The sequence below is a fragment of the Papaver somniferum genome, chromosome 9 (assembly GCF_003573695.1).
Source record: "Papaver somniferum cultivar HN1 chromosome 9, ASM357369v1, whole genome shotgun sequence".
Taxonomy (NCBI): Eukaryota; Viridiplantae; Streptophyta; class Magnoliopsida; order Ranunculales; family Papaveraceae; genus Papaver; species Papaver somniferum.
In genome coordinates, this window is record NC_039366.1 from 123,429,070 (window position 1) to 123,501,158 (window position 72,089).

Below are 72,089 nucleotides of genomic sequence, written 5' to 3' on the forward strand. Positions count from 1 at the left end.
TGTTCTTTTTTTTTTCTCAGATGGCCAGTCCTAGCTATAAGATATTATGTTTTAGTAAAACTAAGATTTATCAACCAAAAATGTTGTAGAACTTTCTTCAAGAAACGATGCTTAATTAGCAGACTCGTTCTACATTAATCCTCTTGAATGGTGGTCAATGATATATGTTGTAATTGTTTGGGGCGCTGATAGCAATATTACATGGTGGCTGCAAAGCCGATGGCAAGTTGAAGACGCTGCGATGCAGTAATATAAACTATGCAGCAAAAATGATGTCTGACCATGCGCATTTTTAAATGAGGACTAATCTATCTGGACTGATCTTTAACTTTAGAACGGATTTGCCTCATCTTGAACAATGTTCCGTCAATACAATTACCAACTAGGTGAAACATCAAGATGTTTGGACAGGCTGATTGCATCTCAATGTCTCATAGACATGGATGGAGTAAGATATAAGGCTGAAATTACGTTTGAGCAGCTGGTGCACTTTCACGACCATTAATTTAGTGTTTAACTTTGTGGCCATCCGAATGAGTCCAAGACCCTCTCCTACCAAATTGCCATGTATTCCAAACTTTAAATTCACTCGTATAAATATCGAAAATACGTTTTGGGTAGGATTTGAAAGGTACAATAGTGAGCTGTCATCAGTAACATTATTATAGGGTTTCAAATTTTAAATTTAGTTACAATTCCATCAAAACTGAGGGCAACAAAAGCTGAATTTACAGAAATATGTAGACACAACAATATTGGTCGTCATGTGGTCAAAGTGAAATTCATTATATTAGCCATCTTGGAAAACACTATTGTTTGGTGGCTACAGATTTCGATGACAAGTTGAAGAAGCTCGGATCATAAGTGTTGTGCAAGAGTATGAAGCCGCATTTGTATTTAAATTGACGTTTGACCGTGCATAATATAAGTGAGATCATATGGTTATCGCAATTGGTTGACCTATATCTTGACTGAGCTTTGACTTCGTATGAGAAATGAGAGTCTGACGTAGCTAGCTAGCTAGGTGAACATTAATAAGATGTTTGTTTATATTGGTCGTACTTCATTGCATCCCGTTATGCACTTGGCCTAAATTATGTTTTCGCAACAGATGCATTTTTTGAATACTCAATTCGGTTGGATTTGGACGTAACATGCTAATTGGCATACACGATCCCCTAGCCACGTAATTGGCATGCATTCTGAGTGGATTTATAGCTTCGGATAGGATTGATGGTACAACAGTGAGCTGTCATTTGTGATGAGTCAAAGTAAGTTGATTTTTAGGGTTTTTCAAAATTTGAAATTTGATTACCCAAAATGTGCTATTCTGCTTTTCGCTTGTGTGACCAACAAAGCTGAATATACAGCAGAATACGTAAACATTAGAAAACAAACATATATGTGATATCCACATTGAAGAGAATCTCTCTGTACAAGTTTTGTTTGACACCATTAAAATTTCTGTTTGAAGCTGTACTTTATTTCTTGAACAAAAACATATCAAAAAAATTCATTAATAATGAAATGGAAGGATTTTAGTGAATATATTAAAGATATATTCATTAATCAGTTGTTTGATGTAGATTGATGATTACATTTTGTGATCCTCCTGATTATCAGAAAATCAATCAATCTTCTAACAACTTTCAAAAGGAAACTAAAATCATAAAAGACATAAATAAACCAACCCTAGAAGAAAAGGAAAACCTAGAAAGAAAATTCAAAAGACAATAGCAGCAGCAAACTTAAAAACCAAGGACTAGACCACCTTCCATTTCCCCTCTTACCATTAAGTTGTTCTTTAATTCTTCAGGGGAGTCGAGAAACATCGATCGTTACAGTATACGGCCCCTTGTCTTCTTCTTCATCAGCTTTGGGTTTAGGATCATTCTTCGTTTCAGCATATTTCTTGATTTCTTCAGGTGTGAGTTTGGTAATGAAAGTCCTTGAAGTACCTTGAGACAATTGGACAGTAGGATCAAGGGTAATTCCTAACTTAAGAAAGTGAGGATTCATTTCAATACAGAAATTCTTCATCCCATCCTTATGTTGAAAACGAGCAGCCTTTTCCTTGTTTTCTTTCTCTACTTCAATATTCATAAACTTTCCATCCATTAGGACCGAAACAAGATCCCCAATGCCAATCATATGCATCGTCAAAACAAGAATATCTTCATATTCAACGACTCTCCATTCAGATGCTATTTTCCATAAGTTATCAGATGGATTCAGATAATACAACTCAGGAGTTCCATCTTCAATTGCTGAATCAACAACACATAAAGAATCCATGTTAAAAACTACTAATAAACACCATAAATAAACAAATCAGAAGTAAATATTCAATAGATTTCAGGGTCTGAAAGTATACCTGACTTCTTGAAGAGGTGGATTTTTTGAGAAGCCATTACAGTGTAGAAAATAAGAAGCTCTAACTTCGTTTTTCTCTGTAGTACTAGTATGTGTGTGAGGAAATAAGACTAGCAATGCGGTTATATATACATATATAGGGGAGGAAGAGAATTGTTCGATTTAGGGCAGAATATTCTGGGCATGTTTCTCTGTGTATGTAATAGTAGGATTGGTTGAGTACTCTGGGTTCTCATCGCTTGACACGTTTAGCTTTAGGAAGCCAATCAGTTCTTGAACTCAGCTAAGCCTATCAGTTGAACCCTGCTAATGCATTAAGACATTATCTTTTAGTAAAATTAAGGTTCATCAACCAAAAATGTTTTAGAACTTTCTTCAAGAAAGGACGCTTAGTTAGTAAATGCCATATGATGAAAGTGAGACTCATTCTACATTAATCATCTTTGATAAGAGAATTTGATATGGATTTGGCTCATCTTGAACAATATTGGTCGGTACGATTAGGATTAGCCAACTAGGTGAAACATCAAGATGTTTAGATGGTCGCAGGCGAATTGCATTTCATAGATGTGGAGTAATATATAGGACTGAAATTACATTTGAGCAGTGGTGCACTTTCACGAGTCATTTAACACGTGCCCATAGATGTGGAGTAATATACAGTGCTGAGTTGTGATCAGTAAGTAACATGATTTTTGGGTTTCAAAATTTGAATTTAATTACTCCAGTTACCTTAGCTTTTGCTTTATGTGTAACAAAAGCTGAATTTACAGAACACGTACGTAGACACTACAAAACAAAAACTTCTCTGATCTCTTCTTCATTGTGGAGAATCTCTGTACAAATTTGTATACAAGAAAACAAAAATAAACCAGAAAACAAAAGAAAAAAGGTTTCAAAGTCTATGAACATACCGAATTTCTTAAAGAGGTGGATTTTTGAAGAAGCCATTAGTGCAGAAATTTTTGTGTAGAAATTAAGAAGAGGCTCTGAACTTTATTTACTCTGCAGGTTCTCTGTGAGTGATGAGGGATAGTATTGGATTTTGGGGGAGGGAATACCTGGAGGTGCTACTCAGTGTATGTGACAGTAGAATATATTAGGTACTTCGGTTCTTATCGCGTGACATGTTTAGCTTTTAGAAAGATTGTGCTGATAAGATCAACGCCCCCCACTACATTATGTACTAGAAAAGCCAATCCTTAGAGCATCCACGGTCATGGAGTCGACCAAATGCCAAATAGCAGACCAAAAGCTAAAAAAAATTGGCATTTTACACTGAGCAACCACAGTCGTGGAAGACTATTTTTAGTCAGGCGGAAGTATAACAAACGCCCCAGTTCAGGCGCACTTTTAATGACCGTCCCAGTTCAGGCGCGCTTTTAATGACCGTCTCATTCAGGCGCATTTTTAATGTCCGCCTCATTCAGGCGCACTTTTAATGACCGTCTGATATCAGGCGCATTTTTAATGTGCGCCTGATTCAGGCGCACTTTTAATGTCCGTCTAATTCAGGCGCACTTTAATGATCGCCTGATTTCAGGCGCACTTTCAATGACCGCCTGATTCAGGCGCACTTTTAATGACCGCCTGATTAGTGAATTTACATAAATATTAGCCACTAATCTTCTTCTAATAACGTATTAGCCCACTAATCTTCTTCTAATAACGTATTAGCCCACTAAACGAGTGAATATACCAACGTCCCATTGGGGCGTACATTAAAGCAACGTCCCATTGGGACGTAAAATATACCAACGTCCCATTGGGGCGTACAATATAACTACGTCTGTGTTGGGGCGTATGTATTACATGCGTTTGGTTAGGCGGAGTTTATAGATGCGCCTGATTCATACGTTAATTATACTTCCGTCTGATTTCATACGGTCACTAAAATCTCGTCTGCTTTCATACGCTATTAATACTTCCGTCCCACTATATTTCGTTTAGTCTGGGTTAACGACCACATTTGGTCTCAAACCCTAATTTTGGCGATCAAATTTGGGTTTGGTCCCTTCCGTTGCGGCATATTTTGAGACCAAATTTGAGTTTAGTCCCCAAATTTGGCCGTGACTGTGGTTGCTCTTAAGAAGCTATACCTTCCCTATCCCTCAGATGTAGTGAAGGGACGGCACTTGAAAGGAAATCTTGTTAGGGTGCCCCTCATCCCTTCCCTACACTAGACGCGTACTCAGTACCCGTATGAATAGTGCCAAACGGATACTCAGTAGACGTATTTTTTTTTCTGTTTTTTTCATTGGAAAATATTTATCTAGGTAAAAAAATACTTTAGATTAAAAAAGAATATATCAAATAGGTAAAAGAAAAACGAGTTTTAGTAAGAAAAGAAGTGAAAAAGAGAAGTTTTAAGGTAAAAGTTTAAAAACCGGAAAAAAAATATGAGTACTCAGTACTCGTAAAGTGAAAAAGTAAACGGGTACTCAGTACCCGTGTGATTTCCCTTTCCTACAAGGCTGATCAGAAACATGTGACCATCCCTTCTCTACACTAGATTTAAAATACCATAGTAGATGATTTTTTCGGGTTTTGAGGGATGGAGAGGGATAAGAAAGGGATATCCCTCTCCATAGTGCTAGCTCTTATGGAAAGACAGACGTCGGCTAAAGCTTAATTTCTAGTTGCAGTATTTAGTTTTTTCCTTTTGTTTATCAAAAAAATAAAATAATAATAATTGATATTTTATTTATTATTATTCGTATTTTGATACAAATAGTGAGAGTTAAAAAATCAAATATGTCACACGTAAGGAAATTTATGTCACATCTTGGCGGAGCCAATGTCACCATGGACTAAATGATCATGAGCCGAAGTTTTTAAATCCTTTCGATCATTTAAACAGTAACTACTAAAAACACTGAACTCAGAAGTCATTGTAGAGTCATGCTTAATAAATATGCTTCTTGGAGGCATTTTATTTATTTTGCTGATAGCTTTGTGTAGGATCTCAGCAAAAGAACATGTTTTTAGAACTTTCTGAAGAAGTGATGCTTAGGAATGTCATGTGACATAAGTGAGACTCACTACCTCGACCACCTTGAACGGTGGTGATATATATAATTTGTGTAGCGCTTAAGTGTGCAACAGTACTCAATCAAGTGAAGCTCCATTTGTAATTAAATTAACGTTTGATCATGCATAATCTAAATAGTTATCCTTCAATAATACTCACTACAATAATTAGCTAGCTAACTAGCTAGGTAGGTGAAACATCAAGATGTTTGTGTATATTGCATTCCATGCACTACGCCTAGCTAGAAATACGTTTGACCAACTGGGAGACGTTTTTTTGAAGACTCAATTCAGTTGGATTTTGAAGTAATATCTGATTCGCTCAAATAAACTTTACCCTTTGGATGGATAGGAATTGAAGGTACATGATGAGTTGTCAATTCTGATCTGTAAGTAAAATGATTTTCTAGTGTGTTTCAAAATTTTGAATCTGATTACTCAAAATGTGTTACCCTGTTTTTGGTGTGACTTTAGCTTATCCTGAAGGTTTATCATTTTGAGCTTTCATCCAAAATTGGGGGTAATAAAGCTGATTTTTACAGAATACACACATGGGAGACTAGCTACAAAACAAAACCTTCTGTGTGTATCTATTTTCCTTGATAGGACAGCTAGCTTAGCACCATTAAAATTTCTGTTTGAAGCTCAACATTTTTCTTAAAACAAAAACATATCAAAAAATTCATTACGAAAATTGAATCAAGACATATTTTCTTTATCAAAAAACTTATAAGAAATTAAACCAATGTATAAGAAACGGAAGGATTTTACTAATAATATAAAGATAGATAGATACTGTTAGTTGTTTGGATGATTGATTACATATTATGAGCTCCTCCTGATCATCAGATTATCAACCTCTAAACAACTTCCAAAACCCATACAAACTGAAATTAAATAAACCTTAATAAAACAAAATGAAAAAAACTAGCTAGAAAGAAATGCTAAGCAATATGAATAACATCTTCTTGTGGTGCAACCGCAACTAGATCCCCAATGCTAAGCAAACTGATACTCAAAACAAGATGATCTTCATGTTCAACGACACTCCAATCAGATGCTATCTTCATCAAGTTATCAGATGGATCCAGATAGTAATCTCCAGGGGTTCCATCTTCAATTGCCGAATCAAACAAACACACATAAGCATAATGTTAAAATTTACTTACACAACAAAAATAAACAAAAAGAAAATTAAATTTTCAGAGTGTAAATTAGTGTACCTGTTTTCTTGAAGAGGTGGATTTTTGAAGATGATGAAGAAGAAGCCATTAGAAGAAACCCTAAACTTTCTTCTTTCTCTTTTTCCTCTGCAGAGTGTCTGTGTGTGAGAGAGGAAATGAGACAATAAATAGCCTATCAAGTACTCTGTGTATGGTGCCTAGGTACTTTGTGTTATTGTGTATGCAACACTATGATTTATCAAGTACTCCTCTTCTCATCGCTTGACACGTTTAGTTTTAGGAAGACTGTGCCGGTAAAAATCAACACCAACCACAGTAATTACTATTTACCCCAATTAATTGAACCCAGAGTTATTCAAGTGTGACCTATAGTGTTATGGTGGTGGATCATTTTATTAGAAATCCATGGCTAAAGCTAATTGTATGAGACTCCCTCTTGGCTGCTGGAGTAGCTATGTCTACAGATTTAGCTCAACGAGGAAAAAATTGGAACTGGATTTAGAAGGTGATCAGGCATTTTCATTTTGGGAATTCATGTGTATAATTATTATTTTTTCAATATGTGAGACAAAAATAACAAAATGCAAGAAAATACTGATGGATTTGGAAAATAAAAAGACTTATGAACATGTTTCGCCAGTGCTACCACTATAAAAAGGTCTTTTTGTTCTTGAACTAACAAGCTGGTTAGGACAAGATTAGGAAATTGATGTAATCCTAAGGGAATTAGAAGTCATCTAGTTCTAAGAAAAGAAAAGACATGTAATAAGGTAATAGAACTAGTAAAAGAAATTCATAGTTCTATATATATGATCACCAAAGTTGTGGTTGATCATATGAGCAAGATTAGAGCTTGTGTTTAGTTTTGAGAGATTTTCTAAACATCAATAAAGAGAGTAGTCTTTATACAAGCTAAGTTTCATCTTGCAGTTGTCATTACTACACAATGGTCTACATTGGTACTTTTCTTTTTGATCAGAAGAGAAAATTTATTCAAGAAAAAGAATGTACAAGGTTCTACAAGAAGTAGATAACGGAAAAGGAAAAAGAAAGCAGCAAGATTACACAAACAAGGTTTCCCAATTAGCCGTTACAGAGAAAACATAATTGATATGAAGTCTTCTACCAGCTGCATTTGCCCAAGAGAATATTAAAGATTTAACTCCCACCTCCAAGTCTACATTGGTACTCTAATGACATATTTGGAAGGTCCACTCCATAACAATTTTGGTTTCTTCTTTTTTGTGGAAACATACAAAGTATGTACACATGATCATAGACTCATGTACCATGGGGGTTTTGGTGCGGTAATTTTTAGTAAAACATCTGCCATTTGTAAATTCAAGAAAATGCAAACACTTGCCTAAAAACTGAAAAACTCTTGTTCAGTTCTTCTGAAGAAAGTGAAATGAAAATGAAAAACTCTCTAAAACTCTCGTCTCTCCTATAAAATCTAACGTTGTGAAGACTTGTTAAGGATACGTTAAATGGAACGAACCCAAATCAACTCTCTATTAGTTCAATGTTCACTAGAGTTTCATTACAAAAATTATGGAATCTGTATTTTCTTCTCTTCGTTTTGTTTAATTACATGAATTCTTCTAAGATTAGATTTCCTATTATGATAACACAAATTTGGAAATCAGTTGTCATTTTAGGTTTTGCAATACGTGTACAAGAGAACTTGGGCTATCACATTTGAATCATTTGATTAATTATTAACCAACAAATAAACTAATAATAATACGTATTACAGAATTCATATAACAAATAAACTAATAATAATACGTATTAAAGATAAATAGATAGATACTGTTGGTTGTTTGGATGATTGATTACATTTATGAAATCCATATTATGAGCTCCTCCTGATCATCAGATTATCAACATCGAAACAACTTACAAAACCCCTACAAACTGAAATTAAACAAACCCTAATAAAACAAAATGAAAAATTAGGAAGAAAGTTCAAAAGACAGCAGCAACAAACTTCGCCTTCCATTTCCCTTACCATTAACTTCTTTAATTCTTCAGTTGAGTCGATAAACATCGATCTCTAAAGTATAGGGCCTCTTGTCTTCTTCTTCTTCAGCTTTGGGTTTAGGATCATTCTTCCTTTCAGCATAATTCCTGATTTCTTCAGGTGTGAGTTTAGTAATGAATATGCTTTGAATACTCTCTGACAGTGTGATGGTAGGATCAAGGTCAACTTTTAACTTGAAATTAGGATTCATCTCAATAATGAACTTCTTCATCCCATACTTATGTTGAAAACGAGCAGCGCCCGTTACATTGTTTTCTTTTGTTACTTCGATTTTTATAAGCTTTCCATCAAAGCTGGTCATAACAAAATCCCCCAAGGCATGACAATCCATTGTACAAACAAGAAGATCTTCATGTTCAACGACACTCCACATTGATGCTACCATCCATAAGTTATCCGATGGATTCAGATAATACAGCTCTGGAGTCCCAGCTTCTATTGCTGAATCAACAACACATAACAAAAGAAAATCAATGTTAAAAACTAAACACCACAGATAAACAATTGAGAAAGAAAAATTTCAATAGATTTCAGAGTGTAAATTAGTATACCTGATTTCTTGAAGAGATGGATTATTGAAGAAGCAGCCATTATAGTGTAAAAATTAAGAAACCCTAAACTTTGATTTTAGTCTGTACTCTGTAGTGTGTATTTATAGGGCGGCAGGAGATACTAGTTGAGATGATTGTAGTGGCAATAAATTACAGTTTCAGCGTTGTTTGAGTTGGGGGAGAATATCCTGCGTACATTTTCAGTGTATGTAACAGTAGGATTAGTTGAGTGCTCCGGTTCCCATCACTTGACACGTTTAAATCTACATTATTTACTAGAGTGTTACCTATGTGTGAATTACTGTGTGGATCATTTTGTTGGGAAAATGCCAGTCATTGGCCGAAGCTACTTTTTTTAGACTTAGTGAACTTCACCCTCTTGACCGTTACAGTGAGTTTATGGGTGAAATATTAAGATATAAATTTACTTCAACTCAAGCAAGAAAAATTTGGAAAACTTAAAGGCATATTACACGAGTACCATGCACCATTATGTAAAGATAATGGTGCTGCACGTTGAATTAGGGAGGACTAACTATGCAGAGCTGCAATTAGCTAGCTAGCTGAAACATCACCATTGCACCCCATGCACTAAGACTGCAATTACGACTTAAGCAACTGATGGACTTTCAAGACTCATTCCAGTTCTATTTGGAATTGAAAAGCTCCAGTACTTATTGTATGTAAATTGACGTTTAATCATGCAGAACTTGAGTGAGTAGTGAGGACATCACATGGTTATTGCAATTGTTTAGTAATTAATCTATTTTGACTGAGCTTTGACTTCTTTAAAAAAAAATGAGAAAAAACCGATATAGTCAGCTAGCAAGCTAGGTAATTACATCAAGACTAAACTACGTTTAAACAACTGGTGGATTTTTTTGAAAACTCAATTTGGATTTGGACGTAACATGCCATCCAATATTGTGATCAGTGCAAGACCCGGCCCTAGCAACGTAGTTGGCATGCATTCTGAGTGGATTTTAAGCTTCGGATGGGGTTGAAGGTGCAATAGTGAGACAAAGCTGAATTTACAGAAGACGTAAACATTAGAAAACAAAAACCTCCGTGATCTCTTCATTGAAGAGAATCTCTGTGAAAGTTTTGTTTGACGCCATTAAAATTTCTGTTGGTACATATTTTCTTGAACAAAAACATATCACTAAAATAATCAAGACATTTTAATATGGAAATGGAAGGATTTTGCTCAACATATCAAAGATAAATTGATATTCTTAGTTGTTTAATGTAGATTGATGATTACATTTTGTGATCCATATAATAACCTCCTGATGATCAGAATATCAATCTTTAAACAACTTCCAAAAGCCCCTAAGAAATTACAAAAGACATTAAAACTGGACCAAAAAGAAAATCTAGAAAGAAATTTCAAAAGAGAGCAGCAAACTAAAATAAAAACCAAGGACTAGACCAGTACTAAACGAAAATTCAGACAACATTTGTTCTTCATTTCTTCATCAGGTTTGAGTTAAGACTTACTAATATTAAACGTTGAAATATACAACTCCTTAGTTTCTTCTGCTTTGGGTTTAGAAAAATGCATCCTTCCGGTGTTGTTCTTGATTTCTTTAGGTGTGAGTTTAGAAACATGCATCCTTTCAGCATTATTCTTGATTTCTTCATCATTTAGCTTAGAGATATACATCCTTGAAATCACCCAATCTTCACAATTTTCAGCCTTAATTCCTAACTGAAGGAAGTTCGGATTCAATTCAATACTGAAATTCTTCATCCCATCCTTATCAGCATAACCGGCAGGCTTCATGTATGAATCTTTCCCTACATTGATATTAATAAACTTTTCTTTTACCGTAACGGTAATTGGATCCCATAAACGACGCATATGAATTGTCAAATCAATAACATTTTCATGTTCAACCACGCTCCACTTTGATGTTATCTTCCATAAATTTTCAGATGGGTTCAGATAATAGTTATTAGGTCTTCCAGCTGCTATTGCTGCATAATAATAAACAAAATCCACACAAAAATTTCAAAACCAACAAATAATAACACAGAAAAAAAAATGGATTTCAAAGAATTAAAATCTAAGAATTGATATACCTAATTTCTTAAAGAGGTGGATTTTTGAAGAAGCCATTACTGAAGAAGATGCTCTGGACTTCTTTTCTTTGTAGGTTCTCTGCTAGTGATTAGAGCAAGTCTTATGGTGGAATCCAAACTATTCCAAGTGTGGAAAAACCATAGAATGTCAAGTCTAGTGGCTTCCAAGTTGGGGTCTTCCACAGAAAATCCAAGCAAGGTTCCACGATTTCGTGGAAGGGTTCGTGGAATCCATCTGAACGCCAATAAGAATAACGCTAAACGCTAATAAGAATAGCGCTAAAAAAACGCCATTAAGAATTGCGTTTTTTTTCCGTAGATTTAAAATGAGTTGTTGAAATCTAACGGCTGAGAAAAAAGCTCCATTCCTAATAGCGTTTTTTTAGCTCCATCTTTAATTGTGTTTTTTTAACTCCATTAAGAATAGCGTTTCTATTATTTCACCGTTACACTTGCGCTTCCTGATGTAGTTTTTCAAGTGGTAAATAAAGTTCGTTCAAAGACTTGTAAAGATTGATTTTAGACTTTAAAAATAGAAAATACTAGAAAATATTGTCACAATTTATCGAGAGAACTGGGGCATGGGTTTCCACCATTGATCACATTCAATTGGTTCATATAATGACTCATAAAAATTCTAGATCTTTTGTCGACTCCTTTCTTTGCCAAAAGTATATTTTATAAAGAATTAGATGTAAATCATAAGCATAGCGCATCAAGAGTTCTTAGACTAAGCATACGCTATCAGAAAAAATCACAACTAATCAAGAAAAATCATAAATCAATTAAAACAAGTGCAAAAGTCATAAAAAATCAAATATAGTTACCAAACAATTGTGAAATAAGGCTTCCTCCGTCGTCCCAGCGTTGGGGTTTAGCTCTTCATGGTGAAAACACGCTCAAAATAATAACTCATGGCTGAATAGGTGTTTTATTGAAAAAAATAGTATTACAGCCGAATCTGTAACAGATATAATTGTTACAGAGTTAACTTTTACAGAAATTGTTGCAAACTGAAGATAATTGTTATTAATGGACTGTTACAGGATTCTGAATTTAAGACCCTAAGAAACGACTGTCCTTCACAGCCTTATGTTCTTCAGCTTCGTCTTCTTCCTGCTGCTGCTGCTGCTACTCCTGCAGTTTTAATTTTAGCTCTACAGCGTACCCCAAAGTCTCGACACCCTTCCTTGAACTCCTAACAACTTATATATAGCCAACAGAGCGATTTAATCTCCCCAAAACTCATCGAAATCTCTTCTTTCCTTCCTTGGCAGTTACGGCAATAATCTCTTCCCAAAATTGTTTCACGCGTTTCTGAGCTTTCCCGGTTGTCTCAAACTCTTCCTTACATAGATATGTATCTTTGGAAATAGTTTTAGGTCTTTAGTCTCTCTAGAACTTCTAAAAATAAGCTCAATAAGGTCCGTGTAAAAATACTTTCCCTGTTTAGCTCCAACTCGGTTTATAGCCAATTTGGGTGCAATTCATAGATTTCACCAGGCCTGTTTAGGCCTAGGGAGTAAACTCAATCAATTTCAGCCATTGAATCGCTCTGGAACTCGATCGAATCATCACCCAAAAATCATGCAGATGTGATGAACGTTTTCCCGCCAATTTTGTTTTCAAACGGAGAAGATGACCTCCCCCTATCCAATTCTGGTCTCCCTTTAGCAGATGCCTGGAAATGGGTCACCCCTTAGTAATTAGGTTACCCCTTATCCAAAGTGAGAGTCCGTATAGTAATTTTCTCCCACGAGCGCAAAAACCACTTTTTTAGCCAATTTCGCCGGAAAAGCTTATGTCTCCAAAAATACCTACAGGGACATAAAAAGCCATAATAAATATAAAATCGAGCAATAATAATATATACAATTGAGATTATATAAGACACAAAAATGTGCCTATCACTTCCATCCACAGTTCCAAGTGCTGAGGTGGCGTGGAAGATGGAAGATAGATAGATTCCACCATAAGACTTGCTCTAATGACTAATGAGAAAATATAGGTCGGTGTATACAGGAGGTGATGAGTTGATTGGAATATTTTGTTTTTTTTTTGAAAAAGGCAAAGGATATATTAAAAATGAAAGAAAGAGTGCCAATATAGCACCCTCCAAAGATACACGAAGATAGGCGACTTGAGAGTTTACATTGGACTACTCTCTAAACAAATTCACTCAATCGAAAATAAAATCATCAAATTTGATCTGCTTAAACGACTCAACATTAACAGTCCAACTAAAATGCAACAACTTGATATCCATAATAAGAGAAGTTAAGGTTTTTCTTCCTTGTTTCCGCGCTATTAAGATGTCGTTCCTTTCTAACCACACCGACCACCATATCGCAAAAGGTAAACAATACCTCAAGAAAATAAGAGGTTTAGTAGAAAACTTCAATTTCCACTTCCAAAGGAATTCCATAACTGTCGTAGGATGAACCCAACAAATACCCAGCTGATGTAAAAAGTGTTCCCAAATCTGCCCAACAAAAGAGCAATGAAGAAATAAATGCTCTACTCACTCCTCACTAACATTACAAAACGTGCACACATTCACCACTGTCATACCCCTTCTTGACAACAAGGAAAGAGTAGGGACAGCCCTATTTGCAGCAGCCCATACCAAGAAGTTAATTTTAGGAGGAATTGTCTTATTCCAAATATAATCAGAAGGAAAATTTGGAGGTATAACTTGTCCCTGATCATGCATGAGCCAAGCATAACAAGAACTAACAGAAAATGTACCTTTTGAATTAGAAGTCCACTCCCGTTTGTCGTCGTCCGCAGCAATCTCTCCTTGACTCTCTAAAATTCTTGAAAACTCCACGGCCTCTGTGTATGTAATAGTAGAATTGGTTAGGTACTTCGATTCTCATCAGTTGACACGTTTAGCTTTAGGAAGAATGTTGCTGATAAGATCAACGCCTACTACGGCATTTACTATCTAAGCCAATCAGCTAAATCTATTTAGACTAATAAATAGGCTAAAAATTGTCATCGGCTAAAGCTTAATTTCCAGTAGAATTTATCTTTTTTTCTCACAAACGGCTAAATCAATGAGTGTTTTATTTTCTTGATCAAATTTTGATACAAGCCGTAAGAGTTAAAAAAAATACTGGTATCAAAAATGTCACTTATAAGGAAATTGATGTCACATTTTGGAGGAGCCAATGTTGTCGTGGACTCAATCATGAGCCAAAGTTTGGAGAATTTCATTTGTATTTGTTACTAGCAATTCAAAATTTATGCCCCTTTTTTTTGTTGCTAATTGGATGGACCATCTATTTTTGTTTTCGGAGCTTTTTTTTTTTTTGATGCAAACATCAACTTGTATTAATAAGCAGAATTACAAGTAACTTAGACTGGTTTTACTATTATCACTCCTGATTTTTTCCATGAATATTTCAGGAATGTTACAATGATAGTCAAAAGAAGATCTGCCAGTTCTAGTTTTATTAGCTATTATATGTGCTACATTGTTTGCTTGTCTTTTAACATATTTAACATCAAACCAAGAAAAGCAAGATAGAAGTTGCCTTGTTTCATATACAATGCCTTCATTCATCCAATGAACAGAAGATTTGGCTTGCTTCACAGAGTTGATCATATTTACACAATCACCTTCAAACATAACCTTTGTCAGTTTCTTTTCTCTAGCCCAATTGATAGCTTCTTTAAAGGCTAGACATTCTTCCTGCTCTGGATTTATTCCTCCATCGATGACCCTCCCTCTGATGCCTTCACGGTTTCCTGCAGAACTGTGAATGATTAAACCAATGCCTATGTAAGAGTTATTTCCATCAAATGATGCATCCATATTGGTTTTAAGAATATCAACTTGTGGTGGAGACCAGTGAATAACATGTTGTCCCTTACTATGGTATTTCCCAACTGAACATTGACTGATCATATGCTTGATAGAATAAACTGTGGAGTGAATGTTTGGACTTTTATTTTCAAACATCTATTTTTTCTAAATGAACCAGGCAGTTATCATAACTGTTGAAATCCAAACAGAAGAATTGCCATCTAATTAAGAAAACCAAGAAACTAACCAATTTTTAACCTGAGTATGTTGTTCTTGCAAGGAAGAAACATTTATGTTCATCCTCAACCAAACTGATCTTGAGTAATCACAATCTATTAGTAGATGCTTTTAAAGTTTCCTCCTACTGCAAACATCTAGAATATACAATATTTATATCTTGTTTACCTTGTGTAGTTTTTATTTTGTCGGAACAATATCTTTAATGCATTTCCAAATGAATAATTTAACCTTATGCGAGACATTCATTTTCCACAGACTTTTCCAGACTGTGCTAGGAATATCGTTGTTTCTATGAACATTATAAGCTCTAGACTGCTTCACTAATTCATTGTAGGTTGATTTGATGGTAAATTACCCTGTTCTATTCAATTCCCAGATCAGCTTGTTTGTGCCAAATTGAACTAAAGGAATTTTGAGAATAAGGTCTGCAGTTTCTTTTAGAAACACCCTCTGAATTAAATGTGTATTCCACCTTCTGGGATTCTGTAACATTAGATCTGAAACATAAACTATTCTGATCGACTCTGAGTAATTTTCTTTAGGGAGAGGCGATGTGTTTAGTCCTCTAACCCATTTATCATACCAAACCAAGATTTTTGTACCACACCTTACATCCCATCTATGGAACTGCCTCACATAATGTAGCCCCTCTTCTAGTCCTTTCCAGACCCAGGAGCTGTTATTATGTGTTTCCTGGAGATGAAGAAAGTTGCAGTATGGAGAATACTTGGCTTTCATAATTTGAGTCCAAGGCTTGTCCTCCTCTGTACACAAGTCTCCATGCTAACTTGATCATTGTTTTCGGAGCTCATTTCTTTCGTTTTGGGTTTAATACATTTGTCCAACACTTAAACCAGACTTTTTTTGTGTCTCTGTAGTCGGCTTTCACAGTTCAATTGATTGACTTAGATAGTAAATACTGTGGTGGGTGTTGATCATATACAATCGTGTCCTAAAGCTAAACGTGTCGAATGATGAGAATAGGAGTACACGATCTATCATAGTGTTACATACACAGAACATCCTCCCCAGAATCAATCTATTCCTGTCTATAAAAACCACCGGTCTTTTGTTGTCTCATTTCCACACAAACACACACTCTGCAGAGCAGAAACAAGAAAAGTTATGTTTCTTAATTCCTACATTGTTATTAATGGCTTCTTCTTCATCATCTTCAAAAATCCACCTCTTCAAGAAATCAGGTATACTAATTTACACTCAGAAAATCTATTTTTCTTTTTGTTTATTTTTGTGGTGTAATATAAATTTTGTGTGTTTGTTTGATTCAGCAATTAAAGCTGGAACCCCTGAAAATTACTATCTGGATCCATCTGATAACTTGATGAAGATAACATCTGTCTGGAGAGTCTTTGAACATGAAGATGTTCTTGAATTGAGTGTCGATTGTCTTAGCATTGGGGATCTAGTTCTCTTAGGGCCACAGCCAGAAAAAAATGAAATTCAAATTGTTGTTGATTTAGAAAACATGGAAAGGGCTGCTCGTTTCTATCAAAGGATGGAATGAAAAACTTTAGCATTAAGATGAATCCAAAATTCCTCAACGTATATGTTAAGGTCGATGATGGTACTAACAGCGTGCGTTCTGAGAGTACCACTAGGATGTTCATTAAAAAACTTAAGTTGAAGAAGGAATCATCAGCAGAAAGAATGTCTGATCTGGATTAGTAGTGATAAGTGGAAATGGAAGATGGTCTACTCTGTTGGTTTTCAAGTTTGTTGCTGCTGCTGTCTTTTGATGTTTCTTTCTAGTATTTCATTTGGTTTTAGGGTTTATATTTAATTTTCAGTTTTTGGTTAGGGGGGTTTTGGAAGTTGTTTAGAGGTTGATAATCTGATGATCAGGAGGAGCTCATAATATGTAATCAATCATCTAAACAACTTACAACATCTAATCTATCTTTATATTATTAGTAAAAAATCCTTCCATTTCCATATTAAAAACAATGTGTTGATTTATCTTTTCTGTATTTTTTGAGATGTTTTTGTTCTTGTACAGCTTCAAAAAGAGATTCTAATGGTGTCGTCCTGTCTATGCAAATATCAAAATACATACAGAGATTCTCCACAATGTAGAGAGAGACCAGACAAGGTTTTGTATACTAGCATTTGTATGTATAACTTAGTTGGAGCCTGATGATCAGTTTTGGATGAAAGCTCAAAATGGTAAAGCTTAGAGACTAGATAAGGTTGCATCGAAAGCAGAATAACACGTTTTGGGTAATGCAAATTCAAAATTAATTTTGAATGACTGACTGATCACAAATGACAAGTCACTGTTGTACGCTTTCAGTTCCTATCTTATAATCCAAAGGGTAAAGTACGTTTTGGGTAGGGACATAAGGTGTATGCTACTCATTTTGGATCGCCTGCCTAGCTATTAGCTAAATGTAGAGAATATTTTCAAAAACGTGCAGAGAATATAGATTGTTTTGATTAATAAGATGAGCTAAAAGCCTAAAACTAGTACATCCGGTTATCATAGGAAGTCAAGGATTAGTCAAGATAGGTTCAATCATAGCTCCTGTATTATGTCCTCACCTAGATTATGCATGGTCAAACGTCAATTTAAATATGAATCACATGATTAAGTACTCCCGGAAACGTATTGCAAAACCTGAAATGGGTTCAATCACAATAAATCATGTGCTGAGAATACGATGGTCTGAGGAGTGGAAACAAACTTTTCTATAACATTGGCTCCGCTAAGATATGACATAAATTTACTTCCATTGTTTTCAAGTTTGAATAAGAAAAATTGTTCCAAAATTTTCTCAAATTAGCAAGTTGTAAAGAAAAAAATGAAAGATAAATACTACAAAACTAGATTTTGTGCCCGTGCTACGTCCGGGCAGCTTCGCAAACTTGGTTCACCAATTCAATCTACAACTACAAACTACAAATACAATGCATCACTGCCTCTTTCATTGATTTGGTAAAGCTCGGCTTCGCCTCGTCGAAGTACCCATTTGATTTGGTAAAGCTCGGCTTCGCCTCGCCCTAGTCCCCATTTTATTTGGTAAAGTTCGGCTTCGCCTCGTCCTATCATGAGAAATGTCATAATATAGCTACCTTTGACCCTGATAATTTAATAGTAAGAAGCGTCACATAAAGCCTCGAGAATGATCCATGTATAATTAAGGACCATTCAACTAAACACAATATCAGTTAGAGTCGATCTCCTAAGATGCTCTACTTAAGTATATTGAGATTATCATATAGATAATTAAAATGTTCAAGTACCCAACTATTATATCATTCCAGATTGCAACAGTAAAATTCGTTAACGAAAATAATATAAATTTATAGTACCTGACTGACGTGCAATATCCCAAGATAGTCGAGATTACTACATTGCTTTCTCTCATGCAGCCAACTCAAGTCAAGCTATCATTCCTAGGATGAAGTAAAAATATGCAGAAATATCCTGCAGATAGCAAGGTCAAAAATAATAAGAATCAACATCGCAAACTATTGTAATTTTCAAGAAACCAATCCACCAAAACCCCAAGAAATATAACGTAGGACTTGAAGGGATGCTAAATTTTCTTGATGCAGAGATGTCACTTGTTTTGGTAGTAAGTTACCTAACTATGGATTGTCATTACCTGTGTAGAATTCATGTGCAGTAAGAATCCAAGAAAAAGGTCCACAAAAAAAATGAGAACAAAAGAAATTTTTCTCTAATAATCTAAAATTTCTCAAATGTTATGAGACGAATAAATACAAAAGAACTTCCACATTGGTTAACATGAAAATGAAACCAAAACAATCAGCAACACCATCTATGCTTCTGGATTTTACCTTGGCTTTACGTTTAAGAAATAATGTTTCTTCCACCATCCATTGTCATTTTGGATTCCAGTTGTTGTTGCCTGCATATAATAACATTAAGATCTTGGATACATGTGTGCAACAAAAATGAAAATGTATCCAAAAAAAAAATGAAATAGTCAGTTAGGTATGTAGTACAACAATCCAATATTTAAGAATAACGTTTAAGAATTTTGCTGCTCTTAATCCACATCTCTTAATCGCAAAGGTTTTTAGAGACACTGGTCGGACATTGTGAAGAGGCAATTTCACTATTCCACAAATAACACGATTATAAAATCAATGATCCAAAATTTAAGAGTAACGTTAAGAATTTCGCTGCTCTTAATAAAGAGCTTCTTACCTATCACAGATGATAAAGAGAGTAGTTGATGGATTTATTTTGAATTCAAAGTACCGGATACATAAACCAACCCGAAATCCAACTATTAAATCGTCGAAATATACTTAGAACAGAAAACAGAACATCTTGGCTACTCTTGTCTAATCATTGAAATCACAATTTAGGGTTGACATACCCTAAATGGGGAATACTTGTAAAACAGAATAAGATGACATAAATCTTCACTAATTACTAATCACCAGAACCAATTAGATTGAAGAGAGAATCAGTTAAAATATCAATACCTCATAAAATTAGTAAACAAACAGCAAAGTTGATTAGATTAGACAGTTTTTATCAACTGAATAAGCAAAATCTCACTAATCTAGATACCTTGGTCAAGCTTGTTTTTTCTGATTTTTATTTGCTTCTTAAATCTCAAAATAAAAAGACATTGTGAATCAAATTAAATATCAACTTGAACCAAAAGGAAGTTAATGACCAAAATCAGAGTGGAGTTTAGAGGGGTTTTATAATCACCTCCAAAAACAGCAAATCAACTTCATCATCTCCAATCGAAACCCTAGATTTTTTTAATTTTATCTCAGAAGCATAAAACCCTAATTATCTCAAAAGCATGGAACCCTAGAATAAAACCGAACAAACAATAATTAGTACCAAATCAACAACGAACAATCATAAGAATCATGATGAAAGAAGCCTAATTTCTGGTGCATTATGTATTTTTTTTATTTAAGGTTTAGGAAAATTGCCACCTGGGGTATGATAGAGGATAAACTTTCAGCGATAACGATAGAAACAAATAAAATTTCAAAAGCAGAACATACTTTCTCTTTTTATTAATCCTATTACACATGCCTGCAACACTCTCTGGATGTCTATATTTATCACTGCACGGTAAAGAATTTGTTCTGAGATGAAATAAGTTTAGAGAAAGGACTTGCTCGTAGTAATATAACCAAATGAAAGCCATTACCAATACTATATAAGTAGAGTATATTTATTAACAACTTAGAAACCAATTACCGAAAGTAGAAGAATAGACTACCAATCAATAGAAGATCAGAAATCATACTTACCACGACATCTACTGTCTTTGTCTCGCAAACCATAAGTTAGGTTATTAATCCATGAACTATATGTACATATATATAGTAATTTGCAATGAAAAGCAATAAAAAAACAATGTATTTTACCATTCTTTCAGTTCAACGGAGAGGGTAATTTTTTTCTATCATAAGAAACTCTTACCGGAAACAAATAAAATTTCAAAAGCAGAACATACTTTCTTTTTTCGTTCATCCTATTACATATGCCTGCAGCACTCGGATGTCTGCATTTATCACTGCACGATAAAGAATTTGTTCTGAGAAGAAATAAGTTTAGAGAAAGGACTTGCTCGTAATAATACAACCAAATGAAATCCATTACCAATACCATATAAATAGAGTATATTTAGTAACAGCTTATAAACCAATCACCGAAAGTAGAAGAATGGACTACCAATCAATAGAAGATCAGAAATCATACTTACCACGACATCTACTGTCTTTGTCTCGCAAACCATAAGTTAGGTTATTAATCCATGAACATATGTACATATATATAATAATGTTAGGGATGGTCATGGGGCGGGGATCTTGTATCCCAGTCACTGCCCCGTTTAAAAAAAAACAACCACACCCTCCCCATTACCCGCTTGATCTGGGACGGGGCGGGTATGGGAAATACCCCTACGGGGCGGGTTTTTTACGGGTTACCCATAACATTAAGCTCAAATATGATGAGTTAATTTAATAATCAATACCTAAGTTCAACCAATAATAATAATAATAATTTAAAATTTCAAACTCATAAATTCATCGTAAACACAAGCAAAGAAAAACAAATTGGTCTATAAACGAGCATCACTCATTTTAGTTCTTAATTATTTCTTATCAAGTATCTTCCTCCATGTTGATCACCTCATCGTCTGCTTCAGTTTCTTCCCAAAATGTTTTACCATCGAATTTTGATCCACCTAGCCAAAATAAGAAAGTGTATCATATAACCATAATGATGTATTAAATGTAAAAAAAACATTTCAATAAAAAGAGAATTTTATTACCATTCAGCATATCCCATAGCCAGTCTTGAGCGCACATCAAAGCTTCCAACGTTTTTGGATGAAGTCTATTACGTTGGACACTCACAAATCTACCTCCGGTACTAAAAGCTGATTCGGAAGCTACCGTTGAAACTGGAATCGCTAAAATATCTCTATCCATACACTGCAAGACTGGATATTTAATCCCATTTGTCTTCCACCATGCTAGTATGTCAAAATTACCAATCCTAGGTAAAAGATCTTCTTCCAAGTAATTGGTTAATTCTGACTTAACAGTACTAGTAGGAGCAGTATTAGAGACAAACATATCAAACTTTTCCAAAGGATCTACGTCATCGTTAAAACCATGCATCTCTGAAGTGAAAGACAAATCATTTTGGCTAACAGATGTTTCAGCAAATTTTACTTTCAGTTCATACTCCGTCGCCAAATCAACGCATAAATCGCGTACTCGATCAATTTCGGTTTTTGAAAAAGCTTGACCATAAATTTGTGGAAAATAAAACTCAATCAATTTCATCTTAAACCTTGGATCTAACATGGCCATTACTCCATTGATCACAAACCAATACTCTTCAAACTTCTCTATCATTTCATATACCATTTCCTTAATCACACCAACTTTAGATTTTTTCCACTCACTTAATGACAATCTAATATCACAAAAACTTGGAAAGAAAAGGTTGGTGGAAGGATATTTTACTCCGGAAAACTTCTCTGTGAAGGTATATAATATCTTAAGTTTGTCGCACATTTCCTTTGCCAACAACCAATCTTCATCGTCTGGCAAACAATCATACTGTGGCTCACGTTGCTTTAGTCGAGCAAAAACCTTCTGATACTTAATAGCAGTATTAAGCATCAGGTATGTTGAGTTCCATCTTGTGTCACAATCAAGAACTAACTTATTTATACTCGAAATATTTAGTTGACGGGCGACCTCTTCAAATTTCTCAACTCGTTTTGGTGTTGCTTTCCAGTAAGCAACACTATTACGAATCAATTCGATTAGTCCTTTGATCCCCTCTAATCCTTTCTTGATTATAAGAGCTAATATGTGTGCACAACAACGCATATGAAAAATATCTCCACCCGACAGTAAGTTACTTGATAATTTTTCTAGGAGAAGTTGGATCATAAGATCATTAGTGGAACAATTATCTACAGTAAGAGTGGATACTTTACCATCGATATTCCAGTCTAGCAGACACTCCATCAATGCGGCTGACAGGACTTCAGCCGTGTGCGGACATGGCACATACATAAACCTAATACAAAATAAAATTCAGATGGTTGATTAGACCGTACTACGTAGCAACTAGTAATTAATCAGTAACAAAATTAATGGTAGTGATTTTTCATTTATGACGTGCATATCCAATGCCTGAAATCATTAAATGAATAAGCGTACCTGATAATTCGGCTTTGCAAGATCCACGATTCATCGATGAAATGAGCCGTAATAACCATGTATCCTTTCTTTTGCTTACTAGTCCACATATCAGTAGTCAACGCAATTTTACCTTGATGTTTTTGTAGCACCTCCATTGTTTTAGTTTTTTCTTCATCATAGATTTTAAGGATATCCCTTTTAATTGTGCTCCGAGATACCACCTTAAACAACGGTTGAAGCGCATTTGAATATCGTCTAAATCCGGCATGTTCAACGATGGAAAGCGGATACTCGTGTATGATTATCATATAAGAAATTTCCTTCCTAGCGAACGATTGATCAAAACTGTACGTGTTAAGATGACTTCTTCCGTCACTTTTTTTTACTCGGAGTGATTATTGATTGTCTTATGTCTTGCTGTTTACGTCGAGGACATATTTTCATGTGTGCGTGTAGATGCTTAGTCCCATTTGTTCTTTTTCCTCCTAATGGTTTATGACAATATTTGCAAACTGCTTTGTCTTCCCCTTTTATCTTTTTCTTTTCAAAGTGGTTCCACACTATGGATCTTTTCTTCCCTGAAACTATAGCAATTTCACCTTCGGCATTATCACAATCACCTGTAATGTTTGCCTCGGCAGTTTCACCATGGTCATCATCCATTGGAGAACTTGGAATTGTCTCGACATGGTGTTCAGACTATTCGGATTCACCTCGTGTGGATATAGTTGTCATTTTGGGATCACTGTGTAATATACACATAAAGTAATATAATATATATAATAAAGAAAGCTTAAATAATATAATATAATCAATACAATAATTAAATAATATAATATAATGTAATTTCTTAGTTTAAATATAATATAAATAATTAATGATATCTCATACTTTTACGTTTTCTTTTATAATATAATATAATATAATTTCTTAGTTTAAATATAATATAAATAATTAATGATATCTTATACTTTTACCTTTTCTTTTATAATATAATATAATATAATTTCTTAGTTTAAATATAATATAAATAATTAATGATATCTTATACTTTTACCCTTTCTTTTATAATATAATATAATATAATATCTTAGTTTAAATATAATATAAATAATTAATAAAAATATAGAATCCTAAAATGGGAACGTACGGGGCGAGTATGGGGCGGGGACCTAGAATCCCATCCCCGCTTCACTAATTTCGGGTATTACCCATACCCAACCCCAAACCCGTTTGTACGGGTAAAACCCTACCCAATAGGGGCGGGTACCCACGAGGATGGGTTTGGGTGGGGCAAATGGCCATCCCTAAATAATGTGCAATGGAAAGCAATAAAAAAATAATGTATTTTACCATTCTTTCAGTTCAACGGAAAGGGTAATTTTTTTCTATCATAAGAAACTCTTACTGGAAAAATAGTGTGAATATCGTTTCAGCATCTATTGTTTTGTTCTGTTGGGACCAAAAGACTTTTGGTTTTTGCACCAACTAAATCATTCAACACCCTGCCGATGAAGATATTAGAGCATAGTATTAAGATCAAAGATTCATTTACACAACATGAATAAGCATAAGATTATAGAGAAGATATTCCAGAACAAAACATAAACAATTAAATTATTGAAATACAAATCTTTAGGAAACTCTAAGAAAAGTAAAAACTTTGAGAATAATGGAATTAGGGTAAAAGAAAACTTTGCAATGATACAACCTAAACACAAATCGATGTTGTTTATCGAAAGCTACAAATTAGATGATTACTGCAATTCAGATATCATGATTTTCTTACTTGATGGAGATCTGCCTATACTCATAGCCCTAAATCATACAGGAAAAAATACAGGAAAACCATTGATTATAAAAAAAAAACATAATAATCTTCTCGGCTTCTCCTTTTAATCACGAGAAGGAAATAGAGAAATGGAAAATAGGGTTAGGGTTTTGTAGTAAAGGTCATACCTTTTTCAGTGAAAATCGTGGAAAAGTGAAAACCATCCCTGCAAATTTAAACAATCCTGGATTTCTTCTTATGGGAAGAATTCTTTTTTCTTTTAGATGATTAATTACCAGTATCCACTGTTACCTGCAAGCAGATAAAAATGTATATTTAGAATCCTAAAGATCAATCTATACTCAGTAAATCAAAAAATAAAAAAAAACTTAAGAGCAAAAGAAAGGATTAGGGTTCATTGATTCAGAGAAACAAAGAGACGAAAAGAAAAGAGTTAGATTTTACCAATAGAAAAGGATTGGTTCAAGATGTTACATATATGTGTCTTATTTCTTCGATCCTGTTAATCAATAACACAATGAGAAATTAAGATAAAATAAATCGAAGTAGAACATGGAAGGAAAGACGCGAGGAAAAGAATAATTGTTTTTAGGTTTCGCTCAAAGGGTTTTTTTCTTTTTTTTTGGTCTGCCGAATTTTTTTTCTTTTGAATTTTGTTTTTATTTTTCTCGGATAAATTCGTTAATTTTGTGAGTAAAAATCGTTTTTTCTCTTCTTTGAAGAAAAGTGAAACGGAGCAATTCTGTGAATGGGTGACGGTCACCGTTCAAAGTGAGACCTAAGGAGCTTAGAAATTTAAAGGAGTTAGATCCGAAACAATGCCTTAACATGTTCTCGATCGTGTGTGTGTGTATACATTGCATGTTTACACAAAAAAAAAAAAAAAAAAAAAACAAAAACTGTTGCGGAGTGGACCGAAATCAAAATATGTCATTACATTAGGTAAACCATAGTTCTTTGTTTAAAAAAAAAAGGTAAACCATAATTGTTGTGGAGGAGTACCAATGTAGACCTTGGCGTACTTGAGAAGAGGAGTACCAATATGTCTTCCTAAAACTAAACGTGTCAAGCGATGAGAAGAGGGTTACTTGATAAATCATAGTGTTGCATACACAGAGTACCCAGGCACCAACTCAACAAATATCTCATGTCTTTATTCCTCTATAAATTTATTGTCTCATTTCCTCTCTCTCACACACACTCTGCAGAGCGAAAAAGAAAGAAGAAAGTTTAGGGTTTCTAATGGCTTCTTCTTCTTCTTCAAAAATCCACCTCTTCAAGAAATCAGGTATACTTATTTACACTCTCAAAATCTATATATCTTTCTTTTGTTTAATTTTTGGTGTAATAAATCTGAACATTATGCTTATGTGTTTGTTTGTTTGATTCAGCAATTGGAGCTGGAACCCCTGAATATTACTATCTGGATCCATCTGATAACTTGATGAAGATAAAATCTGCCTGGAGGGTCGTTGAACATGAAGATTTTTTTGTTTTGAGTGTCGATTTGTTTGCTATTGGAGATCTAGTTTTGTTTGGGCCAGAGGCAGAAGAATATGAAATTCAAATTGCTGTTGTTTTAGAAAACAAGATAAAGGCTGCTCGTTTTAAACACAAGGATGGGATGAAGGTCTTTAAAATTAAGACGAATCCAAATATCATCAAGAAGATAAATGTTGAGGATGATACTACTTACAGAGTGCTTCCTGAGGACCCCTCAAAGCTGGTAATTAGGGTCATGATTTTCAAACTCAAGCTGAAGAATCAGAGCAGTAAGAATCGCTGATCTGGATTAGTAGTACTGATAAGGGGAAATGGAAGGTGGTTAGTCTTTTGGTTTTCAATTTTGTTGCTGCTGCTGTCTTTTGATGTTTCTTTCTAGTTTTTCATTTTGTTTTAGGGTTTATTAATTTGATTTCAGTTTTTAGTTTGGGGGTTTTGGAAGTTGTTTAGAGGTTGATAGTCTGATGATCAGATTGAGCTCATAAATGTAATCAATCATCCAAAAAAGTAACAGTATCTATCTCTCTTTAATTTATATTATTAGTAAAATCCTTTCATTTCCACATTTTTATGTTTTTTTTTGAGATGTTTTTGTTCAAGAAATTTTTGAACAGATTCAAACAGAAACTTTAATGGTAACCCTAGAGATGGTTTTGTTTCGTAGCTCTCTGTAAAAAATCAGCTTTGTCGGTCTGATCAGTTTTGGATGAAAGCTCAAAATGGTAATGCTTCACAGAGAAGCTAAAGTCACACCAAAAAGCAAAGATGAAAACCTAAAAATCATCACTCTTACAGCTCACACTTGTACCTTTGAATCCAAAGCGTAAATTTTATTAGAGGGCATCCCAGGTAGAATCTACTTTGTATGTAATAGTAGAATTGGTTAGCTACTTCGGTTCTCATCACTTGACACGTGATGGACAGCCTTTGGAGTATTTAATTTGTATTTGTTACTAGCAATTCAAAATTTATGGCCCTAATTTTATTTTCTGTTCCTAATTGAATGGACGTAATTTTGTTTTCGAAGCTCATTTCATTTTGAGTTTAGTATATTTGTCCAACACTTGAACTGGACTGTTATGATTTACTTCACCACCAGCTTTTACTTGAAATCCTTACAACCATTACCTAAAGATTTTTTTGTGTTTCTATAGCCGGCCTTCACAGTTCAGAGTACTGCAGGAAGGTCTGCCTGGATACTCGTCTCATTTCAATGGAGCTGCACGTTGAATTAATGAAGAGTACCTATCTCGAGCTGCGCCTGGCACTCCTCATCACAGTGAAATGCCGAGTACAGACACAAAAGAGTTTGAAGAGATTTTTTAGGTATAGATGAGATAGGTATTTACATGTTTTTCTTCACATGGCACCTCAGCTTGGCGTAAGGCAGAATTTTCTTCATGGAAATATGTCTTTCGATCAAAAGAATAACACAAGTTATATATACTTACGTACATTACCTGGATAACACCTCACCCATGACATTGAGGTTCCGGTACTAGCTAATTATGTTTCTCATTACATGGGCACAAAGTTCATCTGAATTTCTTCTTTTCTTTCTTCTACCTCTAGTAGATTTGTTTGTAAATTCCCCCTTCTATCAATATATTCTCCATTTCGATCAAAGAAAACGAGGTTCCGGTATCAACATGCAGCTCCACTAGTACATTTTTGGACAATGAAAGCCAACTTCAGGAACAAAAGAGCCTTTGTATAATGGTAGTACTCGATATGTCCATAGGCCGTCTTCTCGTTTCCCACACCAATGCAGTAATTTCTTCTTAATGATTTCATCTTCTAAATCCAGTTCCAAGTTTTTCTTCGTTGAGGAGGAAAAATGTTTGTACCTTTTATTTAACTACTCCATGGTTAATTTCATGTGATGAGTCTCATAAAAGTAGCTGTAGCCAACTTCCAAAAAAAAATGATCCACCACCATAACAGCGTAAATAGCACATTAGATAAAAATTGATTGGCTTCGATAGTAAATAGTAAATACTGTAGTGGGTGTTGATCTTATACAATCGTGTCCTAAAGCTAAACGTGTCGAGTGATGAGAATAGGAGTACTCGATCAATCCTAGTGCTGCATACACCGAATATCCTCCTCCGGATCAATCTATTCCTCCTCTATAAAGACCACCGGTATTTATTTATTTTAATTTGGTATCATTTCCTCTCTCACACACACTCTACAGAGCAGAGAAAAGAAAGTGTAGGGGTTTCTTAATTTCTACACTGTAGTTATGGCTTCTTCTCCAGAAATCCACATGCTCAAGAAATCAGGTATACTAATTTACACTCTGAAAATCTATTTTTATTTTTGTGGTGTAATAAATCTTATCATTATGCTTATGTGCTTGTTTGATTCAGCAATTGCAGCTGGAACACCTGAGGATTACTATCTGAATCCATCTGATAACTTATGGAAGATAGCATCTGATTGGAGCGTCGTTGAACACGAAGATGTTGTTGAATTGACTTTCAATTTTTTTGGCATTGGAGATCGAGTTATCCTTGCGGCAAAAGAAAATATTAATATTGAAGTAGATGTAGAGTAGAAAACAAGAAAAAGGCTGCTCGTTTTGATCATCAGGATGGGATGAAGAAGTTTAGTATTGAGATGAATCCAAAATTCCTCAAATTAGATTATATGAGTAATGCTTCTTACAGAGTGTCTCCTGATGGTTACGGAAGGCTGTTCGTTAACAAACTCAAGTTGAATGAATAAGGAAGAATCTCTCAAATGGAAGGTGGTCTAGTCTTTTGGTTTTTAAGTTTTCTGCGGCTGTTGTCTTTCTAGTTTTTCATTTTGTTTTAGGGTTTATTTAATTCCAGTTTGTAGGGGATTTGGAAGTTGTTTTAAGGTTGATAATATGATGATCAAGAGCTCATAATATGGATTTCACAAATGTAATCGATCTTCCAAACAACTACTAGTATCTATGATTCTATCTATCTATAGTATAATTATTAGTAAAATCCTTCCATTCCATATTTAAATGTCATTTTTATGTATTTTTTTGAGATGTTCTTGTTGAAGAAAATGAGTACAGCTTCAAACAGAACTTCTAATGGTGCTATCCTGTCCATGAAAAAAACAAAATACAGACAGGAATTCTCCACCATGTAGAAACCCAGAGATGGTTTTGTTTGCTAGCTCTCTGTGTGTATTCGGTAAAAAAACAGCTTTTGTTGAGTCTCAGTTTTGGGTGAAAGCTCAAAATGGTAAAACTTCAGAGGCAAGTTAAAGTCGCACCAAAAAAGCAAGATACCACAAATTGGTAATAGAAATTTGTTAAGTTTGGTAATTGCTTGGTTTCATTCATTCATCACGTATCAATTTATACAAGACTCAACTTGGGTTCCAAGACACAAACCCTAAACCTACCGACTTGAGACCGATTACTTGGGTCTCAAGATTGCTACGTACGGAAACGGACTCTTTACATAAACTGTTCAAGTCAGTCCATCTAGATGGACTGTCCAGGTTGGTCTCAAAGCATGGTCTGTCCAAGTTGGTCTCAAAACATGATCTCAAGACATATTCTTGAGCCCACCACTACGTATCTCTACGTATCTCTTAATACCCCCCCTCAAGACGGAGCATGTAGGTCACAAATGCCCATCTTGGACAAAAGACCTTGAAATTGAGCTTTCCCTAATGGTTTGGTGAAGATATCTGCCAATTGCACCGCCGTAGGAGTGTAAGAAGGGGATAGAATCTTCTGTACAATAGCATCTCGAACAACATGACAGTCTACCTCGATATGTTTGGTGCGTTCATGGAAAACTGGATTCTGAGCAATATATAATGCTGATTGACTATCACACAGGAGCTGCATTCCATGTGGATGACTAACTCCCAAATCACCAAGTAATTGTTTCAACCACTTCAACTCACATGTTGCTGCTGCCATGGAGCGATACTCTGCTTCAGCGGAGCTTCGCGAAACAGTTGGTTGCTTCTTTGTTTTCCAAGACACCGGAGAATGCCCAAGACGAACAAACCACCCTGTCAATGAACGTCTAGTCAAAGGGCAACTTGCCCAATCTGAGTCACACCACCCTTGCAAACTCAGGTTACTATCAGAGCGCAACAAAATGCCTTGCCCAGGATTCTTTTTTAAGTATCTAACCACTCGAAGAGCAGCCTCCCAATGTTCGATTCTCGGTTGTTGCATAAACTGAGAGAGTGTATGCACCGAGTATGTAAGATCAGGTCTGGTCACGGCCAAATAAATCAGTCTACCAATCAGTCTTCTATATTTTTCAACATCAACAAACAAATCTCCATGCGCCAAGGCTAGACGATGATTAGTCTCCATTGGAAACTCAGCAGGTCTAGCTCCTAATAAACCCGTTTCCATGATAATATCCAATGCATATTTCCTCTGGCATATATAAATACCCTGTTTACTACGAGCTATCTCCAAGCCAAGAAAATACTTCAATTTTCCCAAATCTTTCATCTTGAAACATTGTCCCAAGTATGATTTAAATGTATGAATCTCCACTAGATTATTCCCCGCAATAATCAAATCATCTACATAGACCAAGACATTAAGCTGTATGTCTCCCTTGGTCATAGTAAAAAGAGAATAGTCCGAGTATGCTTGCCGAAAGCCGTATTTCTTCAAGGCTGTTGATAGTTTGGCAAACCAACAACGAGGAGCCTGTCGTAAACCATATAATGATTTCTTCATTTTACACACCATATTTGTCTGACCCTCATATGGAGTTTTATGATCTAAAATAGGTGTAGGTGTGCGATTGATTAAATACGCAGCTGTCAATGCACATTCCCCCCAAAACCTTATTGGCAAATTGGCTTGAAATCTCAAAGCCCTTGCCACATTCATTATATGTTGATGTTTTCTCTCAACTCTTCCATTCTGTTGTGGTGTACCGACACAGGATGTCTCAAACACTATCCCATTGGTTCGAAAGTATCCACGCAATGCATTGAACTCAGTTCCGTTATCACTTCTGACAATTTTGATTTCTTTATTAAACTGACGCTTCACAAGAGCAATGAAGTTAAGGAATGTCTGTTCAACTTCAGTTTTGGTTCGAAGTAAATAAATCCACACACCTCTTGAAAAATCATCTACTATTGTCAAAAAATAATGTGCTCCACATGATGACTGAGTCTTATACGGACCCCACAAATCTATATGAACCAACTCAAAAATACAACTTGATTTACTAAAACTTCTAGCAAAACTACTCCTATGATGTTTTGCTCGTGAACAGATATCACAAGCATCATTATTCTTCTTTATTAACCTACTCATCCCTTGTAACCTTTGCAGCACTCTCTCTGATGGATGTCCCATACGCCGATGCCATAGCTCATACGTATCTCCAGTAACAGCCTTAACTTCAACTTGAGGCACACCACAGAAAATATACAGTCCACCTTGTCTCTCAGCCACTCCAATCATCCTCCTCGTCAACCGGTCCTGTATAAGACATAAACTGTTAGTACATTGGATAATACATCTTTTCTCATCAATAAGTTGTGTAGCCGATATTAAGTTACAAGTTATCTGAGGCACATAAAGCACATTCTCTAGTCTCAATCCTCCAGGTAGAATAACAGTTCCTATCTTCTTAGACAATGCAGACTTCCCATCTGGAAGTCCAATATTGCATGCCTTTATATCTTTTATCTCTATCATGTCATCCTTTTTATATGTAACATGATTTGTTGCCCCCGTATCTACAATCCACACAGTTTTATTCTTCTTACCTTGGAGTTGAGGCGAGGATTTCTTGGAGTTTAAAAACTCAAGCACCTGTTGAAGTTGTGTTGCTGTGACTCCAGTTAGACCTGACACTTCTGAGGAGGATGCTCCACCTGACTGCCTTGCGTCTGAGATGTTGAGGTTGTGTGCTCGAACCTGGTTGCCTGCACCTTGTTTACCTCCTCTACCACTGGTAAAGTTAGTGCCACCACGTCCTCTGCCATTTGTTCTGCCTCCTCTACCAGATCCTCTTCCACCTCTAGGTCTGTCTCCCCACCATTCTGGATATCCAATACGTTGAAAGCATCCATCCTCTGAGTGTCCATCTCTGTTACAGTGCTTGCAATGCTTGTTAGGATCATATGTATTGTTAAACTGACGTTGATCAGATTGCACTCTGAATGCCATCACATTGTCATGTACCTCCGTAGATATAGCTACTTCTCCTATACGCAGACGTTCCGAGTTGACTATTGTCTGGTATGCTACATCTGTTGACGGCAATGGGTCTCTAGCCAACAGCTGTTCTCGCACGGAACTATACACAGAGTCTAATCCAATCAAAAAATAGTGTAAAAAGTCTTCTTCTCTCAACATACTTACTTGTGATGCGATATTACAAGTGCAATTACCACACTTGCACTGAGGTACCTTCATGTATGTCATCATCTCATCCCATATCTTGTTGAGTCTCCCAAAGTACTCAGCTACACCTTCCGCTTTCTTTTGTTTGCACTCACTCAACGCAGTTTTCAACTGACAGAGTCTTGTTCCGCTCACAACACAGTACCTTCTCTTCAACTGTGTCCACAGCAAGTTTGCATCATCATAGTCTCCCAAGCTCGATCTAATTGATGAGTCTAACGTGTTGCTAATACATGAAACAAGAATCGACTGGACAGCAATCCACTCTTCCAACTGGTCACTATCTTCAGGTTTCGTGATTGTTCCATCAACAAAACCAAACTTTCTTTTAGCTATCAATGATCTTCTTATGGCTCTAGCCCATTCTTCATAGTTACTTCCCTTTAGAACAATCGGAGTGATGATGATACCTGGACCATCACTTGATCCTAGATGGTAAACTGGGTTCTTCTTCTGCATATCACACGCCATGTTTTTCCCTTTGGATGATTCTGGTTCGTCCTCCATTGTTGTCTGTTAGGGTTCTTAACCGGCTCGTGATGCCATGTTAAGTTTGGTAATTGCTTGGTTTCATTCATTCATCACGTATCAATTTATACAAGACTCAACTTGGGTTCCAAGACACAAACCCTAAACCTACCGACTTGAGACCGATTACTTGGGTCTCAAGATTGCTACGTACGGAAACGGACTCTTTACATAAACTGTTCAAGTCAGTCCATCTAGATGGACTGTCCAGGTTGGTCTCAAAGCATGATCTGTCCAAGTTGGTCTCAAAACATGGTCTCAAGACATATTCTTGAGCCCACCACTACGTATCTCTACGTATCTCTTAATAAAATTCAAATCTTGAAACCCTAACAATCACGTTACTTGACTGACTCCTCAGAACTACAGCTCACACTTGTACTACCTAAATCCTATTCATGGCGTAAAGTTTTATTAGAGGGAATTATCCAGTGCATGCCATGTAGAATTTAGAAAGAGTTTTCCTTTTCATTATTCAGCTTGTAGCTGCCTGTAAATGTTTGCTTTTTTTATAATGAACGCGACTTCATCGCAGTTACCGCAGCATTGGCTCTGCCAAGATATAACCTAATTTTTCTTCCACATGACAAATTAGATTTCTAGTTTGTTTCAAAATTTGAGTAAAAAAAAGGTTTCAATTTTTTTATAAGGAGGCAATACAACCGTGTCTTTGATATATTATTACCCACACAGCATATTCTGTGACGGAATTTGCTTTACTCGAGTGTTCATTCTTGATGTATCAGCATCATAACTAACCATTGAGACATGTGAACTGTATCTACTTAATTCAATAATAGAATGCTGCCTGCCTGTAAAAGGGAAAGATCAGCATATTCCGAACAAAAAAGATGTCTCTCCGTCAAAAAGGAAACTTGATAATAATAGTATTCAGAGTAAAAATAGTAATAGAGGTGTCAGATTTGTTGACTTCATATGAGTTTTCACGAAAAGTTTGAGCTTAAGAATGCACTCAATTTCAGTGAGCAACGCTTGGATTTTCCTCTATGGTTCTCATTGGTGAGGACAATTTTTCCTGGTTCTCAGGTATCTCTTCAACAAGATCAGCACAGCTGAATTCTTTATTACCTTCTCTGTATAAACCACCATACTGAACTGGTACTTGTTCAGGTGATATGTATCTGTTTATGCAAATAACACCAAATTTAGTAAATCAATTCATAATATTTTGCTAAAACATAGCATCAGATAGTTCTAAAATGGAGCACAGTTACTTACTTGAAAAGGGTTTTGGGAGATTTTGATGGTCCAGCGAACCCCTTTATGCTCCCGTTATTCTGCACACTCACAACCTCTCAAACAATACAACTCTCAATGTTGCTCTAACTGCACCTATCGTTTCTACCTATTTATACTTGATAAGAACTTGGACGTCAAGAATAAATTCTGCCAAATATAGAATACTACTGGTTTCCTAATTTTGGAATAAACCTCTGTTTAAGAAACCCAGTTTTTAAGCGTGGGATTAGTAAACCAGTTCCCATCAGTTGACACGTTTAGCTCTACACTATTTTACTAGCTAAACCAGTCAATTGAACCAGGAGTTACCAATGTGTGACTTACAGTGTGGATCACTTGCTTAGCGTTCAGACCCAAATTGACATTTCGTCGCATTAACCAAATCTTAGTTAACCTTTTCGAAAGTAACAAAAAAATAAAAAGCACTAGGAGAATAAAAACATAAGTAACACGAAAATCTTCAACTGATTCCTTCACTAGGAAGGAGACCTACATACCAATAATTATTAAGAAGATCGTCAGCGGAGTTCTTCGGTTGCATCTAACTCTAATCTTCATGAGCTACCTGCATGGGGTGCATAATAGATGAGAACTTGGTAGAATAGAGTTACAAAAAGAATGATATCATAAGAAAAAAGATGAAGATTGATCTAACATTGTTCTGCGGACTTGGTTGGCGGCCAGAGTAATATCATGAACATACATATCCACATACAAATGGTTATAAGATAACGACAACCTACTGTCTTACACAACAAGTATATACCTGAGATCTTCACTAGTGCTGGATTTGAAACTGCTAATTCAAGAAAAGTTGGCGAGAGAACATATGGAACTTTGATGCCATCATATGGTTATAAGAAAACCTACTTCTGGTTATAAAGAAATCTACTTTTAAATTGATTGTATAGGTAAGAAATTTGCCCCTAGAGATGCACATTTTAAGAACCTAAGAAAAACAGGAATAGTATACGACATATGAAGAAGATTTATGTCAGTGCATAAGATACTCAAGAATCCGTACAAACTCTCGTAGAGTTAGACAAAGATTGAGATACTATGTGAACAAAGATTAAGAATGTGAAACTCACATCAACTTCGCTTTCTTCTTTTTGTTCTTGATATCCTCTTCTACACTATTGTAGTCTTCGCCTTCTTCTTCTTTGCCATCATTGACATCACCAATGTTCATGAAAGGAATCCCATACTTTTCTGCAATCAAAATTGACTATCAATGGCATGAATAAAGCAAACAAAATTGCATATTGTTTTCAAGGTATAGGTTATAATATCATATCACTAAGTCGTAATCCTACTTTAAAATTAGGACCCATTAAAATTGGTTACGTAAGAAGTTTATTCCTAAAAGTCTACATTATTTTACTGTGGTGGAGAATGTAAAGTCCTAGGAACTAAGCAAAGCAGCAGTAGCATACACGGTTATGGAAGTGGATAAAAGAAATGTACATAGCAAATATCCAGGCGAAATAAGTTTTAGGCTAAGCTTAACAGCAATAAATACTCACCCCATGTTCGCAGTCTTTCCTTTTTCGTCTCAATATCTTCTTCTCCCTGCTCCTCTTCTTCTGAGTCGTCATCATCTTCCGAGTCTTCCTCTTCTGAATCATCATCACTTTCTGACTCTTTGCCTTCTGACTGATCATCTTGCCCAACATAAGTGCTAGAATCAAGCGATACAAGGCTCTCCACATAAATGGAGGTAGTAGAAGAGTATGAATCAAAGTCATCATGAGCCTTGAGATTTATCGAAGTTCCACGCTTTAAGTCATACATATCCAGACAAAAATCGAGACCCGTGTCATATCCTAATAAAACATTGTCATTGTTAACAAACTGAAGTGGAATCAAGTGTCCAAAGAACTTGCAGATTGTTGCTTGCTCAACGGTGAAATTCTTTTCCCAAGATTCTGTCACTCCATAGGCCTTCATCTCCCATACATCAATGCGACCTCGGTGCATAGAACCAAGTAAGCAAAGGGACCCTCCCAATGAACACAAATTTGCTTCAGAGTATTCATCACAAAAGCTGGGTAGGGGCATCTCATCGAATCTGTCATCCTTGAATTCAAAAGAGACTATGACTTTGTAGGTCTCGGATGCCATAGGGTCAGTCTTCACTATCCAATGCATAGCTCCATTAACACTTACTCGAGCCATATCTGGTTCTCCCACACCAAATTCATAAGGTATGTCCTCAATTGTTCTCCATAAGTCAGAACCTAATGTATATACCTGAACTTCGCAACAACTTTCACCTTCAAAACCAGCAATGCATACCACCTTAAAATCATCAAGCTGATCATCATATCCAAATCCATATGTGAAGTAACTAATAATGTCATCAGGGCACGACTCAATTTGTGCTTCAGGTACTTTTTTATACTCTCTAGTAGCTGGATTCCAGAGGACAACAGAAGTATCTTCATGAGGACTGACACAAACCAAGCCCTTGCAAGTTCCCCAGAATATAATTCCCTCACTTGTATGTTTCCAAGGATAATTGACATTAACACGGTTATTCAAGGTAGATGTTGATGGATCATAAGCTAAAGTGTAGGTGCTTTTATGAAGACCATAACCAGAGTGCATCATCACACTGAATAGGTTCCTTTCAATAGCATGGTTCAAGTGTTTTTTTCACAAACTTCGGGTTTTCCAGTAGTTTGCACCAGGCTTTCGACACACACCTGAACCGTAAGATTGACTTCACGGGCAACCTAACAAGGATGTTCAGTAAGATGTTCTTATCTTGGAGTTTCGCCATTCCTACATTTCCAGAAGAAATAGAAAAATTAAACATCCCAAATGAACAAAAAGTGCAAAATCTGATTTCAGATACTTTGATGTAAGAAAAAAGCACAACTTAATACAGAAATAGACTGCGATTTTACAACTCCAAATCTATTGTTTACGATCTAACTGCATACAGTACATAGTTTATGAGAATTCAATTAGAAAGGAGAATTTCGGAAGTCGGATGGTTTACAATTTCAATTTATTCAAAGATCGAAACCGTATTTAGTTCACTGAACCAATGACCAGCAAATTGAAGTTAAAGAATACTCATACAAATGGCATAAATAAGCTTCAGATAGTCACTAGTACCACAACCTACTGTATAAGATACAAATATGGAATTGTATTATTCAGTAACACCAAGCCTGAAACTGCTAAAATGATAGATAAGGGAAAGCAAAAAAAATTGCATATCGTTTTGAACATAAACAATGAAATAATATCATATAGAAACTAAGTTGTAAACTTAAAATTAAGCCAAATAGCTCTAATACGCCATTTTTTGGTAGTGGCATAAAGAAATCAACACGTTTAAGCTCGCATTCGTTGGGCAAATACATAGATACAATGTTACATAAGTAAGTGCATAAGATACTCACCCTGTCTTTGAAGTCTTTTCCTTTCTATTTCCCGTTGCCCGACATAAGTACCTGAATTAAGCGGTAAAAGGCTCTCCACATAGGCAAAGGTAACACTAAAGTACCAACCCCAGTTAGCATAAGCCTTAAGATTTATGGATGTTCCATGCTTTAGGTCATACAAATCCAGGTGATAACCTTTCCTGTCGTCATATCCTAATAAAATCTCGCCATTCTTGACAACCTGAAGTGGAACCAACTGTCTGGGATCTGCTTGGTAAGGAATGGTGAAGAGTTTAACCCAAGATTCAGTCACTGCAAACTCCTTCATCTCCCATACATCAATGCAACCGTAAATAGAACCATGTAAGCAAAGGGATCCTCCCAATGGACACAAATTTGTTTCAGCGTATTCATCATGGAAAAAGCTGGGTAGGGGCATCTCATCGAATTTGTCATCCTTGAAATCAAAAGAGACTATCACTTTGTCGGGCTCAGTGTCAGATAATGCTAACCAATGCATAGCTCCATGAACACTTACTTGAGACATGTCCATTTCTCCATGGCAAAGCAAATAAGGTATGTTCTCAAGCCTTCTCCATGAATTAGATTTAAGTGTGTATACCCGAACTTCAGAAAAATAAACATCTTCAAACCCCACAAAACTTACAACCTTAAAATCATCAATCTCATCACCGTAACCAAATCCATGTTTATAGTTACTAAAATCATCTGCTGACTCTATTGGTACTTCCTTAAACTCCTTGGTAGTTGGATTCCAAAGGACAACATCCTTCTCACTAGTGGTGGTTAAACAAATCAAGCCATTACAAGTTCCCCAAAATGTTCTTGCCAAAGGATAATTTATACTAGCAGGGTTACTCAATGTAGATGAAAATGGATCATAAGCTAAAGCGTGGGCTTTTTCATGAAGATCGTAACATGGGTGCATCATTACACTAAATTTGTTCATTTCAATTGCGTGACTCAGGTGCTTTTTCACAAAATCAGGGTCTTTCAATAACTTGCACCAGGCTTTGGATACACACCTGAACTGTAAGATCGATTTCACAGGCAACCTAATGATGATGTTTGATATGATATCCTGATCTCGTAGTTTCGCCATTCTTGCAAATCAAATATCTCAAATTAGACACTCATTGCTGAAATATGATCAGATGTCAAGTTTGAATTTAAAATGAAATATGAATTTAAGAACTATCCAAACTAGTAGAGTGGTAAAATTGTTCAGCAGGCGATACCCACAACTCCATCCCATGAATCAATCAAAATTTGAAAACTAAATGAACCCATGAATCTTTGGTGACCCATGATTCTAACCCCCTCCAGAAAATCAATAATGAAACCCATGATTTTATAGCTTTAGATCTTTAAATTGAAGTAAAATAAACACAAATTGAAAACAACCCATGATTCTTAGGTACTTGTACTTTTATTAACACAGAAATCAAAGCCAAAACATGATTTCTCAATTAACCAAAGAAACCCATCATCTCTGAGTTATAGTTCTTTAATGAAATCAAGTAAGCAACCTATGATTTTACAACTACAGATCTTTTGCTTTCAGGAAGATATAAGGGAAAAGAAATCACATTTTTACTAGATAAATACTCATATAAGAAATAACCCATGATTTTAAGTTCTAGTTTCTTTGATTACAGCAGAGAATTAAAACAAAAACATGGAGACAGTGCAAAAACAGAGAAGATAACAAAAAATGTAAGTTAGAGATAGGAAGAGTTTGTACCAGCAAAATCAGAGGTCGGATGAATCCGAACAAGCTTTTACGAATCTAAGGTTTTTCTAGGGTTCTATCGAGTTCACCCTGTCAGTTTCTCTCTTTTTCTATTGAGATAGGAACATTATGATTGAGGTAGTGAAAAAAATGAAAAATCTACAGAACATATACTTACACTGGGAATTGAGATTTAATCTAAACCGACAATGTTTAAATCAACGGTTCTGCATTTGTATGTTTTTTCGGTCACTAATTGACTAGAATGCTGATTTGATTAGACAATAAGAAAATTGGCGGGAGTTTTGAGTTTTTTACCGCGTAAATTTTTAGCTCGTTTAGGAATTTTGGGCCTGTGGCCCATTCAGTCCTGTCTTGTGACTTGTGAGTGTGCTGTGAGGGAGGAAAGACAAGAACGATTTTTTGGGCACTATTCAAAAATGGAGGGGGACTATTAAGTAATAGGAACATCCATCCTACATTTTAAGGGGTGTCCTAAAGATTATGAGAAGACTAATCTGCCCTCACCCTAATTAAGATTATAACTAATCCTAATAATCCACTAATCTAATCATCACCCACTAATTAAAACCTAGATAACCCAACCGATTAAAATCAGTTGCAAAAACAAAACTCTCATATTTTGTTCCTCTTCTTGTTTTTCTTTTTCTTCTTCTTTTCTTCTTCTTCATAGACATCGTCCTTAATCGTCGAATCGAAAAAATTTCATTGTCCATTAATCAATCGTTCATAAACAATGCGTACCAAGAAAACTCTAGGACTTCCGGGATCAAGTCCGGGACTCGCAAAAATAGCGAATCTCCCAAATCAAATTCAAATTGATAAACAACTTCAACAACTAGGTCAAGTCCAAATCAAGCATCCAACGGGAAAAAAGAAGTCTGATTGGAGTAAAATGCAAATCCGCGGATAATTTCCTTCATACACATTCCTTTTAATTCATTATTTGTTGAAGAAATCGATTAAAAATCATCAAAACTCATTGAAAATGGTAGTTACAGTAAACATTTCAGCTAGGATTATTTTTGTCAAACCCTAGATTTGGTAACCGAACTTTTTGAAATAAGAACACTTCGGTTAAGTAGGCTAATATCTCGTAACTGAACTACATAGTTCGGTGAGCTCGCAAAAAAAAAAACTTTCCTAACCAAACTCCTTGTTTCAAAGGAAAAACTGAGTTCGGTTTTGTCGATAAATGTTTTTGCTAACCGAACTTTGGAAATATGTAGTTCGGTTACCTCGCAATTTTTATCAGGTAACCGACCTTTGGTCTAGTAATAACTCAATATTTGGTTCGATTACCTCGCAATATATACCAGGTAACCGAACTTTTTTATGTTGACACCAAATGTTGTGTTAACTTCATTCTTTAGTTCTATTTTATTTGATAACACATTATTATATTCTGTTTAGCTAATACTTTGGTTTTTGTTCATTAGGAACAAAGGAAAAAGACACCTAGATAAGGATTTGAAAACTCCCACCCCTCATGGTAGCACACATTTAGATTTCCAAAACCGTGGTTCCAAAAATGATAAAAATGAAGGGGGCTCGTTACCGGAAGTCAACGAAGAGAATGTTCGTAATGTAATCCAAGATGTCAATGAAGAAGTGATGGATACAATTGATCATGTTGTTGAAGAAGAAAAAGATGAAGAAGAAGAGCAAGTAGATGAAGAGCAAGGCAATCAAGAGGATGAATATGTAGAGGATGAAGAGGAAGAAGAGGAACAGGCAGAACAACAAGAACAGGGCAAAGAAGGAGAAGAAGAAAAAGAGTCGGAAGAAGAAAGAGAGAAAGAGTCCGAAAAAGAAGAAGGACAAGATGAAGAGGATGAAAATGATGACTTTAAAGAAGAGGAAGAGGCTGAAGAACAAGAAAATCGAGAAATTGTTCATGTTAAATATAAGAAGAAGAAGTTGATGCCTCCTGGTCCTAGATATTCACACATTCCTCGTGATAATTTGTGCTTGTCACCCAAGATCCCAACTTATGGTACTCCAAATGACGGAGCACAAACATTGTTTGGCTACAAACATTCATGGATGCGAAGATCTATGCGACAAAGGTATTCTTAACAAACTAAATAAGTTTTTTTTTTGGACATGTATTTGGTTAAGTATTAATAGTGTGATGTTCTTTTTGTAGGATCATAATGATGCACTTCGTCATATTCGTCGTCAAAAGGCGAAAACATGGGATCTTAAATATGAGTATGACGAGTTTGTTGCGAAGGTGAATGAGTGTGTGTTATGGAATGCCGTCAATTACGCACATGAGAAATTTAACATTGTTGGCGTATCTGCATTTCTTGAGAGACATTATCCGGAGACAGCTACCATGCATCTTCCATTTGGCGAGATGGGAATTACTCCCGATGATTGCATGAGAATCACCGGCCTACCAGTGGAAGGTAAATGTTTTCGAGAAGGCTACAACCCCTCGATGCGTTATGAAGCTCTTAATGCATTGGCTATAAAGTATCTAGGATGGGATGCACGAAAGACCTGATGTGAGTTTAGACGTTCTGTGAAGGAGCCTGAAATTGCGATGAGTATAATCCCCAGGAAGAAAATGGAGCCTTGAATAAGATGGTGAAGAAATCCAAGTTGGTAAAGTTGAAGGAAGCATTTAAAAAATACAAAACAGAATTTCTTCACCAAATTGGGGCGGTTGCATTTCTTCAATCAGAGCTGAACAAAGGGTCGAGGATTAAGACAACTCAAATTGGAGGCTACTTAACTCTTATTCAGGTGACCTTCTATGTTATTAATTAGAAAATTATTCCGTAATATTTTGTGCTTACAATTCAATTTTCATCTTTGTGGTTAATCTTTTCTTTTTTCCGCATAGGTTTGGATCTATGAACACTTCCCTTCTTTGGGATTGGCTAGGGAGAAGACACCTTATCCCTACGACGATCCTACAGTAGGAAAGTGGGTGTTCTTGGACAACCATAAAAATTCTAAAGAAGAGAAGTTGGCTTCATTGAGGGAGAATTGGATAATATGACGGTGGACGATGTTGTATTTCACCCATACGCCGTACCCGATGATATATATGTAAATGAAGTTGAGGTGCGGGATTTCTCTTTGGCCTCGGGCTACTATGGACCAATTTGGTATACTAACGGCTACTCAATGTATAATCCACGGAGAATACTACGACAATTTTCTTGTGTCCAAATGGTACCCGACTGGAGAATGAAAATTTCAATTTGATGGTTCAAGGAACAAAGAACACCGATAACTATTTTATCCCAAAGCACGATCCAACTCCTATGGTATGATATTGGAATGAACTTAACAAGAACTACTTACCTTTAGGTGATTGTGTACCTTTAGCTGGGGACGTAAATGCATGTGATGAAGATTATATGGAGTGGTATGAAGGTATTAGTCATCCAATTGTGATAAACAGAGAACAACAAGCTCGTGATGCTAAGGCGAAGGAGAAGGCAAAGGAGAGGGAAGTTAAGAGAGCTCAGAAGGAGATGCCTATTTATGGAGAAGAAGCAATAAAGTTATGGGATAATGTGGTAAGAAAATGTCTTCTCTTATACTTTTGTCTTGTTGCAAAGTATTGAAAATATATTTACGTGTACTTAAAATTGGAATCAGGTGAAGAATGGTACGAAATTGTTGAAGAAATTGATAACTAAAATCCGTAGTGGAGAGTCGATGTCGACTAAGGAACAAACCGACCTCTATGGCCAGTGGGAGGGTCTTATAACTAAAAGAATGGTGGAGCCAATATAGGTCTAAGAAATTAAAGAGAGGTCGACAACAAGGAGAAATTTCAAGGCGCGTCGTTCATACCACGGTAGAGGAAACTGGTGAAGGATATGAAACCCCAACTGATGAGGAAGTTCAACCTAAAACTCGTGGTAAACATACAAAAGGGTTCGTCGTAGTGGTCGTGGGTGATTTCTTATGGTTCTTGTTTCAAAAAACACGTTAGTAATGGACTTCGTATGGTTTAATTTTGTAAGTTTGTGTGTTTTAAACAATTCGTAGTTGGTATGTATAACACTTTTATATTTTTTTTAATTGGGGTTGTGTTTGAATTTTACGTTTGTTTTATAAGTAGAGTCCAAGAACTCTTCAATTCGTTGGCTATAGGGTGTATTTCGGCTAGTTAAATTTTTTTATCAGAGAACCGAACTTCAAGTTCGGCAAACGACGACAAACTACATGTCACCGAACTATGTTTTCAGCGACCTGTTAAACCTTACCAGGTTGCCGAAGTTTTGTTTCGGTTAGCTCGCAACATTTTCGTAGGTTTCCGAACTTTGGTATGTAGGATGAAGCCCATAGCATTCATCCATTTGAGGCTTCAAAGCGAAGTTCGGTTACCTCACTATTTTACCAGGTAACCGAACTATAGAGTTCGGTTAGCAAGCCATATTTTATGAGGTTGCCGAAATTCTATCTGGAAAATCAAATTTTTCTTTGTCCACAAGTTGAAAAACTCATTCTCTTGATGCAAAAATCACAAAACTGCACTCTTAAGTTTGTTTTAGAGTGGTATGTGTATCATTTATATGTTTAGTTTGGCTTTGAGGCTTCAAATCAAAGTTCGGTTACCTCACTATTTTACCAGGCAACTGAACTATAGAGTTCGGTTGGCAAGCCATATTTTATGAGGTTGACGAAATTCTCTCTGGAGACTCAAATTTTGCTTTGTCCACAAGTTGAAAAACTCATTCTCTTGATGCAGAAATCACAAAACTGCACTCTTAAGTTTGTTTTAGAGTGGCTTGTGTATCATTTATATGTTTAGTTTGGCTTTGAGGCTTCAAAGCAAAGTTCGGTTACCTCACTATTTTACCAGGTTACCGAAATATAGAGTTCGGTTGGCAAGCCATATTTTATGAGGTTGCCGAAATTCTCTATGGAGACTCAAATTTTTCTTTGTCCACAAGTAGAAAAACTCATTCTCTTGATGCAGAAATCACAAAACTGCACTCTTAATTAAGTTTGTTTTAGTGTGGTTTGTGTATCATTTTTATGATTAGTTTGGCTTTGAGGCTTCAAAGCAAAGTTCGGTTAGCTCACTATTTTACCAGGCCAACCGAACTTGAATGGATTTTGAAAGAGACATGTTTCCTTGTATAGAAATAGGTGAGTGAGATGATAACGACCCAACGGCTACTTTAAAAAAAAAAGTTGTTGAGTGAGTAATAACAGGTAGAAATCAAAATTAGCCGTTGGGTCAATGTCAGAGTTAGCAGTTAATGATGCTAGGGTTTTGAACCAATAGTTCCGCAATCTTTTAAATTTAAATATCTAACCGAACTATATGTTCGGTTACCTGAAACCATTTTTCAGGTCGCCGAACTGTACTGTAAAACAAGAAGTAGCCAGTAAATTTTAAGTTCGGAAACCATCGCAGATTTCGCAGGTTGCCGAACTGAGGTTCTGCAATCTCTGTATTCCTACTTTATAACCGAACTTTTTTCTGTTAACTCAAGAAAATTCTAATACTAACCCAATAATTAATATCACACTTCAAAAAACATAATATTTGATTGATAAGCATACTTAGTTCCATTACATATTTCATTTAATCATCCTCAAGAAAAAATTGACCTTCATGTACAATTTCGTCCGACTTCTTCAAAGCTTTCCACATCTCCATGTTATGCTCATACATAATACACCAACCCAAAATTATATCGGGGTTAAATGCAGGCCAATAAGAGGTTCCGGATATTGGAGCCAATGGACAATCGAGTTTTAACCGGAGGCCTATAAAGTAGTTGTTGTTAATCAATGCCATCACACATCTCCTTCGTTTGAATTTCTCGACACATACGGTTGTTTTTGGGGTGAATGTGAAACTAGCATATTTTGATAAATAATGCACCACACAATTGAATGCCTCGGCGATTAATTATCCACATATCGGCATGCTCATCTAATAATCCGTTGTGATTGGATGGCCCCCATGAAGACGACGTTGATACCTAATAAATTGCTCGTTGAGACTACCCTCCCCATCGCATAACATTGTCTTGTAAAAGGCCGGATTCTCCTTTATTTTGGACAACAACCTTTGCCTTACATGAGTGATTGCACACCCATCATATCGCTTTACACCTTCGGTGAAAGGCCCTAGTTGTTGTATGACAACATGAAAACCACAATTACCATCCGTAAGAACGTCGTCAGTGGATATAACGTATTCTATAATGTATAGAGGTAGCTCATTCAAATAGTTTTTATTTGGATCCTTAATCTTCACGTCTAGGAAAGATGGTTGGATGGGGCACATTGAAGCCTTAGCTTGACATGTCATATGTGTTGTCCAATGTAGCCATGAAGTTTCATCCTACTCATGATGGAAAGGTTGGAGTTGACATGTGGCAAGCATGACTAGGACTCACTTCTAGCCTCATATGTTTTATAAAAAAAAATCAGTTTTCATCCATCATGAAGTAATGTGAGGAAATAGAAGTTGATAATAAGTCATGAAAGGTTAGGTGTCTTGAGTATTTCTATTTCCTTGTTCTCATCTTCTTTTAGTATGAATCATATATAGTGTTATAGCTTTATGTCGTGATGTTTAGTGAGTTGTTGAGTATGCTAATACTAGGTTCAAGTCTAATTTTAGCTTGTAGTGAGCTTATAAGATTCCTAGTGGTAAAGCATAAAGGTTAAGGAGCTGAAATTCCAACATTCAACTTCTATTTCCTCACATTACTTCATGATGGATGAAAAATGATTTTGCTTTATAAAACATATGAGGCTAGAAGTGAGTCCTAGTCATGATTGCCACATGTCAACTCCAACATTTCCATCATGAGTAGGATGACACTTCATGGATACATTGGACATCACATATGACATGTCAAGCTAAAGGAAATTTCATGCTTTGACTCAACCTTATCTAGCATTAACCTTAAGCTAGTCTTTAATGCATGATTAAAACTATAAACATGCCTTAATGCAGATTAAGACTAATCCGACTTAACATATAATTTAAACAAGATTAGGTTAACCAAATGGAGATTTGTTGCGCAAAAAACATAAATGCTAACATCTCCCACTTGTTATAACATAGTACAATATGTTGGAATTTCATCTCCTTAACCTTTATGCTTTACCACTAGACAACTTATAAGCTCACTACAAGCTGAAATTAGACTTGAACCTAGTATTAGCATACTCAACAACTCACTAAAAAGCACCACACAAAGCTATAACACTACATATGATTCATACTAAAACAAGATGAGAACAAGGAAATAGAAGATGGTTGGCTTGGTTGTGATGGACACATGGGACCTTTTTTCTTCAAATCTCGCTCACTTGTTTCGCCTTTCTCCTCAATATTCCTACCCCGTTTCTTGGCTTGCTCCAAGTACCTTGCCGCGGTATACTCATGGCCCAAAGGATCTCTAGTATTTGCGGTTTTCTCACTTTTCTTCTTACCTAACACCTTTGCATATTCTCTTAGTTGTTTTTTAGTTTCTTTTTTGCTTGGCCTACCTTTGTGTTTTCCTTTTGCCGGTTCATAAACATTCTCCGAAGTTTGTGAATATATGATTGTCCTCATGTCATCCCAAAAGATTTGTTTTTGGAGCTTGTTCATGCCCTTATACATCTCTAGTATGGTTCTACCCATTTCGTTATCACCAAACTCTTCTCCGGCTTCTTCTCCCTTTGGAGGAGGGATGAAACTTAGATGCTTCCAAAATGGATCAATGTCACTTAAAGGGATTACGCCATGCTCGTAGTTGATTATCATATGGCGACAAGGCTTCTTCATGTTACAAACACACACCTCATCCCCCTTGGTTTCCCACTTATCAATCAACTCAACTTCTATAATCAACAACTTCATACATTGCCGAGATACGTTGTAATGGATTCCCTTGAACAATGGGTGACCGACATATTTTCCGGTCCTTTTGAATATACGGCTTTTTTGGAACTTCTCTTTAATTCTATCAAAGTCGCGCTTGAAGTAATTTTCCATAACATTCCACACGGTTACGAAATTATCAACACATCCAAAGATATTCTTCTTCAACCGATAGTGAACCGACTCTACCAAACTTGTCGCTTGATTTCCTAAGTGTTTATATTGGTTGGTATAGGCATAAACAAACTAATATACAATGCATAAACTTAAGGTTCATTCTTACAATAAAGACCTTCTTCTTAACAAAATAACAAAGTCAAAGATAAACAAAGCAACAGGAATACTTCTACTTAAACAAATAAAGAGTTCATTCTAAAAAAATGAAGCCTTAACAGAGTTCATTCACATTTCTCTTAAATCAAACAACAAACTAATCTACAATGCATAAACTTAAACATGATCCGTAAAAACACATTACGTTTCGTTAGTTCACTAAATCTAATGAACTCCTGATAAGAAGAGAAACACAGTCGATCTACAAAATTAATCAAAAATATATATATAATCAGAAAAGGAATTATTGTGAATACTTACCAGAAACAAGAAGAATTCAAATCAACTCCAAAACTAACTCCAATCTTAAAATATCAAATCAACTCCAATCTTCAAATATCAAATCTTCGTAAATTTGATCTGTAATTCCGAAATCAACTCCGTTAAATCGAATAAATCTTCGAAAACCAAAATCAACTCCGTACGAATCGAATCAAATCAGATCTGTAAATTCCAAAATCAACTCCGTTAAATTCGAATCAGTCTTATAAAACCAGAAAATCAACTTCGTAAATCAAATCAGTCGTGGTAATAATGATTTCCTCATTAGTATGGTATAAATCGAATGAATCTTCGTATCAAAAACATAATCAATCTTCGTAAACCCTAGAAAAATGATTATGCAGCAGCAGAAAAAACGAGAGCAGCAGATGAAGTAGGAGAGAGAAAAAAAAACTGAAACTGGTTCAGTTTTCTGGTTATATACGGTAGTAACAGGGTATTTTAATAACAAAAAAAGAATATTTCATGTAGGTGGACAAAATCCTAGGACCAAACGTTAATATGCAAGACCAAACTGTAAAAAATATTTTTAAAATGGACCAAATAGACCGTTGACTCAGCCAACTGTATCAAACTCTCTCTAATATATTGTTTCTAGGACATATTGGTATTTCCGACTTTAGTGAATACTCTGGTTCTCATCCCTTCACACGTTTAGCTTTAGGAAGCCAATCTGTTGAATTCAGCTAAGCCAATCAGTTGAACCCAGCTAATGCATATTGTGTGTGGTTGTGGATCATATTGTTGTTGGAGATAGGCTAAAACTAAAAGCCAGTCAGTGGCTAAAGCTTGATTTCTTGTATTATTGGCTTCTTAAGAAATCTTTGAAAATTTACCTATAAGAAAATTTACTTTTCACCACCTCCTAAATTAAGTCAATTTGATTATGCAATCTAGTGTACGTAGTGGTTTAAGCTAGACATTAATAGCATGCATTTTGTTATCAAATTTTGTGTCTCTTGATTTCTATTAATGAAATAATTAAGTTCATGCTCTTGTTTTTTTTTGTTCGTTTCTTTTCAGATGGCCAGTCCTAGCTATAAGACATTATCAACCAAAAAAGATGTTTTAGGACTTTCTACGAGAAACGATGCTTAATTAGTAAACTTTATCTGATGATATCTATCTTTAACTTATACTATTATTAGTAAAATCCTTCCATTTTCATATTTTTATGTAATTTTTGAGATGTTTATGTTCAAACAATTTCGCACAGCTTCAAACAGAAATTCTAATGGGGTTGTCTATTGTCATATCTATGAAAATGCCAAAATACAGACATGAATTCTCCACCATGTAGAAACCCAGAGATGGTTTTGTTTCCTAGCTCTTTGTGCGTATTCTGTAAAGTCAGCTTTGTTGCCTGATCGGTTTTGGATGAAAGCTCAAAATGGTACATTAAAACCTCACACGAAGAATACTCCATATAGGAATAAACTCCATATAAGAATAAAAATTTACGGTCCCGATTTGGGATAGTTATATTTAAGAATAAACTCCATATTTGAATAAGGCATAATTTTTTCTGTCCCCGTCTTAAGGAACCTACCTCCATATAAGAATAATTGGATCATAATATAAATATATAACACTTGTCATACATCAAAGTTTAAGATGAACAGATTCTTGTAACCATATTACAATTTCGTTTTGCTTCAAAATGGAATTTTTGATTTTTTGTGCACAACTTAATACGAATATCTTCATACTCATTTGATCTCATTTGTCAATTTTCAATGTGATACTTGTGATGTATGTGAAAATCCTCATTTAAATAGTTTTTGCTTATACTTAGATACATTTTTGTGTTTCCTATGCAAATGCATGAATATGCCCAGATACACATATGAAACAAATTTCTTTAGTTTGTTCAAGTCAAATCTCCATATAAGAATAGCCTTCACATAAGAATATTTTTTTGTGGTCCTTAGGATATTCTTATACAGAGGTTTTACTGTAATGATTCGGAGGCAAGTTAAAGTCACACCAAAAAGCAAGATGAAACCCTAAAAATCGTGTTACTTGACTCTTACTGCTCACACGTGTACCTTCAAATCCAAAGCGTAAAGTTTATTAGAGGGAATCATCGAGTGCATGTGCACACCAGGTAGGTAGGGGGATCTGCTACTTATTTTGGATTCAGTCTTCAAAATATCATCCAGTTTTCATATGTTTTTTTATTCAGCTTGTAGCTTTAAAGATTTTCTTATTTGATAAATCTTCAAATGTTTGCTTCTTTTATTTGGTTGTGTGTGAATGTCAATATGGTGAGAATGAGGTGAAGAATGTTTTACTAAAAATTAAACACCAAGGCCCTACGGTACATGGGTCTATAACCATATTAATATACACAAACGCAAATCCCACATGTGTCTTTGATAGATTGTAATGGAATTTTCTTTACTCAGGTGTGTATTTTTGATTTAACAACATCACAAATAACTAGTGAGACATATATCTACTTAATTCAATATAATAAGAATGCCTGTAAAAGGGAAAGATCAACATATTTGGAAGAAAAAAAATGTCACTCTGTCAAAAGGAAACTTGATGATAGTAGTAATGACTGTAAAAAGTAATAGCGGCGTGAGATCTGAAAAAACAAGCTTCTCTTCATCATCTTGGAGTTTGTTCACTTCATAAGTGTTTTCGCAAAAAAGTTTGAGCTTAGGAAATTGCTATGCACTCAATTGTCTTTTGATCTGTATAGAACTATCTTGTTCTTGTAACTACAACTCTCAATGGTGAGAACAATTTTTCTTTGTTCACCAACTTTGAATTTGTTGCAAATGATTTGTTCATCACTTTTTTTTCTTCTGCATTTTAACTGTGTATCCAGGTTCATTATCAGGTATAAATTCAGCACAACAACTCACTTCCCCTTCCCAACCCACTACTGTTATAAAAACTGCAACCAAAAATGGGAATTAAAATCAAAAGTGTAAAATCCATACCTTAGATATTGGGATCTCAATAGGTTGTCTTGTCCCTGGTTTAAAAAGTATCTCTTCAGCAAGATCAACACATCTGAATTCGTTGTTACATTCTCTGTATAAACCACCATACTGAACTGGTACTTTTTCAGGTGATATGTATCTGTTTAACATTTTTCTAAAACATAGCATCATATAGTTCTAAAATGGAGGACAATTACTTACTTGAAAAGGGTTTCAGGAGATTTTGAAGGTCCAGCGAAAACAAACTTGCTCTTAGTTCTTTGTGATTGGAATAGACTAATCATTCTCAAGAGTGCAAGATACCACCATGACACATCGGTGAACACCTATAATAGTTTCCAAACCCATTCATTATCAATTAGATGCACATACAAACAATTCAATTCAAAACACCAACAAACAAACTAGAAATTCAATGAACACCCAAGAGACTAATTAAGGACAATGCAAGTCAGCTCTGGTGAATTTAATCAAAAACACATGCAATAAACCGAAAGTAATAATCTAAACAATTGATGAAAATGATCGTGAAGAAATACACCGTTTGGGATAATCCCAAGTACATCTAGCATTTTTGGTGTTGTTTGGTTTGGTGTCCCTCAACCTCAAAGTTTTCGTTCAATTTTTGTCAAAATTGTGCCTCCATGTTTTCTTTCATGCCTGCGTCTTTACCATATTTTCGTTATTCTCACACGACCTGAGAGCAAATACCTATCTTCATTACTCTTTCGACTAAAACAAAAACGAACAACACCAATAATTTCCTCTACTCTCTCGGTTCCTTTATTCTCCATCGAAATCAAAATCTCTCTCCAAATGTGTTTGATTAAATTTAGGTTTCATTTAGTTTTGAAATTGGATTAGGTTTATTTGAATGAACTTAGGGTTCTATTTTAGTAGTTTTGGTTCATTTAATTTTGAAATTGTGGTGTTTTGGAAAATATTTAATGACACATGCTAGATTACTGCTACAACGGTGGGGCAGACGAAGAAACACCCACAAAGATGCCAAACCATTACCTCACTACTAGATTACTAATAAACTGGGCTTGAAGACGAAGAAATTGTGGTGTTTTGGAAAATATTGAATGACACATGCTAGATTACTAATAAACAAAATTTCAATGATTCTTAGATTTCAAAGATGATCGCTACAAGTGGTTCTTTATTAACAAGAAATTATCTTAAAGAGTTAGGTAAATAATAGAATCACAACACTATACCGAGCAAAAACACCATCATAGAGTGAGAGAGATGCTTCGAATACTATAGCGTTGCAATTGATAGTTGTCTCAATCGCTCCTCTTCTTTACGTCTGGGAGCTAGGCTATTGCATACACTAATTCGTTCAATTCTTTCAAAAGGGAACATGGGATAAAATGCAAGGTCTCTAAATTTTTTTTGTCCGAGACAAAGCCACAAATGTCAAACCGAGATTCTCTCTCAGTCCTATATCCACCATGGCCTGGTCAAGTGTCAATCCTTGGCTTTTATGAACCGTAATTGCCCAACACACAATAAGCGGTAACTGAATCCTTTGGCATGTTACTCCTGACGTTGATATCCAGTTTGTTGTTTGTGGTGTGATTGGAATCAAATTTGATCTTTCACGAAATTTTGGACCGGTATACTTATCAAAGTCAACCTGCCATCACAGCAATGGGCATATCGTCAGGTGATTTCTTCCCTTCTGCATATACAATATCCACAACTACTCCCCTAGAGCCATTAACCAAACCATGCTTTGTTAATAGGTTTTTTCGCAACATCACCCTTGCACCCATACGTCTGCACGGTTCATGATTCAAATTTTCATATGATTTACCTATGTCTGCTGTTATTGCAAGTTCGTGGTGGATGGTTGCACCACCAATGTTAAAAGCATCTATACCAGTTGGGGCCATGATCTTCGCAACATTATTGTTTCGAAACAATTGTCTTATTGATTGGACAATAACATTGAGAAGAGTGGATTTACCTATACCTGCTCCTCCACTAACAATCAAGCGTATGGTTGAACCTTCTCTCATTGACTTTAGAACCATATCATGTATTGCTTGTTGTTGTCCCGATAAAGAAATAAGAGCGGCATCTAAAAGCGCAGGTACGTATTCTTCACTTGCATTCTTCTCAACTTGTCCTAATGAGTGCAGAAACCTACTGTCATCATCTATTGATGGTAGCGATTGAAACCTTCGAACCAATTATGTTTAACATCGTGTGTCCGTAATCCAAGTTCAATTTCACATGTCGGCGTAACATTGGTTTCAATTCTTGCTAATACCATCCAATCTTCAAGTGGTTCTTCTGGATCACTTTCATCATCAAATTCATCATCTTCATCAATTGTGTTGATATCTGTAGGTTGAATTTCAATTGCCCAAGACATATCAGCTTAACATTCCTACCACGAATGGAAATATCGCTTCGCTTCTTCAATACTTCTGTAACATCCATTTAGTAAGACTTGTTGTCGGCAAAACGATTCCCACTTTTCAGTTTGGCATGATATTACCGTCCAATTCAGGTAAAATCCTAATTACAGCCTCAACCCTGTATGTGGACCATCCATTACGAACGTAATAATGTTTCTTTGCCATTTCAATTAGAGGTGTATTCTCAAATGTTACTGGTCTTTGCAAATACCTTCCAAAGAAAGTGGGGTCTGTTCTTCATTGTTCTTCGTCACCATCATTTCCTCTTCGAAGCAACTGCGAGTTGAATATTGTACTCTTACTCAAGTTCAGAACCACAACTTTCCTTGATGCATCGGTCAAGTGATAACCCATCAATAAGTGACACACCTCTTTGTGCAGATACATCTCTCTCAGAAGCATTTTTGATAAGCAATCGCTTTATTGCAAAAGTTGCATCACGACATGGTCGTCGTTCATCATCTACAATTCCCCGAAAAATCTCTCTGAAATTCTTAGGTGACGATTCACTCTTTGTTGCATATTTACCAATATATTGGGTAACAACTTGCGTACCTGTCACACCTGACTAATTGATGTTTGCCCGCCAAGTTTGCAAAACTCCTCGATTGTGAGAATTCACCAATGAATCATTTCTTCTCCCCAAGAAACGATACATATTGCTGTTGGGTGGATCTTCGACAAGCTTAGACTCTAATAAAATCTCCATTGGAAACTTAGAACGACACATTTGTTGCCGGGTATTTTTGCTTTTCCTCAAACAGTAGTTTCCACATTTGAACACATAAATCACGAAGCCATCCACGTGTTCACAAACAATATTCGCATACATTCTAATTCTAAAATTGTACGTCGTATGTGTAAAGGGGATGATTATATCGATTCATCGACTCAAAGCCTTCGAGCTTGTCATTGTCTAGTCGAATATTATCATAAATAATGTTCGTATAAAGGAATAAACAGAGAATAAAGTATAAATGTAAAGCACATGAAGTTCAACGCTGAATGTAAAGTGCTGAAATGTAAATAAGACAAAGATTTACGTGGTTCGGCACTAAGGCCTACATCCACGGGACTGGTGTTTCACTATGTATTGAATGATTACAAAGATAGTCGAATGACTTTAGAGTATACATAGGTCTGCGGAAGTAGGGGGATTACTTACTCTTCCTATTTCTCTCTCCTATATTCTCCTATAATTGCTCTGGATTGGTCGACCCCATCTCTCTTAGTGGAGAGGGGTATTTATAGGGTCGGAACGTGGGTCCTACTTCTGAGATGCCGTTGCAACCTTATCTTCTTGTGCTTTGTGCCCATTACGCAGAGGTCTTCGGCATATGTTGCGGTCTAAGCTTGAATACGAAGAGCTATCCTCGCTTATTCCACGAGCTGATTGACACGTGTATATCTCTTGGTATTTAATGCGGGCAGTTGGACATCCGCTCGTGTCAGACAAGTGTCTCTTAGTCTGGTCACATCCGCGTCAGTCAAACTCTCTCTCAGCCGTTGATCTTGGATCTTCCTCGGGATAGGATGTACTAACACCCAAGGGGTATTATCTGGTGCTCCTCTTTGCCATCATACCTCTGTGATCCTCAGTCCCTGACCGTCAGATCTGCTGACCGGTGATATTTTCTGAAGAGATGCTCCTCTTGGTTATGACTGCTTGTTATCATGTTTTGATGTCTCGCTTTGCATGCTTTCCACGCGTCTCTTCCTGTACACGTGGTGGATGATAAAATGTGTACGTACAATTTGCCCCTCTTCTTCTGACCTGGGCGTATTTTGCAGTTTAGAAGAAGAAAGATCGTCATACACGTTTTATCTCTCCTGAAATAACTTCCCCTATAAATACGGGCACGTTTCTCACTTTTGCATTAACTTCCCCCATAACTGCTCCTTGGTACGAGGGACATTTATTATCTTCTGTAGCTTTATAAATAGGAAAGAGAATGTGAAAAAAAACTTTCATCATCTTCTTGCCAGTGTTCATCCTCTTCTTGTCAGTGTTCATCCTCTTCATGTGTTTTTTGTTTTCTATTCTTGTTCTTTAGTCATTTATTATCGTCATCCTTGTGAGGAAGATAACATCATTCAATTTTCCGACTCTTTCGGTCTCGACTGCTGCTGCCCCTGCATCAAAGATAACTTGCTTTTGATATCTCTGATCTTTCTATCTTCGATTGTGGTTGGTGTTTGTCGTCCTCTTTTATACATGTATGGGGTTTTTCATAAGTTGCTCATCATTGATTCATCTATTTTCTGTTGTTATATCTACCCGTTTGTCTTCTGCTGCTGTACTTTTGGCTTTGTGATGAAGAACACATATGTCGAAGCATATATGATTTCCCATGCTCTTTGTTACAAAGTCTGCAAGTCTGTATCTAAGTATCATCTCTGGAGTCTGATGGGGTATTTCTGGTTATTTTCAGTTTTTAGGGTTTTTGATGTTAATCCGGATGAACCATCGGTTTATGGGTTTTTTGATCTTTAGTGATCTCCTCGTATTCTCCTCTAAACGGTTTTTGTGTTTCCTTGTAGCTATGTCTGATCTTCCGCGGGATCCTTACCAGACCCCGCCGTCTAGTCCGCCAAGATCCCCTCCGCGTAGACATTCTGAAAGATCTCCACTTGGGGAAGGTTCTTATAAATCTTCGCAGTCGGATCCTCGTGGTCATAGGGTTTCATCTTCCTGTGGCGCGAAGGCTTTGCCTACTAAGAAGGGGGATCTTCCGAAGGGTCCTTCAGGGTCTAGGTATGTTGTTAACCGCGCTCCTTCTCGTCCTCGTGAAGATTCTAGGAGTACACAGGCTCTTCCTCGTGATGATTCTAGGAGTACGCGGGCTCCTCCTCCTCGTAATAAAACATTGGATGTTCCGCCCCTTCGTTCAATGGCTCCTCCTTCAGTGCCCCTGCAGAGTTCTTTGCCGCCTCCTCCAACGGTTTCTTTCAAAGGGAAGTACACCAAGGGTACTATGTCGAAAGCTGATCCGTCTAAAAATCTTCCTTCCAAAAGGAAATCTTCAGAATTGAGTCCCACGTCAGATTCCGCGGACGAGGAAGACGCTGCCCCCGTGATACGCAGTGTTTCAGTTGGTAAGAAGAAGGTCACTTTCAAGCATATTGATCTTGAGATGTTCAAGGAAAAACATGAGCTTCAAGCCTTTGAGGTTCGCTTCTATGCCCCTGACAATGATATCACTTACAAACTCCTCTCTAAGTATCAGTTTTATGAGTTCCATCTGTTGACTACGGTTGGAGCCTTCGAGGCGGGTCTCATGTTGCCCCTGTATAAGTCGGGTGACTCCTTTTATTATGATGTGCTGGCTAGTCGCGAAGGTTCTTCCACAAACACTCATAATCGTTCCGTGTCACAATTGTCTGGAAATTATCTTCGTGCATTGAAGGAATGTTACATGCGGAGAAAGGGGGAGACTATGATGACCTGCTACGTTCCAAATCCTGCTGAGATAGAGTGGTACACTCCTCAAAATTTTAACAGTTCCTTTGGGGATTATGTCAACAGTAGGAACCGTAAGCCGTGGAGTGTTAGTCTTCGTAACATTGCTGCTCCTCGGGGTGAAATTCGTCTTTTGAGTGAGGTGAGTGATGCCAAGATGAAGTATGTTCCTGGGACTGAGGGATCTGCTAAACGGAAACTCTTTCCTGCTCGTGAAAGGATTAAGCGTGATCATGATTATGAGTGGCATGCTACTTTCATTGAAATAGTTGGCCCTTGGGCTTATGGTTAGATTCCTGGTCCGCGCGGTTGGCGTCCTTCTGAAAACAGCAAGCCTCGTGAAACTCCTCCTGCTCGTTATGGAGATTTCTGTCCTTGGCGTCTGAATTTCGCGGGAATGAATTTTCCTTACGCTCTTGATGTCGTTGATGGAGATGAGGAGGAGGGTTCTGGTGCTACCTTTCCACCGAGGAGTGATGCTACTGCCAAGGTACAGTTTCTTCCTATATTCTATATTCTATTTGCCCCTTTTTCGTTGGTTAAAAAAAAACATTTTTTAAGTGGGGGAGAAAATGAGCCTTTGTTGGGACGTGTACTGGTTTGTAGGTGTCGAAGAAGAAAAAAATTGGACCCAAACAATCTTCTACTGTTGTGACCGGTGAGGCTGAGGTTTATGAGGAGGTTACTAGTCCTGTGAACGAAGGGTATATTGAGGATGAAGAAATGTCCGATGGAGAAGAACGTACGGATACTTCTCCTCCTGATGACGAGGATGGCAATGGTGAAGAAGAAGTTGTCGCGGGTGGTGATGGTGAGTCTGAGGGTAATATTATCGCAGGTGGTACTGGCGAGGGGGGATCTTCCCATGTTGGCGATAAAATTGGTGGTGTGGGTACTCTGCCCGTTATTTCCCCTGAATTTTCTTTTGGTAGAATATATTCCGTGGGGGAATCCTTTGATGTAAACGCTGTCATGGGTCTTGCCGAAGACTTCTCATTTCTTTTCCCAAATGATGATTGGGATGTGCTTGGGAATCTTGGCAAAGAAGGTACCACTGGTCAGCAGGCTGAAAACGCAGGTGATCATGCTGAGGGTGGTGATGTCGAGACTTGCTCGGGTGAGGAGATAACAGCCAAGGGGAAGTCTGCGGTTGAGTCTCCTTCAAAGGATTTCCCTTACTCGCTAATGCCTGAAGGTGAAGATGCTATTTTGGCTTGGCTTAAGAATAAGAACCTGATGTTCGTCCCTAACCCTTCCCCAGTGGTCACTGGTGAGAAGAATTCCGACGCTTATACTCGTCAGATGATGCAATTGTCTTATGAAGACCGCGTTGCTGAGATGTGGGAGAAGAATCTGAGAGATTCGGAAGCTAACTCAGTGGTTGACCCTCCCTCCTCTGTTGCTGATATGATGGCCATAGCTGATGGGTACCAATACGGTTTTCCCCAGCAGCGTGTCTTAGAGGTAAATCCTTGTACTTTTTTCTTCATGATGTCCGAACATTGTATTATTCGTGATATCCAATCCCTTTGGTATAATAATGTTTGTTGTTTGTGACATAGATGATGAGGAGTTAACATCGTAACCATGTTCTATACCAATTCTTCAAAGTAAAGTCTTTAAAGTTGGAGGCCAAGCTTCGTCATAGAGAAGAGGAACTATCTGCGGCTGAAGTGGAAATAAATGAACTGAGGGGCCCTGAAGGAAAAAGAACAGCTGGGTAACGCTGAGGAGAGTCTCGTTCGAACTTGCTATAGTCCGCAACGAATTGGAGCAGACTCGTAGAAATGTCGTCCCTCACAGGTTCGTATTTTACCGATCTTTCACTCCTCGTGATTCCCTATTTGTACTTTGGTGTTCTGTCTGAGTCTCCCCACCCTATCTTCAGTGGGTGGAGTCCCCGAGCTGATATGGCTTCGGAAAGAAAGGGAACGACAAAAATCCCGCATTGCAGAGTTGGTGGGTAAGTTGAAAAGCGAAGCCGTAAAGTGGAACGCTCGTGCTGATGAGCACAACGCCTTAGCAGCTGAGTGGCGTGAAAAGCGAACACTGATGGTTGATATGCAAAATAAGTACAATCATGACCGTCGTCTGTTTAATGGTACGCTGCTATGGACACGTGATAACCTGCGGAAGCTCGAGGACATGCTTCGGACTTAGAGGCTAGAGTGCGCCTTTTGGAAGGAGAGTTACAACAGGCTCGTTCTTTCTTAGGCCCCGGGGTTAGGGATAGTATGCTGCATCTTACCGAGAAAGAGATAATGCTAGGGCTGAGGTTGGCGCTCTTAGTAAAGCCCTAGCAGCGTCTCGAGCTGATGTTGCCCGCCAAGTGGAGTCTGAGAGATCTTGAAGTGAATGTGTATCGACTCATAAAAGGATGGGGGAGATGAATGATGAAGTCAACCATCTTCGTCACTTGGATTCAATGAAGCAGGTAGACTTAGACGCGAGTCAATTTGCTCTTACGAACCTTCAAATGGATTATAAGAAATTATCCGACGATATGACTTTCTTGATGAGGCACGGGACGCAGTTGTTAATGAGTATGAAGAGGCTTCGGCTAATGTCGAAGGTATAACCTCGTTTTATCGAGTGTGATTCTGTTATTTCTTTTTTTAACCCCTTGGTATTTCTTGTTTTCAGCACTCGAGGGACAGCTTCACGCAGCAAATGATGAGCTTAAAAAAGCTCAATCTGCCTTAGTGCAGCAGGAGGACAAGCCAACTATTTCAAAGGGTTGGCCGCGTCTCGTGAGGAAGCAGCAGAGATTGCCTCCAAAGAGGCGGAACGCCTATCTGCATTGTTGTCTCAGGCCCACCAGCGGACCGCTGTTATCACATATAAAGCTCGATGTCAGTTGGCTGAGAGACCAACAAAGTCCTAGACAAGATTGAACTTGATCTTAAAGCGAACATGGTCTTGTCAAGAATTATCCGCGTCGTCCCCTACCCGCGCCCTTGCCTGGTTCTTCTGGGCCTTCTTCAGGTGGTAGCGTACCTTCATCTCGCAAAACAACCCTGTTGATGGAGCTGTATCGTCCAAGTAGATTTCTTTTATTAGTCATAGAAAGTTGATCCTTGTTGATTATATAATTTCGGATCATTTTTTGATGTGTTTCTTGCTCTATCTTATTTGCTGAACTTGTAATCAACTCTTTATGAAATGGATCATCCTTTTGGCATACCTGCGTTATCAATTCATTTTTATTTTAAGTATTGTGAACGTTAAATTAGAAATAACTTGCTTTGTAAAAAGTTAAGTGTTTGGGTGCGACATCGAAGGTAAATACCTTCGTGATCGTCTTGAGACCTGTCACCCCGCTGGCGAATCCTGGGCCAGAGGATTCCCAAACGGTGGGGGCCGAGGCAGCGTTCTAGGATATGGGATGCTTATTTGAAATATTTACATGCACCCATTCCGTCGACCCGCTGCCTTAAAATTGGTTGGGTATCTCTTTCTGCTGGGTGCCTTCCCCCTGGTCTTACACTCATAGACACTGATAGGGGAGCCCTGAGAGATTGTAGATTAACTACTTTCCCCAATATTGTTAATTTATTATGTAATGTACATGCGTTCACCCAGCGGGCCTTTTGACCATTTCGTTTGCTTGAAGATTTCCCAAAAAGTTTGTTTGATTGATAGGTTGAGGCCTGCTACTCCTCGTCCAGAGATAGAAACATGTAAGCGGTTACGCTGCCTTCTTCTTCTGGTATTCTTCACGCAGATGCAAAGCTGCGCTGCTCCTATGGGTAGTACGGTTTGAGCCATTTAGCATTCCAAGGGTGTCGGAGGACCTCGCCTTTCAGATTGCGAAGATAGTAGGAACCGTTTCCCGCAATGTCGTGTATTATAAAAGGTCCTCCCCATGTAGGTGAACTTTCCCCATTTCTTCTCTCGTTGATACTGCGGGATTGTTCTTAGCACATACTGCCCTTCTACAAAATTTCGAAGCTTAACCTTTTTGTTGTATCTCTCGCTAATCTTCGTTGATAATTTTCCATCTTTTGCAATGCTGCTTCCCTCCTTTCTTCCAGGTCGTCCAGTCTCTCTAACATCATGTCTGTTGTGAGATTTTTCTCCCATGCTTCGGTCTTTGTGGTTGGCATGAGGATCTCTGTTGGGATGACTGCTTCAGCTCCATAAGTGAGGAGAAATGGGGATTCCCCGTGGCAGATCTTCGTGTTGTCCTGTATGCCCATAATACATTGTGTAGCTGTTCACACCATCGCCCCTTATGTTCGTCTAATTGCTTTTTTGAGGATAAGGGCGAGGGTCTTGTTAGTAGCTTCCGCTTGTCCGTTGCTTTGAGGGTATATGGGGGTGGACTTGTTTCCTTATTTTGAAAGTGTCGAAGAGCATGTCTATATTTTTCCCCTGTAATTGTTTACCATTATCGGACACGATTTCCGCTGGTATGCCGAACCTGCAAATATGTTTTGGAATATGAAAGTAACACATCCACGTCTCTGATCCTGGCTAAGGCTTTAGCTTCCACCCATTTACTGAAGTAGTCCGTGGCTACTATCAAAAATCGTCTTTTCCCTGATCCTTCGATGAAAGGCCCAACGATATCTATGCCCCATTTTGCAAATGGCCACGGACTATCCACAGAATTCAACGTTGTTGCTGGTGCGTGTATCTTTTTGGCGAAACGCTGACATTCTTCACATCGTCGGGACATTCTTGCAGCATCTTGTATCATTGTGGGTAATATCCTTGCATTTTTGCTTTGTCGGCTAGTGATCTCATGCCGCTATGATTCCCTGCGTCACCATAATGGATGTCGTTTAGAATTCGATGCCCCTCTTTCCTGGATAAGCAACGGTAACGGTCCGAGGAAAGATTTCTTGTACAGGACCCCATCCCGAAGATCATATCTTCCTACTTTGGAGAGTATTTTCCTGGTTGTTTATGATCCGCGGGTAAGGTTCCATCCTTGAGAAACGCATGATCACCATTCTCCAATCATCTTCGTTGCTGAAATCTTCGTCTTGATTTGCTCTTGACAGGATATCTTCTTCGTCAAAATCGTTATGGATGTCTTCTCCCACCTGATCTTCGATATTTTCTTCCACTGTATCTTGATTGTAGCAAAGGAAATTGTGATGCAATTGAAGGCTCGTATACCCTTGTTATTTGATAGCTTCGATATTCTTGTCCTTCAGCATGGATGATATATATGCTAGGGCATCCGCGTGCCTGAGATCTCTCCTGCATAAGTGCCTGAACTTGATGTTCGGAATTTGTGATGCCAATGTTTGGACCAAGGCCATGTAAGCTGAGAGGGTGTCGTCGTATACATTGTATTCGAACCCTATTTGCGTATGACAAGCTGCGAATCACTTGTCAGTCTTACATCAGTTACCCCCATCTCTATTATCAAGCGGAGGGCATGTACGACTGCCTCGTATTCGACGATGTTGTTAGTATGCTCTTTGAATTCTAACCTGAGTGCATGTACGATCCTTTCTCCAGTTGGGGGGTGATGACAATGCCTATTCCTGCCCCTTCTTATTTTGGAACCATCAACGAAGACTTCCCATCGTCTTTGACTCTGGGTTCGAGGACATCAACTGGATCCTTGTTTCCTCGTCAGCTTCTGGTATGCCCCTAATCTCTTCATCGTTGTCCAGGGGAGGTCTGCTAAGAAATCCGCCAATACTTGGGATTTTTGGGAGTGTTGAATTTCATGGATGATGTTGAATTGGTCCAGGTGGGTGTTCCACTTGGCTATTCTCCTACTTTTCCCCGCTTTTGAGGACTGCTTCCAATGGTGCTTTGCATGGGACGCGGATGAAGTGAGTTAGGAAATAGGTTCTCAGCTTTTGAGTAGCCCATACTAATGCCAGGATGAGTTGTTCGATCTTCGTGTAATTCCTTTCCGCAGAATTGAGGGTCTTGCTGACATAATAGATAGGTTTCTATCTTCGTATTGGTTTTGACTAGCACTGCGCTAACTGCGTCTTCTGTCGCTGCTATGTACAGTGCCAAAACCTCATCGGATCAGGTTCTGTAGGATTGGAATTGAAGCCAGGTATTCCTTGATTTTTGGAAGGCTTCTTCACATTCTGCGGTCCATTCAAACTTACTCCCTTTTTTGAGAATATTGAAAAATGTTTGCATTTGTCCGAGGATCGGGCAATAAATCTGCCCAAGGCTGCTAAGGATCCATTGAGCTTTTGCACTTCTTTCAAATTCTTCGGAGATGGCATTTCCACTATGGCCTGAATCTTCGCGGGGTCTACCTCAATGCCCCTTTTTGTTACCAGATATCCGAGAAATTTCCCTGAGGTGACACCGAAGGTGCATTTTTCTGGATTTACTTTCATGTGATGTTTCCTCATTGCTTCAAAAATATCTCTCAGCTCCTGGTGGTGATCTTTGCGCAGCCTACTTTTGACGAGCATGTCATCAACGTAGACTTCTAGGGTACTACCAATCCATGGCTTGAAGATAGCATCGACCATTCTCTGGTAAGTTGCCCCTGCGTTTCGAAGTCCGAAGGGCATTCTAGTGTAGCAATAAAGGTCTTTGCGGGGTGTAGAATGATGTGTGTTGTTGATCTTCTTCTGCCAGGGCTACTTGGTTGTAACCAGAATATCCATCCATGAATGACAGCTCTTCGTACCCTTCCACTGCTTCAACCAGTTGATCTATGCTCGGTAGTGGATAGCTGTCTTTTGGACATGCCTTGTTGAGGTTAGTAAAGTCGATGCATATTCTAACCCCTCCATTTTTCTTAGGAACGATGACCATGTTCGAGATCCATGTTGGGTATTTGACTTCCTTGATGAAGCCTGCTTCTAGTAGTTTCCGGAGCTCTTTCTCTACTGCCTTATGATACTCCGGTGCAACTTTTCTTATTTTCTGCCTGAAAGGTGGCGTGCCTGGTTTGATGCGTAGCTCGTGTTGGATTATTTTTGGATCAATCCCCGGCATGTCTCCTAACTTCCAGGCGAATACATCCGCGTATTCTTTAAGTAGTTTGGTTAAGGAAGCTTCTCTTTCTTCGTCCATTATGGTCCCTACTTTGATCATCTTCGGATTTTCTTCCGTTCCTATGTTGATTTCTTTTACGGGCTCCACTGGTGTGAACATCGGCTTCGGGTCCCCAAGGACAGGGACGTTCTTTAATTGCTATTTGGTATGTTTCTGTCCTTCGTTGGCTGCTGAAGTACTTGCCTCTGTGTTAAGAACACTATCACTTTTTCAAGCCCTTCCCCGCGGTTTCCTTGAGGAACAGGTCTATGGCCTTTTCTTTCGCAGCTTCTTTATTTTTGGTCCTTCGGGTTTTTCGCTGCTCTTCTCTGTTCGTTGTTGATACGATCCTGAGTGGCCTGGCACTCCTTTGCAGAGACTCGATCTCCTTGATTTCCATTTATTTCCATGGGTGTAGGGAATCTGAGATATTGGTAGTAAGTTGCTGCCACTCCCTTGAGTTTGTACCCATTTTCGGCCAATAATGGCGTTATAGGGGGATGGGGCGTCTACCACGCTGAACCGTGTTTCTACTTTCATGGGACCGGCGTTCACCTGCAACACGATGTCTCCCAATGGCTTTGTGGGTGCTCCGTTGAACCCGTAGATGGTGTAATAAGAGGACATCAGCTGCTCATCATTGAGCTTCATCCGTTTGAAGGTGTCGTAGAATAGAACGTTAACTGAGCTTCCCCCGTCGATGAGGATCTTTTTGAGGTTACATCCGGCCACTGGTAGTGTGAGGACCAAGGGATCGTTATGGTCTTCCATATCTTCTTCGATATCTTCAGTATCAAAGATGATAGGTGCGTCCATCCACTCTTCGTGCTCGTCCACCTCTACGCCATCAATCTTATATAACTCGCAGTGATCTTCGAATTGCTTTCTTAGCCTCTTTCCTATCTGCGCTGTAAGTGAGGGTCCTACGGCTTCGGAACACGAAATGGTGTTGATTGTGCGGTTTCCCTCTGGAAGTTGGACTTGCTTGGTTCGTTTGGATCTATCCTCGGTGACTTCCTTTCGTATGTATTGCTTGAGTTCGCCAGCATCAATCAATTTTTGGATCATTATTTTGAGGTTTTTGCATTTCTCGGTCTGGTGACCATTGAAGCAATGATACTCACAGTAATCTTTTGACTTCTCGGTCCTTGGGGGTTGTTTTCCCTTAGACCATGGCCACTCCAAATTTTCTCTTCCTTTGATCTATCGCAAGATCCGAGCATATCTAGCACTGAGCTTCGTATAACCTGATCTTCGAATTTTCAATCGTCTTTTTGTCGATCATCTCTTCGTTCCTTCCTATCTTCGTGCAGTCGTTCCACTGAGCTATTCCTTTTGGCCCCGCTGGTTTGTTCTGCGAAATTGGTACGGTGAGACCTTTGCGTTTGTGCCCTCGGGTTCTCACGTTGGATTTCTTCAAGACAAGCATACTTCTCAATAATTATTCGAAGATCTCCTTCTGTCTTAGGTACGCTTCCGTGGATCTCAACAAACAGTGGACTCATTCGGTCTAATCCCCATTTGTAGCAGTTGATGCTTACTACGGGATCCACACTCCCTATAGCTTGGAAGATCTTATGCCATCTGTTGGTGTATTCCCTTGTGTTCTCCTTGTAACCAATTGCCAGTGAAAAAAGTTTATCCATTCCGGTATTGACAGCTTTGTTGTACATGTAGGTTATCAAGAATTTCTATGCGAGTTGATCGTAGGAGTTGATGGAATCAGGTGGCAGGTTGTCAAACCAATACAAAGCCGAACCCTTCAGACTTGGTGGGAAATACCTACAGAGGACGGCGTCGTTTTGACTCCATCGGCCTAATATACGATTACAATACCGGATATGTGCCACGGGATCACTTGATCCGTCATAGCATTCAAAAGTTGGGACAGGGCACTTCAGCAGAATGGGGGTGTTTTCCAGGCGATGAGTTAGGGGCGTGGAGTTAGCCTCTTTCATAACCTCTTCAAGACTTCCTCCGCCTTGTCTGGATTTTAACTGCCTTATCTCAGCCATCATCTCATCACGCAGCTCTTCCATCACGCGGTAATGTCCCACGTTCTCGTGCTCAGTTGAGCGTTTCTTTCTTCGGTCTTCACTGTCATAATAATCTGAGTCTTCGGCGGCATAGTCCGGATCAGATGCACTGCTTCCCCTAGCGGCATTTGCTAGGATGATTCTTCGGTCTCGATTAGGCTCTGGTGACTTAGAATTTGCTTCGTCCAGTTGTTGGCTGGTCATCGTGCTTTGGGCAATCCGATCTTTTAAGTCTTGGTTCTCTCTAGCCAGCAGAGCTACGACATCTGTGTAGAACTGCTGGCTCTTTTTCAATTCTTCGAGCTCTACCATCATTCGATGGGACTGGTTAGATCCCTGATTGGGAGTTCCGTCATGTACCCCTACGGCCATGGTTCCCCCTTCATCTACTGTGTGTATTAAGGGTGGTAGAGGATCAGCTTCGATTGTTGGTATCTCCAAATTTGGTCCCCTCGGTTGAGTTTCCACCCGCGGTGCTAAAACCACTGATATGGTTTGATTCTGACCGTTTGTTGACGGCATTCCGAAGGCTGGCGGGTGTGCGGGCTGATGTGTCATAGATTCTGCCACCCATTCTCTTTGTTGATGGACTTGGTTTGTAACCAAAGTTTTGTTAGCTTCTGCAGCCTGGAGGTCCGTAACAGTTGCATTGCTCTTCGTAGCTGCTGCTTTGAGAGCCGGGCTGCAATGGAGTTAGTGCTCATAGGTGAGGTGATTTCCGCAACATCCTTCCTCTGATTAGCTGTCTTAGCTTTGTCTCCTTTCTGCTTACTTCGGGTCATGACCGGGGTAGTCCTCGGTGTCTCCTTTGACGAGGCTTTAGTTTTTCCTGCCTCTAGTGTCTTTTCCATCTTGAGTCCTTTTCTGCATAGGGGAATTTCAAATAAAGAGAACCAAATATATCCACGAGGATCGGGTTAGTGTCATTCGTACCCGCAAAATGTGTGGAATAAAAAGTGTTTACTTTAAGAAAGAAATGTTTTTACTTTAAGAAAGAAATGAGTTGCCCGAGGGCCCTAATAAAATAAAAACATAAAGACTTCAACGGTCTTGTTTTCGCAATACAAATCCTCTAATAAACAATCATGAATCTTGTTTTCAGACTACTTTTGAAAGGAAAAACTTTTAAAAAGGCAGATCCGTAGCGAAAACTCATGAATCTGATTATCAAGTCTTACTTAGTTTAAAAAACGCCGCACGTGCAAATCTGTGATAGCCATGGATTTGTCTGCTTTGAAATGGTGTTTGTGAAGATAAAGACCATGAACCCAGAATAAAAAAGGTTTTGAAAGCACGTTGAACCCAGAATAGAGCACATCCATAATGTGCGTTTATGGTGAAATCACAGGATAAGATAAATCTTTTATCGGGACAAAGTCCCTGTTTCTAGCGCCAGATTGTGAACACATAAATCACGAAGCCATCCACGTGTTCACAAACAATATTCGCATACATTTTAATTCTAAAATTGTACGTCGTATGTGTAAAGGGGATGATTATATCGATTCATCAAATCAAAGCCTTCGAGATTGTCATTGTCTAATCGAATATTATCATAAATAATGTTCGTATAAAGGAATAAATAGAGAATCAAGTATAAATTTAAAGCACATGAAGTTTAACGCTGAATGTAAAGTGCTGAAATGTAAATAAGACAAAGATTTACGTCGTTCGGCACTAAGGCCTACATCCACGGGGCTGGTGTTTCACTATGTATTGAATGATTACAAAGATAGTCGAATGACTTTAGAGTATACATAGGTCTGCGGAAGTAGGGGGATTACTTACTCTTCCTATTTATCTCTCCTATATTCTCCTATAATTGCTCTGGATTGGTCGACCCCCTCTCTCTTAGTGGACAGGGGTATTTATAGGGTCGGAACGTGTGTCCTACTTCTGAGATGCCGTTGCAACCTTATCTTCTTGTGTTTTGTGCCCATTACGCAGAGTTCTTCGGCATATGCTGCGGTCTAAGCTTGAATACGAAGAGCTATCCTCTCTTATTCCACGAGCTGATTGACACCTGTATATCTCTTGGTATTTAATGCGGGCAGTTGGACGTTTGCTCGTGTCAGACAAGTGTCTCTTAGTCTGGTCACATCCGCGTCAGTCAAACTCTCTCTCAGCCGTTGAACTTGGATCTTCCTCGGGATAGGATGTACTAACACCCAAGAGGTATTATCTGGTGCTCCTATTTGCCATCATACCTCTGTGATCCTCAGTCCCTGACCGTCAGATTTGCTGACCGATGATATTTTCTGATGAGATGCTCCTCTTGGTTATGACTGCTTGTTATCATGTTTTGATGTCTTGCTTTGCATGCTTTCCACGCGTCTCTTCCTGTACACGTGGTGGATGATGAAATGTGTACATACAAGAATGTCGCATAACACAATTAACAAGAGTTGCATAATCAACCTCATCGTTGAGTAAATTGCATTCCATATGATTATTTTTTTGAACATGGATGATTTTGTCTATAAATGGTGAATGGTGGGTCTGGATTCATCTTGCAAATCATGTTGTCAAAGTATTCGCATATCAAACGACGTACTTGCTCATCCGTTGCAATGCCAGAAAAATTTGGTTCATCTTTAATCCACAAGAACCCATGGACACGTCCACTTCCTCGGTTTTGCCACTCAAACCTATACCAGTGATGGATAACAAAAAACCCTTTCTTCAAATATTCCTTGAAAAACACTTGTACCCTTATTTGGAAGAACCAAGAAGCAAGTAATGGATTCTCGTTCAGTAGCCTAGCTTTTTCTCGTCTCATTTCTGTTGGATCTAAAGTTTCTAATTTGTTTTTCGGATCTAAGGGTGCATAAAGTTCAGGCCATTGCAAGTCAGCAACACTAAGTGTGAAGAATATAGTTGGTGGCCCTAACTGTTTCACCATTGCTATGAGCTCTTTCAATCTATTGTACCAATATTGGACGTATACATATTGTGTGCCATGGCAGTGGCACCACAACCTCTGGAACAAATCTTTCCAACCCCGGAACAAGTCTTCATAGCAGCCGAGTCTTCACAGAAACCTTCCGAATCTTGTGTTTTTGTTGTAACTTTCCTATATTTCAGTCACAGTTCGTTTTAGACTAGGAAACATATCTTGTAGATATTCTGTTTTAGGTATGTATCTATATATATCGTATGTAAAGGATTGGCTAATCAATGAAAATAATATATTCTCAAAATAAATTTTAAGATGGTATCCTTGTAGATCCTAGGAAACACATTCTTCCGCTTCATCTCTACTGCCGTCTCTCTAGTTTTCTTTCTTTTCATCATGTCTGGCTCCAACCAATCTTCTCCCAACTCTCCTGTGCATATTAATATTCCATCACCGAACAATGAAACTTTGCTCAATTCTTCCACTCATCCTAGAACTTTAGATCCTTATATCATCCATCCTAGTGATAACCCTGCAACCATTCTTTCTTCTCCTCCTTTACAAGGGGACAATTACGGTTCCTGGGTTAGGGGCATTACTAAATATCTGAATGCCAAAGGGAAGCTTGGCTTTGTTGATGGCTCGCTTCCTCCTCCAACAGATCCGTTACAGTTCCAATGCTGGAAGAGATGCGATGATCTCGTGGGTAGTTGGCTCCTGAACTCTTGCCAACCAGATATCAGGGCTAGCTGCTTGTATGCTGCCAACTCTCATGCTATCTGGAAAGATCTGCAAATCAGGTTTTGTGTCTCCAATGCTCCTATTTTGTTTCGTTTAAAATCTTCAATTGCTTCAATCAAACAGGAGTCAATGCCTGTATCTCTTTACTATACAAAGATAAAAACTCTTTGGGATCAATATGACTCCCTGGTTGCTTCTACGGAGGCATGTATATGTGGTGCTGGAAAGCACATGATTGAGCGACTCGAACGAGAACGTGCCATGGAATTTCTGCAGGGATTGCACGACAGGTTCTCCAACCTTCGTAGTCAGATACTCACCATGGACCCTTTTCCCAGTGCTCTTCGCATCTTCAATCTAGTCCAGCAGGAGGAGGAACAACAGCATATTACTCATACTCCTCTGCCAACTGTTGACGCTGCTGCTCTTGCTTCATCTCGACAGTTCCACTCCAGTTCTCGTCTGCCATCTAACCAAAACAAGCGTCAACGCCCCTTCTGCGACTATTGCAACAGGATGGGACATGTTCGCGATAAGTGCTTCAGGCTTCATGGTTTTCCTCCTGCCACCAGTTCTTCACAGCAGCTTTCGGCAAATGCGAATCTGCACATGACTGTTGCTGCCACAACTCTGTCCGCTGACCCATCTGCTGCACCACATGCTCTTCCTTCCTTGTCTGCTGACCAATATGCCCGTCTCTTGGCCTTGATCAACCCTGCGCCTGAACCTCCGCAGCAAGATGCTCGTGCCAACTTTGCTGGTAAGCTTCTCTCCACCTCTTTTGTTGATCCATGGTTTGTGGACAGTGGGGCCACGCACCATATCTGCAACTCACTGCATTACTTCACCTCTTATATGCCTGTTCAATCATCTATTCTCATGCAACTCCCGGATGGCTCATTCTCTGTGGTTAAACATATTGGAGAAGTTGTTTTTTCGCCTACTCTAAAATTGTCGAATGTACATCACATTCCTAATTTCAAGTTCAATCTCATCTCTGTGAGTCAATTAACTCGCCAAACTAATTGTATTGCTTATTTCTTCGAAAATGTTTGTTTCTTTCAGGACCGTGTCACGAGAGCAGTGATTGGTCGGGGTGATTTTATCTCTGGCTTATATCATCTCCAAGCCCATCCGCAACAGTCTTTCAATAGAATCTTATGTAATAAAACTACTGCCGATGTTTGGCACTGCAGACTAGGTCATCCTGGTCTTGATCGTTTTAAATTGCTTTGTCGTACTTTTCCCTATATTAAATCTAGTTCTAATCACTTTTGTGATGTCTGTCCATTGGCTAAACAAAGCCGTTTGTCTTTTAATAAAAATTCAGTGTCTTCAAAACGATGTTTTGAACTTATTCATTGTGATATCTGGGGGTCATTTTATGACACCTTCCCTCACTGGTGCAAAGTATTTTTTAACCATAGTCGATGACTTTTCCCGCTGTACGTGGGTTTATATCATGCACCTCAAGAGTGAAACTTTTAAATTTCTCACATGTTTTTTTAATTTTGTTATTACTCAATATTCTCACAAAATAGATACAATATCCACTGGTAATTCCATTCCATTTCTTTCCATATTGCAAAGAGTACAATCCGATAATGGCTCTGAGTTCTTATCTCAAGACATGCAATCCTGGTTTAAATCCCATGGCATTCATCATCAACGCAGTTGTGTTTCTACCCCTCAACAAAATGGTGTTGTGGAACGCAAACATCGTCATCTTCTCAGCATAGCTCGTGCTCTTCGTTTTCAATCGCATTTACCACTCAGTTATTGGGGAGAATGTTTACTCACGGCGTGTTATCTTATTAATAAAATGCCAACCCCCATTTTGAAGTATAAAACTCCTCATGAAGTTCTTCTCGGTGTTGTCCCTGATTATCGTCATCTACGTGTTTTTGGTTGTCTATGTTATGCTCGAAACACAAAGATTCATTCTAAATTTGACTCACAGGCTAAGCCTGGTGTTTTCTTGGGGTATCCTCATAACCACAAGGGTTACATCATTTTGGATATCTCCACAAAAACAACTTATGTATCTAGAGATGTTGTCTTTCATGAGCATTTGTTTCCCTTCAAAGATGCTAAATTCACTTCTGATACTGTACTTTCCCCTTCTACAGATACTGATTTTTTCTATGAAGATTCAATATCTGTTCATCCTTCCCATTCTGTCATTGATACTCACTCTCCTAATTTATCTTCTTTGCCAGTTGCTGACTCGACTTCTTCTCCGCCTACTTTGAATGATCATACTTCTCATGCAACTGACCATCCTCTTGTGTCTCCCTCTCCGGACATCTCCTTTAATGAAATAACTCCTCCTAGTGATACTAATTTACGCATGTCACATAGAACACATACTTGTCCATCTCATCTGAAGGATTATGTTTGCTCTGTTTCTAAACATATGTCTAATTCTCTGTATCCTCT

At 37.6% G+C, this 72,089-nt stretch overlaps 4 protein-coding genes across 5 annotated transcripts; 1 reads left to right on the forward strand and 3 right to left on the reverse strand.

Moving 5' to 3' along the window:
* Positions 1–1,592: 1,592 nt before the first annotated feature.
* On the reverse strand, positions 1,593–2,446 carry LOC113309056. The gene is made up of 2 exons (XM_026557485.1): positions 2,375–2,446; positions 1,593–2,267 (listed from the first exon to the last, which is right to left on the reverse strand). Exons 1-2 carry the CDS (start codon positions 2,409–2,411, stop codon positions 1,813–1,815), a joined length of 492 nt encoding a protein of 163 aa, XP_026413270.1. The 5' UTR covers positions 2,412–2,446; the 3' UTR covers positions 1,593–1,812.
* A 23,546-nt stretch (positions 2,447–25,992) lies between these two features.
* LOC113308663 lies at positions 25,993–26,846 on the forward strand. Its single transcript, XM_026557126.1, has 2 exons — positions 25,993–26,093; positions 26,197–26,846. The coding sequence occupies exons 1-2, from the start codon at positions 26,048–26,050 to the stop codon at positions 26,589–26,591; spliced, it is 441 nt and encodes a 146-aa protein (XP_026412911.1). The 5' UTR covers positions 25,993–26,047; the 3' UTR covers positions 26,592–26,846.
* Positions 26,847–34,924: 8,078 nt separating this feature from the next.
* LOC113309383 (F-box/kelch-repeat protein At3g06240-like) lies at positions 34,925–36,620 on the reverse strand. Its single transcript, XM_026557803.1, has 3 exons — positions 36,017–36,620; positions 35,582–35,702; positions 34,925–35,055 (listed from the first exon to the last, which is right to left on the reverse strand). Exons 1-3 carry the CDS (start codon positions 36,612–36,614, stop codon positions 35,052–35,054), a joined length of 723 nt encoding a protein of 240 aa, XP_026413588.1. The 5' UTR covers positions 36,615–36,620; the 3' UTR covers positions 34,925–35,051.
* A 102-nt stretch (positions 36,621–36,722) lies between these two features.
* LOC113308219 (F-box/kelch-repeat protein At3g23880-like) lies at positions 36,723–39,770 on the reverse strand. 2 transcript variants are annotated; one of them, XM_026556699.1, is made up of 3 exons: positions 39,654–39,770; positions 37,907–39,028; positions 36,723–37,277 (listed from the first exon to the last, which is right to left on the reverse strand). In XM_026556699.1, exons 2-3 carry the CDS (start codon positions 39,009–39,011, stop codon positions 37,123–37,125), a joined length of 1,260 nt encoding a protein of 419 aa, XP_026412484.1. In that variant the 5' UTR covers positions 39,012–39,028; positions 39,654–39,770; the 3' UTR covers positions 36,723–37,122. The 2 variants fall into 2 exon arrangements, with proteins under 2 accessions (XP_026412484.1, XP_026412483.1); XM_026556698.1 differs by having other exon boundaries at positions 37,907–39,012; positions 39,654–39,769.
* Between the last annotated feature and the right edge of the window lie 32,319 nt (positions 39,771–72,089).

Bases quoted from the DNA above. Each gene is read 5' to 3' on its own strand.
- LOC113309056 (XM_026557485.1), bottom strand. From the start codon at position 2,411: ATGGCTTCTCAAAAAATCCACCTCTTCAAGAAGTCAG. The intron at 2,268-2,374 runs GTATACTTTCAG...TTGTTGATTCAG, and splicing joins CCACCTCTTCAAGAAGTCAG to CAATTGAAGATGGAACTCCT.
- LOC113308219 (XM_026556699.1), bottom strand. From the start codon at position 39,011: ATGGCGAAACTACGAGATCAGGATATCATATCAAACATCATCATTAGG. The intron at 37,278-37,906 runs GTGAGTATCTTA...CTGGAAATGTAG, and splicing joins GAAAAGACTTCAAAGACAGG to GAATGGCGAAACTCCAAGAT.
- LOC113308663 (XM_026557126.1), top strand. From the start codon at position 26,048: ATGGCTTCTTCTTCTTCTTCAAAAATCCACCTCTTCAAGAAATCAG. The intron at 26,094-26,196 runs GTATACTTATTT...TGTTTGATTCAG, and splicing joins CCACCTCTTCAAGAAATCAG to CAATTGGAGCTGGAACCCCT.
- LOC113309383 (XM_026557803.1), bottom strand. From the start codon at position 36,614: ATGGCATCCGAGACCTACAAAGTCATAGTCTCTTTTGAATTCAAGGAT. The intron at 35,703-36,016 runs GTGAGTATTTAT...TTTTGATTGCAG, and splicing joins GGAAAGACTGCGAACATGGG to AAAAGTATGGGATTCCTTTC.